At 32.8% G+C, this 71423-nt stretch overlaps 4 protein-coding genes, 1 long non-coding RNA gene and 1 other non-coding gene across 11 annotated transcripts; 3 read left to right on the top strand and 3 right to left on the bottom strand.

Moving 5' to 3' along the window:
- Positions 1-19474: 19474 nt before the first annotated feature.
- On the bottom strand, positions 19475-22180 carry LOC108480997 (probable receptor-like serine/threonine-protein kinase At5g57670). The gene is made up of 7 exons (XM_017784155.2): positions 21701-22180; positions 21351-21605; positions 21076-21233; positions 20912-20991; positions 20695-20830; positions 20453-20602; positions 19475-19767 (listed from the first exon to the last, which is right to left on the bottom strand). The coding sequence occupies exons 1-7, from the start codon at positions 21912-21914 to the stop codon at positions 19591-19593; spliced, it is 1170 nt and encodes a 389-aa protein (XP_017639644.1). The 5' UTR covers positions 21915-22180; the 3' UTR covers positions 19475-19590.
- Positions 22181-30396: 8216 nt separating this feature from the next.
- LOC128282440 (small nucleolar RNA R71) lies at positions 30397-30503 on the top strand. The gene has a single exon (XR_008272709.1). It is a non-coding gene; the product is annotated as a small nucleolar RNA R71 (small nucleolar RNA).
- A 3270-nt stretch (positions 30504-33773) lies between these two features.
- Positions 33774-34967, bottom strand: LOC108481960 (ribulose bisphosphate carboxylase small subunit, chloroplastic 3-like). The gene is made up of 3 exons (XM_017785063.2): positions 34570-34967; positions 34369-34500; positions 33774-34219 (listed from the first exon to the last, which is right to left on the bottom strand). The coding sequence occupies exons 1-3, from the start codon at positions 34714-34716 to the stop codon at positions 33995-33997; spliced, it is 504 nt and encodes a 167-aa protein (XP_017640552.1). The 5' UTR covers positions 34717-34967; the 3' UTR covers positions 33774-33994.
- Positions 34968-43273: 8306 nt separating this feature from the next.
- Positions 43274-63380, top strand: LOC108482862 (calpain-type cysteine protease DEK1). 6 transcript variants are annotated; one of them, XM_017785948.2, is made up of 32 exons: positions 43274-43604; positions 43736-43870; positions 44322-44572; positions 46119-46301; positions 46443-46578; positions 47249-47379; positions 47490-47604; positions 47709-48714; positions 48882-48992; positions 50119-50177; positions 51950-52112; positions 54401-54674; positions 54816-54966; positions 55096-55207; positions 55301-55466; positions 55595-55665; positions 55753-55844; positions 56002-56164; positions 56309-56380; positions 56821-57198; positions 57281-57396; positions 57497-57794; positions 58714-59033; positions 59274-59625; positions 59701-60021; positions 60118-60219; positions 60351-60479; positions 61262-61642; positions 61741-61878; positions 62000-62236; positions 62324-62770; positions 62884-63380. In XM_017785948.2, exons 2-31 carry the CDS (start codon positions 43752-43754, stop codon positions 62627-62629), a joined length of 6453 nt encoding a protein of 2150 aa, XP_017641437.1. In that variant the 5' UTR covers positions 43274-43604; positions 43736-43751; the 3' UTR covers positions 62630-62770; positions 62884-63380. The 6 variants fall into 6 exon arrangements, with proteins under 6 accessions (XP_017641437.1, XP_052882372.1, XP_052882370.1 ...); XM_053026412.1 differs by having other exon boundaries at positions 43274-43608; positions 62324-62766; positions 62881-63380; XM_053026410.1 differs by having other exon boundaries at positions 43274-43608.
- A 263-nt stretch (positions 63381-63643) lies between these two features.
- Positions 63644-64756, bottom strand: LOC108482863 (uncharacterized). Its single transcript, XM_017785949.2, has 4 exons — positions 64554-64756; positions 64173-64458; positions 64019-64096; positions 63644-63927 (listed from the first exon to the last, which is right to left on the bottom strand). Exons 1-4 carry the CDS (start codon positions 64754-64756, stop codon positions 63871-63873), a joined length of 624 nt encoding a protein of 207 aa, XP_017641438.1. The 3' UTR covers positions 63644-63870.
- A 4426-nt stretch (positions 64757-69182) lies between these two features.
- Positions 69183-70053, top strand: LOC128290071 (uncharacterized). Its single transcript, XR_008279719.1, has 2 exons — positions 69183-69383; positions 69779-70053. It is a non-coding gene; the product is annotated as an uncharacterized LOC128290071 (long non-coding RNA).
- Positions 70054-71423: the final 1370 nt, after the last annotated feature.

Here is a 71423-nt window from a genome sequence, read left to right as displayed (position 1 = left end):
ACAGAACAAAAATACACAAGAAGTAAATATGATCATTGTGTGCATTTTCACAAACTTCAAGATAGTTCACTCATATATCTTCTTCTTTATATTGATGATATGTTGATAACTTCCAAAAGTTAAATAGAGATTGAGAAGCTAAAGACACACAGTGGAAAAAGGAGTTTGGGATGAATGATCTAGAGAAGCAAAAAATATTCTTGGCATGAAGATAACTCGAGATAGAAGCTTAAAGAGGTTTTGTTTTACTTATAAACAATACTTGAGAAAATTGCAAAAGTATTTTGGCATGAATAAAAAGGCAAAACCTATTAGTACTCCATTGCTCCTCATTTCAAGCTTAATTCTTCAATGTCACCAAAGAATGATACAGGACGAAAATACATGTCAAAGATACGATATGCTAATATTGTTGGTAGCTTAATGTATGTTATGGTATGTACAAGACCTAACATTTCACAAGCAGTTGGGGTCGTGAGTAGGTATATGCATGATCCAGGAATAGAGCATTGGCAAGCTTTGTAATGAATTTTGTGATATATCTAGAATGCAATGGATATTGGATTGTTTTTTTTAGTAGGAAGATAATCATGGTGTGGTTGGATATTGTGATTCAGACTATGTTGGTGATTTGGACAAACGACAATCAACTATTGGTTATGTATTTACCATTGCAAAGGCACCAGTTAGTTGCAAGTATACTTTAGAGTCAACAATTGCTTTATCTTCTACAAAACTGGAGTATATGCCAATCACAGAGGTGTAAAAGAGGCAATTCGGCTTTAAGGGTTGCTTGGCAAACTAGAAATTAAGCAAAAGTATAGTATGTCAAAGTACAATGCAATAATCAGAGTGCTATTCAGCTAGAAAATAATCAAGTTTATCATGCAAGGATGAAGAAATTTAATGTCTGGTATCATTTTTTACAAGAGATTCTAAAATATGGTGGAGTAAAGATCCAAAAAATTTCAACCACTGAGAATCCTATTGATATAATAACTAAGGTTGTGGTTGCGGTTAAGCTCCAATTATATTTGGACTTGATCAATGTTAAAACTTAAAGGTTATAATTTGAAGACACTATCAAATGTTGTTTTGTAAGGAGATTGAATATGTAACACCCCTTTCCCGTACCCGAGACTGGGACAAGGTATGAGGCATTACCGTACATAAACAAGGTATTTCCAAAAAATACGGGTCATAAAATTTCATTCCAAATTAAAAATCGATCATATTATCCTTATTATGAACCTACGAGGTCCAAAACATACACTAAAAGCAATTTGGAACTAAACCGAGAACTTAAAAAAATTTTAAGAAAATTTTTAGGTTTAAACCTCACACGCTCGTGTGGAGGTAATACACACACCCGTGTGCCATACCCGTGGAGGAATTTTTAGAATTTATTTTTCATTTCGAACCTACAGGGGTTTTCACACGGCCGAGCACATGCCCGTGTCTCGCACACGGCCTAGACATGCCTGTGTCATCACCCAGTGTCCAAAAACCTGGACATTCTGTTTATAACGTCATCGTTCATTTAGGGGCACACGGCCAAGGCACACGCCCGTGTGCTAGGCCGTGTCCTCTACACGGTTGAGACACGGCTGTGTCTCTGCTGTGTGTTTACTACCATGTATACTAACTTAGAAATTTTAGGTGCAGGGGACACACCAGACCGTGTGCCACACACAGTCTAGACATATGCCCTTCTGTCTACCCGTGTAGACCATATAAAGGCTACATTCTAAGCCAATAGTCACCCAAAAATCACCCATACATTCAAACATACTTTACCATACATTCATCGATCAACAACATATCACTCCATTACCATGCACTCACCAAGAAATAACATATCCTACCATCAAAACACTAGTGCATGCATGCATGGGTAATTAAATTACAACCCAAATGATAAAATATGAGCTATATCACATGGTCATTGCAAAATGAATCATCATTATCATAGGCCTTCACAATTTGGCCAAATAGCATGACACATATCACAGAATGACCAAGTTTCCTACACATGCCATACTCAAAATAATAATTTCACTATACCCAATAGTCTTTTGATAGTGTGATCGAATACTCCGACAGCTTCCGATCCCCGAGCTAGCTTGGCAGAACTACAAAGGATGGAAAGAGAGCGGAGTAAGCATTAAAGCTTAGTAAGTCCATATACAAATAATATGAAATGGTAGTAAGGAATCAACATGCAGAAACATAGCAACATATACATAAAGATTATTTATCATTCAAACCTTTTTGCTTACTCATTATATACACATATATATATACTTGCTCATCGTAAATCGATCTTTATTAAGGCATTACTCATTGGTTTAGCATATATAACTGCACTCATCATAAAGTATCTATAACCATACCTCTTTCATTTATCCTTCTCGGGACTCTCATTACATTCATTACATTACCCGTTGAACTCTCGGAATACTATTGGATACGCGGAAACCTTACACATAAGTGCCACATATACAAACGTAGTCGAGGCTACTACATAGCATGTAACACATCCATAATGAACTTGGACCTCTCAACGAGCTCGGATGTTACATGAATCGCATCCATTATGATCTCGGAGCTCTCAACGAGCTCGGATGCCACATATCTTGTAACAGCCAAATTTTCAGTGGTCTCGGAACAGTGATTCGAGATCACTAAATCCAAAAAATGAGTAGGAAATATTATTAATTTAGTGAGTATAAGTTAACTGTGAAGTTAGGAAAAATTTTGAAATAGTGAAATGTACAAAAAATATATATATTAAAATAATAAGAATTGAAAACGAGGTATCGAGACCTCGGGAATTTTAAATCGAGCCATAAATATTTTTATAAATATTTATGGAGTGTTAATAAGTTAGTATTAAAGTTTCGTCAAGAAATTTTAAAATCTTGATAGCTAATTGAACAAAAGGACTAAATTGTATCAAATGCAAAATTGTGGAAAATGATTAAATAGCTTAAATGATAAAAGAAAGAGGGTTTAAAAGGAAAATAGACCCAAGGTCTATTTGGGCTGGACGGTAAGAGCATGAAATCACCAAGAAAATAAGGGCAAAATTGGAAAATTACAAAATTTACTTAATAAAGCTAGGACTAAAGTGGTATTATCTAGATTTCTCTTTATTTTTCTGCATTCTCATCAGCAAAAACACCATGGAAGAGTTCCCTTAAGCTGTTTTTCATATTTTTACTGCAAGTAAGTTCAATTCTTGATTATTTCTTGAAATTTTTGTGTTTTTGTGACTTTTACAACTGGGCCAATTTGTTGAATTCATTAGTTCTTGATTCTATGAAAGAAATTGAAAGTTTCTATGAATATGTGCTGGAAGTATATGATGATTCGATATAGAATTAGAGCTTTAAATTGTTTATATGCTGATTTTATTGAAAGAATTGAATAGAAAGTGAATGTTTGGGACCTAAATTGTAAAAGAGTTTGAAGTTAGAGTTTTATGTGGAAATTCTGAATTTCAATAGTTATGAAATAACTTATAATGTCTAGGAAAAGTATTAATTGAGAAAATTAGTTTAATTGAGGGTTAATTAAGTAAGGACTGAATTATATGGAACTGTGAAATTTGGGGCAAAATGAAAATCAACATTTTGCACTAAAACAGTTTTGGACAGCAGCAATAGTCTAACTTTGAAAAATCTCCAAAAAATTGTAGAAATCTAATTATAGGATGAATAAAATATGAAATTAAAGCTTATTGAGTCTAGTTTCTTGTAGAAGAAACGGTGTAAGCAATGGAATTGTAAATCATGATATATAATAAGTTTTGTGAGACAATGTCAGAATGATTTTAGGTTCCCCTGTTATGACTTTGCAAAATAATCTAAAATTGGAGAAAAATAATTAAGGGATTAAATTTATATGTTTAAAATCCTCAAAGAGTCTATTTTCAATAGAAATAAGCAGGAACATCATCCGAATCTCGTACGATGAGATAATTAATTCTTAGTGAAGAAGGGTCGGAACTGTCAGACAGTAGAACATGGGCAACTTTAAAGAATAAACTGTACTTATTGGCTAAACCAAAAAATTATGAAAATTTTATGGTAATAGGATAAGTAAGTTTAGTTTCAGGGAAAATTAGCGGATCTTAATTTCGAGTTCTGTAGCTTAAGATATAAATAATTTAATGACTATGACGCAAATGGACAGTTTTGAATATACATAAGTAAATAGTGAAATTATTGATAATGTTACTTGTTACATGTTATATAAATTAAGGATGTGGAATAGAGAGGAGGAGGAGGAAAATATGTATGAATATTCAGCTAGCATGGCTAATTTGTATGTTTTAGGCTCATAGACTAAATTGAATAAAAGTAAAATTTTATGGGCAATTTTGTAAAAAAAATGTTAGAAATGACCAATTTGCATGAAATGGATTATTTTATTATTTAAATTACAAAATTGAATGAAATTATAGCTCAAGATCAGGGAAAAACATGTTTTAAGGATTAAATTGAAAAGTGTTGAAATTATAGAAAATTCTGACATTTTATAGAATTCATAGGTTGTTATCAATTTGTGTGAGAATAACTGCTGGAAATAAGGATTAAATTGCAATAATTTTATTTTATTTTAACCTAAGGATGAAATCGTCATTAATTAAAAGTTTAGGGGTAAAATGATAATTTTGTTTAGAGCATTAGTTGAATGTATTATAACATGAAATAAATGAAAACGACAATCAAATTTCTTTATAAAGATCCGGATGACTTGAATACGAGACTTGAACATGGAAAAGAAAAGATATCGGATTAAAGAAATATCTGATAAATGAATCGGTAACTCCGGTAATGCTCCGTAACTCTATTCCGGTGACAGATTCGGGTTAGGGGCGTTACATATCTCACGAACCCGGACCACTCAACGAGTTCGGACTTCTTAGTTCCTAGTGACATGTCACTTGTATCCTAAATTATTCCTAATGTTCAAACAGGATTTTTCCTCACTTGCATATAGTATCTCTATCGTACTTGCTCGTAACGTCGTGGATAACAACCATAATAACATTCACGCTTTCATAGCAATCAATAAGCATATAACTCATAATTTTAATAAAACATTTATTACAATATATTAAAGCATTAAAACATACGACAACACCACATTATTTGCATATGTACTTACCTCTTTACAAAATGATGATAATCGGGCCTAATCGTCGTGTACTTTATTCTTTCCTCGATCAAGTCCCGGTTCACATTTTTCTTGATCTATAATGCCAAATTTAACTTATTTATTATTCACATTGTTAAAATGGGTCCATAAATCATACTTTTGAAATTTTACATTTTGACCCCTAAACTTTCACATATTTGCACTTTGGTCCCTAAACTCATAAAATGAAATGCATGCATTTTCTTGGCTACCCAAGCCTAGCCGAGTCTTTACTAAGCTTATATCAGCCCATATTTTCTCTTATTTCACATTATTACTATTCTCTTTTACACTTTTACAAACAAGTCCCTTGTTTAGGTGTTTGCACTAAAAATAACTTAGTAAAAGATGTTTATCATGCATCAAACATTCATATTCCTCCATTAATCAACAAAACACATGCATGTTACACATGATTCAAATTTTATACATGAACCCTAGCTCAAAATATAGCTAGAAATAGGTAGATCATGATTTAAGGACTTCAAAAATGCAAAGAAGATTAAAAACAGGGCTAGGATGCACTTACAATCAAGCTTGGAAATGTTGAACAAACCCTAGCTATGGTGTCTTGCAAATTTCGGCAATGAAGGAAGAAGATGGACACCAATTTTGACTTATTTTTCCCTTTTTATTATTTTAATTACCAAATGACCAAAATGCCTTTAGGTTTTTCTTTCACATTTTTTCTTTGCATGTCCATTTTTGTCCAAAATTATAGAAATTGGTTAAATTACTAATTAGGACCCTCCAATTCAATATCTAATGCAATTTCATGCTTAAAGCTTCTAGAATGCAAGTTTGGCACTTTATTCAATTTGGTCCCTAAAATACAATTAGACATTTTATGCATAGAATTTCTTCATGAAACTTTCACACAAGAATGCATTCATAACATAATTCTCATGAGAATCATAAAATGATTATTTCTATCTCAGATTTATGGCCTCGAAACCACTGTTCCGAGTAGGCCCTAATTCTGGATGTTACAGAAGATGTGAAAATTTGCTAAGGTGGAGATTTGTTGAAATAGCACAATCCCACATCTAAAAAAAACAATATTGTAGAGAGTTTGTACTACTATAAATTGGGGTTGTTTCTCCACCTTTAAATCATCTCAAATTTTTTCATTTTCTTCATAAGGTAATTTTTCCCTTTTCCTATTTGTAATTCTTCACAAGGTATAATATTATATTGAAATATTGTGCTATTAAATTAAATTTTAGGGAGATTCTATCTAGAATGTTGTGTTTTAAGCGAGACCGATTGTGACCCCTCCAATTTTTCCTGAAATCAAACTTAACTTGATTTTCTAGTATAACAATTTACTCTCTTTTACTCTATTTGCACAACAATTACAGACCATAACTTTTATAATACCTAAATATAAGTATACTTTTAAGCCTTCTAATATAGTTAACTAATCAAGTAACATGTTTCTAGATTAAAATTTTATTAATTATTAATTCCTATTTAAATTTCAACTTACGTACTTGTAAATGTTGGAAAATTTTATTAAATAAAACGATTCCAAAAAATGTTTGATAGTAATTGATTAATAGTATATTAATAAATATAATAATTTTAATACTAAATAATTATAAATTAAGAGTATATGATATATAAGTAAATGATATAATTGATAAAATAATAGTAAATAGTAAATAACATAAAAGTAAATAATTAATGATAGAGAGATTCTTTTTAAGTTCAGCGAGACGGTAGGGAATTTATCATCATTAAATTGGATTTGCTTCAAGTATTTAATGCTCTGATTCGTGATTGTTCAAATGTTATTGATTTTGTTTTGGTAATTGAAGATTGTATGGAGATTAAATCTTTGTTTTGAAATTTAACCTATTCTTCGACGAAAAGGAATAATAATAAGGTAACACACTCTACTTTTAGAGTTAGTTATCCTCGTTCTAAATTTGGATGTCCCTATAGTAGTTATCCTCGTTCTAAATTTGGATGTCCCTATAGTGACAACCTTTGGAAGACGAAAATCTAGAATCAGATGTATGGGGTAATTTTTTGTTTTGTTTTGAGTATAGTTTCATTCTCACTTCTAGTTGGCCATTTTCTTTGTGCTCATTGGATTATTCTATTGAGATATTTTCCTTTAAAAAGGAACTAGTATATATATTAAACCAGCTTAGTATCTAATATTACAATATTACAGAGAAAATAAGTTGGTTAAGAACTATTACCTAACTCCATTCCATTGCTTTGTGTCCTTCCCAAACAAATAATGATAATAATAATTAATAATAAACTCAGTAGAACAAATAATTATAGCTTTATAATTAACAAATTAATGTAATATCTTAACTTCAACAACTGTATGGTTATCTCTAAACGCCACGTCACATATTTGTGGTTGCACTATTCTTCATAAGATAAACAACTTCTAAACATGAACAATGGAATGAATAAATAAATAATGTTGTTAAAGTGAGATTAAAATAAGGTTAAAGATGCCCCTAACTCCTAAACAACAAGCACTTGAGGCGTTCAACTAATACATTTTCTGTGTTTTTGGTTTTGGGAATTAGCATCTATTTGTTCCTGCCGGACCCATTTAATCGAAGAGGGCAAGTACAACTGTTCATCAACACCCATGTGTTCTTGCTTCCATTTTTGTTACACTAAATAATTACATCCACTTTATTCATCACTATCTACTTAAATAAATACTTCTTTTCCATTAATATACCTAGTATACAATCCTTGTCTCAACAATTTTTGAACTACAATTATTTTTTTTATACAGTCAATTATCCCTTCAATTAGATGAGTTATGATAAATTTCAAATAAGTGTCTTTGATGGAATCAGATTAAGTTCATGTATGATGTAAATTGGGATGATACCATTAACCCAAGCTGATATGACATATATTTTAGTTGCTTTTATCTTGAGAATTATCTTACTATTGTATTAGAAGAGAGGGAATTAGAGAGCAATATTTTTGTTGAGCCATATGATTGGGTGTCTCAATTATGTCCCCCCACCCCCAAAGAAATGTGATATTCATAATTTAAAGACTTAGCTCTGGCATGGGTTCCACCAAGGGCAGGCTAAACCAAGCCTTTTGGGACAAGTCTAACATAACATACCTGGCATGAAATGTGACTTATTGACTAATTTCTTTATTTGTTAAATATTATTAGGGTTACAGTTATTTTATTCGTAGCAATTATATTTGGTTGTTATTTTTCGTAAGAAAATTTCTTTTAAATGTTTAATATTTTTAAATTTTAAAATTAAGTCTAATTATTAATATATATATTTTAAAATTTATTGGTATAATATTTTAAAATAAAAAATATATTTAATAATAATATAATTAAAAATTATGTTATAATAAATCTGAATTTAATAAAATAATTATCATAATTAAATCTAAATTTTAAAATATAAAAATAAAAATAAAGAGATTAAGTAGTTATGAAATATTTTAAACCAACAAAAATTCGATGAACAACATGGGAGGCCGACATGATACAGTACTAATAATAATTGGCGTTTCATCAACGAGCAATAATTACTTATCCGATCCGTCACTTCATGGCCAACAATACAAAAAAGAAGTTTAAATCAATCTTTTCTTATTAACTCGCACCCTTGTACAATTACTCGGCTTTAATATGGCCTTTAATCCGTTAAAATTGATTTTAATTATATGGGTTAGCCTTCCATTTCAAATACAAACACATATAATTATTCAACCTAATTACTTAATTTTTATTCATAAATAATTATTTTGAATATTAATTAAATTAATTATTCAATTAAATAATTTCACACCCTAATTCTAATTTCGTTAAAATAATCTAATTTTACTATAATAGAATCTATGCATAAATTTATTTAATTATCTAAATAAAATGGAATTGCATCAACTAATTGATTTGAGCCTCACTTTGGAATCAACTATTTAATTTATCTAAATAAATAATACATCAAATAAATTAAATTAATTTCCAAGTCATCTATTGACTTCTCGAGAAAATGTTTTTATTGTAGATAGTAATACATAAAGTTCTATTTCTCATATGCCGATTTAGTCCATACATTCAATTAGTTCTTATTATGCAATTCGGACAGAGTTATGATCAGCTAGTGGAAAGACTTATAAAAAATATATAATTGGGGTTTAAATAATTTGTAACTAACGTTCGATTCTATGTCTGTTAATTTCAAAGTTATTTAGTCATTATGTCAAATAATCGTGATTGATTTCTAAGCGCCTCCCGACATACAACATCCAGAATATGAATATTGCAACTAAAAGATATGGAATTGAGGCAGTGTCCGCAAGTATACGGGTCTGGTTGTAATATAGTTACAACGAAGTAGATCAGTACTCCAAGGATCGTACCCAAAAGAGGCGAGTACTAAATTAATGTTAACCTAAACACAAATAGAAGTAATTAGTAGTTTAAATAAATTATATTACGATAAAATATAAAAGGAAATATTTGGGGGTTTTTATAAATAATGAAATAAAAATAACAAAGAGAAAGTGAACTTCAGGTATATGAATTCTAGCTTAGTCAAATCTAAGTATGGGTGATTAGCTCGCTTTGGTGATCATAACTAATTCCTATTTCGAGTTCCTGCTCAATTACCTAGTTGCTACCCTAGTAGGATCTATCGATCCTTCACTAAACTAACGAGTCGACAAGAACTAATTATCTCTCGACCTCATAGTCCAGACTGGTTTAGGGCTAAGGTGTTCATAGATAGATCATACCAATTTTCAATTAATTCCTACCTAAATAACTTTCTATGGTCGTGGAGCCTAGGGTTTAAGTTCTTCCTCTCCCAAATAATTGATCCGCTAAGAAAACCCTACATGGCAATTAATCACACCTCCATTCACTAATCCCCCTTAAAATGATTAGTACCTCGTAGATCTCATGAACATAATAATCTTGATAATAAAGATAAACATAAATAATGAATCAAGAGAAAGGTTTAGATAATCCTAAATTGTATTGATTGAAGCGCAGAATCCACAATAGTTTGATCACGATTACAACTTACGTTCCCTGAAGAACACGAAATAGAAAAGAACTAAAAATAAACCTAAAGCCTAAAAGAAAGGAAAACTAAAAACCAAAATTACAAAGAAAACTTAAAGTATGAAACGTCGTCCTTAAACAAGTGTTTTAAAAGCCTATTTATAGAGTTAGGGTTTCCATCATCCTTAACCTAGGTCAGTTGACGTTCTCGTGTTTAATTTTTATTATGTGGACCAAAACGCCCTTAGCTCGTAAGTGTTTCCTATACAGGACCAGTGTTGCGACACCCTAGTCCTTGTGTTGCAACATTAAAAGCAGTATGCATGGTTCAGGGGTAGCTTCAAAGGAGTGTCATAACATCCTTTGGCTATGTTGCGACACCCAATGCAATGTAGCAATCCTAGTATTCTGTTCCATGCGACATCGAACTCCATGTGTTGCAACACAACTTGAGTTACTATACTTTTGAATGGTCTCATGCACACTTACTAAATACGTTAGCTAGCCTTTAGGCCTCAGTTGGCCACTAAGGTTAATAAAAGACTCAAAATGCACTTTTTACTGAATTTAACTAAACTAAGAATAAATAATTAAAACATACTAATATTGCTCGTATTCAAACTCCTCAAGTACGAAAACTAATTTAATCTATTACATCGAATTACAGCAGATCAAACTCCCCACATTTAAGACATTGCTTGTCCTCAAGCAAAGCAAGACAAAAAACAAAAACATAAAAGTCGACCCTTGAACAAGTATAGTACAAATATTGGTTTTGGAGTACATAAGTAGGCATTTTCATGTTGACATATAATGTCACATCCCAAAAATCGGGTTAGTAAACCAAGAGTGGACATGCCCTATTTTTAGATAAATGTTGTAGGAATTGAAACTTGTAATTTGATTTGATTTAGTGGTTAGTGTCTAGTTGTACACTTGAGGTCCTATGTTTGATTCCATTCCCTTAAATTTTTTTTAATTATATTTTATCTCACATTTGGCTTGATACGTATAGATTATATTTAATTTTTGTATGCTTACTAACAACAATGAGCATGTTGGTTCAACGGTTAAGATTGAACATCCCCTTTGGTCCTAAGTTTGAATCTTGTGGTGCTCAAAGTGAGAATTATTTTTGTTGTAATCTGATTTATATTAAAAAAAATTAGAGAGATCATCTCCTCAAAAATATCCTTGTGACATCCCTCTCTCCCTCACATTCTCCATTTTGTTTTCTTGTTTTTCTTTTTTTTTACACGTTGGTTTTTCTTTTGTTGCCCAAACTATCTGTCGTCCCCTCCTCTTTTTTATTTCTTTTATTTTTGAGTCACTATCTTTCATCTTCTATATCACCACTTTTAACATCAACCACCACCACACCACACGTATATCTTAACACCGCCAGCAGCAACAACCATCGCATTCTGTTGTACGCAATTGGCAGTTATCGACTTATGTCGCATGCAATCAATAGTTATCGGTAGTTATCGGCTTCTATCGCACCTTGTGTGCCACCAGCCGATAGCAATAGTAGCCTTTAGTGACCCACAACTGATTTTATCAACATTCGACAGCCCTTATTTGCCACCCCTGGCCATCCTCTACATAGATCAGATGTGGGTCCTAAACTTTTTTTAATTTTTGCATGTCTTATTCATAAATAAATCGTGTGACTTAGTGATAATCAAATGGATGTGTAAATAAATTGTGTTGAGTCTTATATATGTTAATCCTAACCCTATGTGATTTGTGAGTGTATGATAACAAGTAAATGATATTGTGTTTTAATTGATATCGTTCGATTCTGACCTGTGTTTTCTTCTGGCGGAGACTGAATGTTAGTATTTTCCCTAACTGTAAAATTTGGTGCAAGTCGGTTGATTGTGGGTGTATTTTAGTTATGGCCGAATACGGGTAAGTAAGTTGGGTGAGATGATCGAAGGTGATTATGCCCTAATTTGAGTTATTCGAATGTGTATGTGTCCCTATTGTGTTGTTGAATACGATACTTGCTTGTTTTTGTAATGGTCGAATATACCAATAGTATGTTTTGATCTATTAACTATATGTACAATTAGTATGTTTTGATCTGTTTTATTTGCATATGGGTAATATGCCAATAACATGTTTTGATCTATTAATTATATGTGCAACTAGAATGTTCTGATATGTTTTATCTGTATATGGGCACGTCTGATTTGAGTAAGCTCATTTATGTTATGCCATTTGCATGTGCATTGGGATTGGGTTGTGTATCGTTTGGAGGAAGTTCTAGCAGACTATGATATGTGATTCTAGCGGTTTACCCACAAATTTTGATTTGGCAGTTAAATTGCATTATCTATTTCTAGTGGTATTTCCGCAATAAATCTAGCATCTTGTCTGCATAACTTCTGGTGGCTAAATACCACAATTTGGTGTGACAGATGGACGGATTTTAGTAGCCCTATTTGGTGTAATGGGATGGATAAAACTGATGTGTAGTGAATGGGGGTAGGATATGTTCTGTTGACACTTTGCATTGCATCATTTGATCATACATATGCTTATGCACTGATTGATAATAGCCATACTTATTATAAATTTTGTTTTAATGGCATTAATTGATGATTTGCTATGTTACTCTTAAACTCAGACTAAGCTTCTTAAAGCTCACCCCCCTAATTTTTCCTCTTTTAATTAATCCTTAAAGTTAGGATCGGATGCGACATTCGGAGGGATTGTCTCAAACTTTTATAAATAAAGTATTTCTTTTAAAATATTATTATCATATTATTTTTGGGACTATAATGTCTTTTTTTTTTAACTGTGGCATGAGTTTGGTTTTTGATTTTGGGTTGCGTTATTTGGAATTTTATTTGCATGTATGTTATTTATGCTGAAAATTAATCAAACATGCAAACTGATTTTAATTCATAAAAAATATGGATTTGAAATATAAATTACGGATTACACGATTATTTCTAAAGCGTAATAAAGAAAGAGTTTTTGAAAAAACAATTCAACTGTAGACACTCAATTTTGCCCGGGCCCAGAAATAAGTCCAAAAAAATTAAAAAAAATAAAACAAAGTCCAAGTCCAGTACAAAATTACAAACATATAATTTGGCCCAATCGAAATAGCCCATTACTTGAAAAGATTTAAGGTCCATCTATAAGCTTGACTCATATGGAAATATAATCTTTAAGGATATGCAATCTTAGATATGATATGCAATCTTAGATATGATACAATATTAGATATGATATGCAATATTAGATATGATATGCAATCTTAGATATGATACAATCTTAGATATGATATGTAATCTTAGATATGATATGCAATCTTGAAGATATGATCTTGTAATCTTGGAGATTTAATTTGTAGATATCCTTTAATCTTAACCGTTGATGTAATTGATCTGTACCGTTGGATTTTGGGAGGCTCAGCTATAAATAGATGCCTCTCCCTTCATTGTAACACACTTGAGTTTTGGGAAACAATAAGAATTTTTGAGAGCATTCACTCAAATTTCTCTCCCTCTTGCGTTCTTACTCTCTGTGGTTTGTTCTTATTTTATTCTTCGTCTATCTTAGTTTTTCAACCTTTTTTTTATTTTAATTTCTTCATTTTTCAAATATGTATATTTATTCCTATCTTTTATACATTTGATTATGTATTTTATATATTATAATATTTAACCTTTTATATAGTTTATTTTCAAATATATATTTTCTATGCATGTATATATATTATATTATCATTTCATGTATTTTGAACTATTGCATTATATTTTTATAATTTGTAAATGTTATATTTATTCATATTTTTAGTGTATGTCATTTTTATATGCTATGTTTAATTATTTCTTTTATGTGCTATTTTATGATATATATTGTTGTTTAATTTTTGCATGTATTATACTTTTCTTTTAGTTTACTTATGTTTTTATTTGTTTATTATCTTATATTTACCTTAGTATGACTTTTTTTATTAAACGTATGTTCATGTTATTTAGTTTTGTCTTAATGATATTATTTATGTTTGTATGGAAATGTTAGAATATTTTGTACATTATACTTCATGATGCATTAATATGTCATCCTAAAACGTCATTTAAAATAATATTCCAAGGTTTTTTTAAAAAAAAAATAAAAGGCAATGCGTGATGTTTGGAAACTTCGAAAAAGGTAGTGCCCTAACTTACTGGGTTGCGACTTTTCTCGTTTGCGAATTTTCTCGTTGAATTCGAATAGTCAAGCACCCTTTTAAGTGATTTTGAGTTTTCAAAACTTAAACAATTATTTCGAGATTTCAAAACATAGTGTCCTAACTTACTGGATATGGCGTTTTGTTATTTCGAGATAGAAATTTTCGAAAGACGAGCTTAGTTTCGAAGGTTTTAAAATGTTGCGTCCTAACTTACTGGATGTGATGTTTTGACTCGTTTAAAATAAGTGAGCCTTAGTTTTCAAAATTGAGACATTCTAATTAAAAGAGGTTTGCATCTTAAAACTTTCAAATTTCCGACATTAAAGACACTTGATAATCAATTAGGTACCAATTTTTGGGCGTATTTAGGTGCTAACCCTTCCTCGTGACGTAACCGACTCCGAATCCGTTTTCTCGACTTTCGAGACCAAAATTAATGTTTTAAAATAAAAATTTTATAAGGTGATCCAATCACACCTAAAAAGATTGGTGGCGACTCGTTTGCGTTTTTCTTAAAGTCGATTCCCATTTTCCAAAACTCGATTTAAAAAATGATTTAAAAAAATGGTTTTGACATCAACAAAATAGAAAAAAAATCAATTGAGTTTTCAAAAATATTATGTTGCCTAATAATTCTTAGTTGACTTGATAATCTGATGTTTTATTTAAACTAAGAAAAATGTACAAGTTTTTCTAAAATTTGTTCATTTTGCCATTTCGGTGACCAATGTAACATTCATAATCTAGCTATAACATCTAAACCAGATTTGGGGTGTTTCACATAATCCTGACATGATATATACATGACTTAACATTTTTAATATGAAAAACCTAAGTTCAATATATTACAAAGTACACAGACATTAAGGTTTTCAAACATATGCATCCATCAACAAACCATACAGGTGATTTGATTATCCTAACAGAATACAAACAGTCGTAAATGCAATTATTTAAAATAACAATATTTATATATAAATATACGTGAACAGATTTAGTTTGAACTATTGTGAGATATCGATTATATGATGAAAAGTTTAGTACTAATGTTATATGATTTGTAAATGGTGGTCAGGGATAAATAATTTAAGTTCTTTTTTAATTCAAATTTTATTTGAGGTAAGTTTATTTGAATTTTAGTTATGAACTTACTAAGTTTCTTAAGCTTACTTGATTTGTTCTTGTTTTTCTGTAGTTAATGTTTTGTGGAATTGGTTGGACAGATCAACTTCAGAGTTCATACTATCCAGCATTTGTTTCGGTAGTTTTTTATTTGTTTATTTTGGTTTGTAGCATGTATATAGGGCTTTGTTGTTAATGAACTTAAACTTATAGTTGAATTCGTAATTAAGTTTATAAGGTTATGTATTGGAAAGCTATGTTTCATATTAATACTATTTGGTATGGCGGTGCTTATGCTTTTGTTTGATAGGCATTGTTTTGGTTTTGGTAATTCTTATAGTGATAGGATATATGGAATGATCATAGGGTAGTTAACTTATAATAATGGACATAATTGATTTTCCTTTGTCATATGATTTGGTATTTGATATTTGGATGCATTATTTTTGATTGAGTAACATAGATTTGTTAATGATATCTTAGGTGAATTGCTTAATATTTATGCATAAAATTTGTGATGTCAATGAAGGCACATTGGTAAGGCACATAAATTGTATGAAATAGGTATGTTTTAGTCTCAATTAAATTGTTTGGAAGCCTTCTTATAGCTAGTTTTGGTTTGACTTGACATTTAAGGTATTAGTGTTGAAATGCCTTATTTTGGAAGCAAATTTTAGGTACACACAGCCTGGAACACTAGCTGTCACACGGCCTAAGACACAGGCTGTCACACGGCCATATATCTTATTAAAATTTTGGTGTAGGATAGTCCACATGGTCTTGTAGAGTTACACGGCCTAGCGACACAGCTATGTGACCCAACATCGAATACACACACAGTCTGTCACACAGTCTATGACACGGCCGTGTGACTCTACTTCAAATATCCACACAGGCTGGGGTACGAACTTGTGTCCCATACTTCGAATTGTACACAGTTGGCCACAAGGCCATGTTTTCAAGCCACACGGTCTTGGCTATGTCACACGGCTGTATGACTTCTGTTTTCAATTTTTTTCAATTTTTTCTAAATTTTTTATTTTGTTTCAAAATGATCCCTGAATGTTCCCAAACTATTTTTAGGGCATCGTAGGCTCAATTTTAAAGCCCGTAAGTGTATATTATCCTATAAATTAAATGTGTAAGTGAATGTTTGAATTTAAATTGAATATTTGTTTCTGTTTGAGATTAAATATTCTAAATTGAACAATAATGCTTCGTAACTCTAATCTGGCAACGAGTATGGGTTAGGAGTGTTTCATGTGCCATATGATCTGTACCGCGGTGGCAGAGCCCCTGCATCCTCGATCACCCCCATACATCCCCTTATTTTGGCACTGTATTTATTTCTTGAACAAGTGATGGCATTCGGGTCACACAAACTCTAACAAATGCTTTATAATTATGTCAAAATCTAAGACACCACAAACCCCTAAAAAGTCACCCTTAATCAACTTGAATTAGTGCCAAAATGTTTTAAAATTTTTTGTAGTTTATAGGGAAAAATGCCTTAACAGTTAGGGTTAGGGTTTCAAATCTTACTAGGACATCTAATTCTTGTAAAAGTTAAAAGGCTATGACTTTAGCATAAAGGGATTAATCATGAGATTTATTGATGGAATCAAGACAGTAGAAGTTTTTGAGGTTTGTTTGATGCTTAGGTTCCATTTCTTGATCAATTTTTATTAATTTCTGTTAGGTTGTCGAAACCTACAAAAAACAAAAACCTACTTGAAAATATAAAATTAGTAGATAACAACAAGTAGGATCGTATCCATAGGGATCAATAATAACTTTATTTCTTAAATATAACAACTAAAGTAAATATGAAGGGGTTTTTGGCAGATCAAAACTAAATTTAACTTAAAAACTTAGTGAAGAAAGCAGTAATTAAAAGTTTAGGAAGAATCAATGAGGAAAAGCTTTAGTTAAAGGTAAATTCTCTACTTGATTCATAAATCCAATGATCGGTGCAATGATATCTTCAATGCCTTTTATAAATTAGTTCTAGTTGTTTACTTAACATTGGGCGACCAATCCCTCCTTATCTATTCGGTAAACAAGAGCCAACTTATTTGAAATTACTTCCCTTACAATAAATAACCTTATAACTTAACGTCCAAGATTTAACTTACAAGTAGCATTAAGAACGAGAGAGACCTAATTCTAACTAACAAATTCACCTCAACAACGTTTATTTAAGTTAGACCATACAATTAAGGCCCTTGATTTGAGCCAAGTCCTTTTAGTTTGCAAGGCTGCCGAGGAATTTAATCATGGAAGCTAATTGCAAGGTTATTCACTTGGTAAAGGTTAGTTGTCAAATTGTTCCTGCAATTAATTTACATATGGAAGGGTTGATAGTTTGAGCACATTCCTCAATCACTATAACTAACTTACTTATTGATTGGATGAGAAAATTTATTGTCCTGGATCAATTTAAAGTCCAAGTCAAAATTGTACTTGAAATTGGAGATTTCGCTTTATTGATTTATTCAAATTTAATTTTGTTTTCTTATTTCTATTGCAATTTTGTTTTTGTTTTATTTGATTTTGGTTATTTATTTTATATTCAGGTTTAATCCTTTTTCTATTTTTTCACATATTTGTATCAATTTTGGTCGTAAGAAATTGTAAAATTGATCAATCTGGTCTCTATCAAATCGACCCTACTTCATATATATTGCAAATTAAATTTATGTTTTAGGCTTAAAATTTTAATTTTGATGAATCCGACACCCACCACCTAGTATAATTTTATTTGAACTAGGTTGATATTTAGATAAAACCCTCTTAAAAAATTGACTCTAAAATTAGCACTTGACCCAAAATTCTAAAGAAGTAATCAATTTCCTAATTTTTTAGTTACTCATTTATGATCTGTCCTCTTTTTCGGATTTTTTTTTTGTCAAATTTTGTAGTTATATTAAAAGAAAATAAATAAATACGAGTATATATATTCAATACTTCTAAATTCTTATTCTAAGAGTATTAAGAGAATGGTGCTTTCATTTTAACGTCCGATCGCATACTAGTGTCAAATAAAAGTTTTAAAAACTAAAAATCCGAATAAAGTAATTTATGGTTAGTAAGAGTTCAAATGTTGGACAAAATAGCATCCATATTTTATGATCCCTCGTTAACACATTAGTTGACTTTTTGTTATTTTCTTCCCCTCTATCTGCCATTTTTTCCTTGGTGTTTTCCTTGTATATTATTTTAATGGAAGCAAATATAAAAGTTGCAATGTTTTTCTTTTCCTTAATTTTCATAATCATATTTTTGGTAAACACTAAATTATTTGTAAGTTTTTGTTTTGGTTACTTAAAAAAAAAGTTACAATTTAATTATTGAATTATTCAAAAGTTTTCATTTAAGTCACTAAACTATTCAGAAATTTTTATTTTAATCATTAGATTGTTGAGTTGTATTTTTAAAAAAGTTCATTAATGAACTTTAAGTGACGATTCGATGATCAGTATGATAGATCAATACCTATCAGTGAATAGAAAAGCATGCCTTAGATCAAAGTCATTATGACGGTTAATTTCAAAGATCGGGAAAAAACTGTTAAAATTAAGATTTACAAATCTGTGACATCCAAAGTTGTTTCATAAAAAAAACTAAATTGTATAAGAGAAAAAGATTAGTGTAGACTATGCGAACATAGAAAGCCTATAACATGAATTTTAACATTTCAGTGACTTAAATGAAAATTTTTGAATAGTTTAATGATTAAATTATAATTTTTTAAAATTAAATAACCAAAATGAAAACTTACCCATAATTTAATAATTAATGATATAATTTACCCATATATTTTTTTCATACAACTCAAAACTTTAAACCTAAGTTACTCACAACTCAACCTAAATCCAACAAAGTTAGTAGGTCCAATAGGCATCTAATATTGAAATGGAAGGTTTCTTGCCACAATTCACGCTAAATATTATATTCATAACTGCAAAATAGATATTTATATTTACATGAAGACAATTTATAGCAGTGGTTAAAATTTTGTTTATGATTTTGGATTATTTTAATTTTTTTCCCTCAAAGAACTTGCAGTCGAGAGAGAATCACCAGGTGAAAGTGAGAAAGAAGTGTGACATTCATATTCAAGATCCTCAAAGCCCCAGAATTCTTCTTGTTCCTCTTCTTCTGGCATTCTCCACCTCTCTTTATCAGTTTCCCCTTCCATAAGAACTTCCAATACCTATGAATTACCGTTAAAAAAGAAGAAGAAGAAGATTTTGGTTGGTAAATTTGACATTAAGACATAAACAAATGTACTGATGAAGAAGAAATCCTAAAATTTCTAACCAAATAATCTAAACTATGGAGAAAAAAAGGGACAAAATGGTAAAAGGCTGGACTTCCTCATCTACACCACCCAATATCGTCAAATCAAAGAGTGTTCAAATTGTATTCCACGCTGGTGAAAAGGATGTCCAAATTCATTTACAGGCAAACATCCAAAAGGTTGAGAAGACGACAGCTGTCACGATTGTATTATATTCACATAATTGGTGTTTTTAAATACCCCCCTATTATAATTTAATGATCGTTATTAGTGTGAAAAAATTTACCTAATAATTTAATAAAAAATCAAATGTTGCTTTGATTACTTTATAAAAATATTGATTTTTTTTATTTTATAATTTCAGCCGATTAAGAGAGTGACACGAAATTTAAAAAAGATATTTGACAAGTTGGCAGAAAAATATTGCATGCGTAAAAAACCTTGGGTCTCAAAACACAACTAGACAGGTGGGTATTGATTGAAGCAATAGCTGGTTTGAAAATTATATCATCCTATATATAATAAATATATGTGGAAGTAATTGAATTTGTTGGTTATCTTGGATGATTGGTGATAGCAGGAATAGCAGATAAAATACCTCATTCATGGTGGGACGCCAGGCTGAAGAGGCTCGAATGCAGAGGGATGCCGTGAATGCAAGACTCTTTAGCTGTGAAATATCGTAGGATCCTCCAAGCCTTGGATCTACCAATTTTTCCATCTCTTCACGTTTCAACAGTGGTTTTGCCTGTTGAGTTTCGAAAGTTAAACAAGGAATCTCATCCATTACTTTTTTCGTTTTTTCTTTTTTTTTTCAAAATTGGCATGTATTAGCATTACCCAGCAGTGCAAGCTTTGGTGAGAGGCGTCAACTGGTTTCCTCCCTGAAATCATCTCTAACAAGAAAACTCCAAAGGCAAACACATCTGTTTTCTCATCCACTGTTCCATGCATGAAGTACTCGGGTGCTAAATGCCTGCATCACCTTTACATCTTATTTTAATTCTGACCTAAATAAAAGAAAATAACAGAGAAAAAGGGTTGTTGAATAGGGTACCCAAATGTCCCTTCAATTGGAGCAATAGAATGGTGTGTCCATTGAGAAGGAAGCCATTTTGCTAGTCCAAAATCTGATATCTAAATTAAAACATGAATTCCGAAAAGAAAGGTCAAACTCAAATCACTACGGTGAACAACCAGAGCTTATTTTGATATAGGTACCTGAGGTTCAAAATCTGCAGTCAATAGAATATTTGAAGACTTAATGTCACGGTGAATTATCCTTCTTTTGCACACTTTATGCAAGTAATAGAGTCCTCTGGCAGTACCAATTGCTATCTTATATCTTGTTTTCCAATCCATTGGTGGCAAATTCGCATCTGCATCAACAAGATCTCAATGAAGAACATACAACTGATACTAAATGAAACCCAGATATGTGAAACATTTCAATCTATGGGGGAGAATCGAGAAAACCAAAATTTGGCATTTTGTACCATGAAGAAGAGAAGCAACGGACCCTCTGGAGGAGAACTCAAAGATGAGATAAAGGCCATTGTCGATACAACACCCTAAAAGTGACAATACATTTGGATGGCAAACATGACCAATAGTTCCAATTTCTGTCAAGAAATCCTTCTCTTTCCTTTCATCATTACAAGTTTTTGTTAGTCTCTTCACTGCAATCTCTTCCCCGTCCTTTAGTACTCCTTTGTATACCTCTGCATACCCTCCTTTCCCTACCAAATTCTCTGTTTATTCACATATAATCAAATGGAAGATGTTAAGCCATCCACAAGGAAATACAAAAATTTGAACCCAAGAAAAAAAAAATACTTGAACAAACCTGAGCTAAAAGCATTGGTGGCAACAAAAATTTCTTCAAAGGAGAAGCTTCGCCAGGAAGGTCGCTGAGAACGCTCTGCAACAGAAGCAATCTTAAAACTATCATTGTTGTTGTCTTCTTCGAAAACCCCATGTTGGTTGGCACCACCTTCTTCGAAACTGCGTCTTTTTAATGAGAATAACCGTTTCAAGCTGTTGGTCCGGATATACTTCATCGCAACAGTGAGAAACAAGAAAGGGAACTCTGTTTCTGTTTCATGCAGGAGGCAGGTAGCAACCAAGATAAGACAGGGTTGGGGAGAAAAAAGAAAATCTCAATAGCAGTTCAACTATCCACTTTTTTTTTTTTTTAAGATGACGGAGTTAAAGAAGAGGGAGGAGTCAAAGATGGGATGTTTGAGTGGTTAGAGGACAATGGAGGTCGAGGAAAGGGGCATTGGAAATTACTTTTGTGGGTGATAATGGCTGATTAATAAATGTGAGCCAGTGCCAAATAGGAGACTTAAATGCAATGCTCGGCATAAATGGAGACAATGACATTAAAAAAAAAAAACCTTTTTCCTTTTTTAATTAGGTTTTTATACTTTTTTTCTAAAATGTCTTGTATAAGTATAAATTAAAATTTTAAAAGTTATTACAATCATATTAAAAAGTTAAAAGATTTATTTGCACATAAATGTTTATTTAGATGTATAGATTGAATTTTACAAGTATTGAATTTATATTATAAAATTATTTGATTAATTTTGTTTGATAATAGTAAATTTTGATTTTTTTAAAATTTATTATTTTATAATTTTAATCTTATTAATATAGTATTTTTATTTTATTTTAAATGTGTTAGTTTTGATTTTCAGTTGTTTTGATATAATAAATTTTATTATAAAATCTCTTAATCAAATTTGCATAAATTTTTCAATCTTATCTAAATATATTTTCAAGTGTTACAAACTCAAAAATAAAGTTTCTAAATTATTTAAGCTTTTTATAAAAGTTTATTGAGAACTCCCATGTCCTTTAAAATGTTTCTAAACCAAATTTTTAAAGGTTTCCAATATTGTCTCAAGATAGACCAACATCGAAGCTAAAAATGCTTCAAAAGAACCTTGTCTCGAGACAAAGCCAACACCGAAGCAAAGGTAAATTTCAAGGGAGCCTTATCTTGAGACATACGATAGATTATTTTGAGACACAAAGCAAATTGTCTTGAGACAAGTCATTTGTGTCTTGAGACCTCTAGCTCTAATAGTCATATTTTGTTCTTCCTATCCTGAGACAAGGGGTTTGTATTTTGAGACACACTGTTGCAGGTTACATTAAATGCATGAAATAAATGCTCCCTATAACTATAAACTCCCTACAACGGCTCCAAACATCCAAAAATAAGTTAGAGGGTATATATTCAAGTCAATAACACTTGAGGACACAAAAGAAGAACATCCAAGTTTTGTAATTAAGTGAAAAACCTCAAATTCTTTATTTCTCCTTTTTCTCTTGTAGATATCTCTTTAGATACTTATTGTTAAATCTATTTATTATTCTCATTTCAATTCTTTGAGAAAGCTTAGCACTTGTAAATACACACACTTTTGAGAGGTCTTCATTGCTTAAATTTTTCCTTTGTACTTGCTAAAAGATATTTAAGGTTTTTGAGGTATAAAACCTTACGTAATTTGTTAAGAGTTATAGTTGAGCTTTGTAAAAGCTAGATGGTTCTAGTTTACCACAAAAACTAGGGGGAAGGTTATATCTTAGTCTTGTGAAAAAATAGTGATTGTAAAGGTTATACATTTTCTTTGAAAGGTAATAGTTCAAGTATAGTAAATTAGGATCGAACTACTATAAATCGAATTATACAAGCTTTTGTTCCATTTTCTTATCATTTAGAAAAGTTTGTCGAATTTTAAAGGAAAATATCAATTCACCCTCCCTTCCTAACAGAATGTTTTGGATAAAAGTTAAAAATAAGAATTTGAATATTTTAATTTTTAATAAAATGGGGAAATAGTTTATTTCAAAAATATTTTTTAAATAAAATCAACTTAATATTTTCAACAATAAGTGATAAGTAGTTGTCTACTTACTTATCATATTCAACAATTTTTGCTGAAAATTTTATATTAAGTAAAATGTTAATATAGCTATCAAACACAATTAAATAATTAAATGTTGAAAATTTTGAAAATAATTTTTTTTACATTTGTTTGATAACCATAATAAATATTTACTTAATTAAAATTTTTAAACTAAAATGTTGACAATAACGTATACGTCATGAGGCATGGGAGAAAGCTTGGGTTCAATCCTAAGTGACCCTATCCCTCACCTTAAAGAAGTGTTGAATAACTTAAATATGTTGATAGTTATCAAAAATCTAATTATATTTCTTACTTAATTTTAAGAAATATACTAAATAGATTTTATAACTTCAATCAAGACTTAATTTTTAGTTGATCAAACAACACCTAAGTTGATTTAAAAAATATATTCAAAATAAATTATCTATTTACTTTTGCTTTTAAAAAATCAAACTTTCAATTTATTATATTTATTTTTATCCAAAACTACTCAAATATTATAAAATATGATATTAGTAAGATTAAAATTATGAAATAAGTCATTTCAAAAATTAAATATTATTGTCAAACAACAAAATTATATTCAATACTTGATTTTTATTAAATAACAAATAGTTTTATAATGTAAATGCAATAGTTATACAATTTTGTACTAGAAATTCTATATTTAGTCTTTTAGCACTTGATTTTTTGTTTATCAATGAACACCTAATTTTTATGTAAAAGATTTAAAATTAATTTATGATAAAATTTAAAAAAAAATCATTTAAGTTTGAATAAAAGTTAAAATGATTAATTTATATTATTATTAAGACTTTCCATGAAAATAAAAGTGAATTTACATCTTTTAAACACATACATTCATTATGAAAGAGCAAACTATAGGAGATCTTGTAACTTTAGGGTTGTGGATCCAATCCAACGGGCAAGCCCCATATAAAGATCATTTAGCAACCCAACCACAACCCACTTTCTTATTCCTAAGTGAAAATAAAAAATAACTATTATAATCACTGGGAACAAAGTAAAGAATGTTTGTTAATATTGTCGAAGACTCTCAAATATGTTCCAAATCTCTACCCAATGTGCTAGTGCAAAGCTTGTTTTCAGATTCCATGATGACTTGTTGCCATTGGTGATCATGTAGAAGTTTTAAGCCAAGCCTTAAAGTATAGGGTTTAGCTGCTAATATCGAGGAAGAAGATATTAGAGTGTTGGCTCCAACAAGTATATATCTATGATGATCACAAGTTAGGGAAGCTATTTTGACTTTTCAAAAAGTGGAAGAGAAAGTTCCATCATAATTAATCTTTAAGCTATCTTCTGATAGAATTTAAGTAAAATCTTGAGATTGAGGGAGGCTGACCCATGCTTTTGGGGGATTTTTCGAATTAAAAAAAAAAAGAATAACCTTGGAAGGCTCTATTTCAAACTTGAATTGAGTTTTTTGATTTTTTTTTTTGAAGATTCTAATGTCACGGGCCTTCCAAATCACTTAGAAAATGAAGGTAACAAGATTAGGGCAAAGAATAGAATTTGATGATACACACTTGTCTTGAATAGAGATCCAACATTGTGCAAAGAATGGAAAACCTACAAGATTCGAGTCATAACGAAAAAGCGAAGCTTACCATGTTTCATAGGCAAAAGGGTAAAAGAATAAAATGTACTCGAGAGATTTAGATTATTCATTGCATTGAGGGCAAGAGGATGAGAGACTTCAATACCTTCTAACTAGATTTTCATTAGAAGCGGCCGCATTGAGAAAAGTGCATCATATAAAGTGCTTGGTTTTTGGGGAGAAATTTAAAATTTCAAATTGAAGCTCGTTCTTTTTTCTTTCAAGTTCAATTTGAACAACTAACATCATAAGAGAAGTCTTCATAAGATTTTCTAAGAAGATGATAACCCAATTTGATGATAATTGACTATTTTTTTAATGATGCCAAATAAGTAAATCTATAAAAAAAAAAGGCCCAATCGTTATCTGTTTGATTACCTCTACCCCATAAGTGTTGAAGAAAGAGTTGAATGTTTCAATTCACATTTCTCTTTCATTATTCGAGGAGAGATGTTTAACCAAGTGAAAACCATGATTCGAAGGTGGGGGCAAAAGAGACTTGGAAGTTAGGAAGTGATGGGATCCATTTATCCACCCAAATAGAAATAAGATTACCATTCCCCATATTCTATCGAAAGTCATTCTTAATAAGCATAATTCCCTCGTTGAGACTATTCCAAGCCTACAATGGGGCTCGAGATGGTGGCGTGCTAATTGGAGAAGAAGAATGAAAGTAAATCTCCTTCACAAATTGTTCCCAATAAATATTTAGATCTTTAAGCAATTGCCATTATTGATTCATTAGAACAATTGTGTTAATATCATGAAAGTTTTTGAAATCCATGTCTTTATCACTTTTTTCCTTTTCAATTTAAGCCACCTCATCCAAAGAGTTTTACAATGGTTTTTATATGTTCCACCTCACCAAAACCCACTTATAAGGGTGCTAAGTTCATTGCACATTGAAGCAAGAAGCTTGAAATAATGTATGACGAAGATAAGACTAGATAAAACAACCATTTTAATAAGAATTTCCCTTCCCTTTTGAGATAGAAGTCTTACTTTCCATTTTTAAACTTTTGATTGCACTCGTTTAAGGACGAAGTTGAATGCTTCTGATTTATTTCAACCCCAAATAGTAGGAAGAGAGATAATTACCTTGGCGATTTATGAAGACAACTTCCAAATAATGTTGAATATGGCGCTTTAGACTCATGTACATATTAGGGGAGAAGAAAATTGATGATTTTGAGTGGTTAACCTCTTACCCTATTACTTCTTAAAAAAAGTTGAGAATTTTCTTTATAGTGTCATAATGAATAGGCGAAAAGTTGAAACTTAATTATAAATAATTTGAGCCCCAATTGAATATGTTCAACCGGTCCATTCACTAGCTCGTTAAAACTATAAATAAATTTCATATTGAATCAAATGAACATTAAATGAATAGAAATGGCTCAAACATGTCTGGCGCGTAGTTAGGGACCTTAATATTGTTTTGTCTTGCAAATTCTTCAAATATTGGCCCTGACTCCTTCATCCATTATATCATCCAATCCAGTTTAGAATGACCACTCTCGCCGACTTCTTGTTAAGCTTGAGTCAACCCTTGTGACGAAGCTGGTGTAGTCGTCACTTCTTGCTATCATTTGTTCCAATCTTTTATTTGTTTGGCTCAAAATTCTACGTACTGCTGGAATAAAGTATCGCCAATAATGCTCCGAGATGGTTTCAGCAACTGCTTGATGAATACCATAGGAATGCCTACTCTTTTGCATAATGTCGTCACTAAGTAGGGAAAGAACACTCCCACTTTCTGGCCACTAATACATTTCTTCATGTTTTGATGGATCAACTTTCCAATACACACCTACTTTTTTTACAAAATAGCATATGGTAAAATTGCTCGAAATGTATTAATGTTAGATACATTTGAAGCAATGACTATTCATGTACACAAATTGAATCATCATTTTGGCCTCTGGGAACATGATAGCTTGATTAAAGGAGGTTGGGGTACTAGTACCTAGGCGGTATTTCTATTCACCAATTCCCTCTGTTAATTAATTTATAATATTGTCCATATTTATGTCCCTAAAGTATTCCAAATCAATTTCACCGATAAAATCTTGGTCATAGAATAGAGCATCATAAAAATTATAAATAGATAAAAGGGTTACTTTAACTTCTATCCCTTGCACAAATATAATATCCCATATATGGTTGTCAGTATTTCTAAACTCGTGTCCTACAAAGATGCATAAAATTCTTGAACTATCAGAACTATAACAATATCTTTCAAGATTGTCCAAAAATGTTCCCATCTATTATACCAAAATAGAGGTCATATCTCCTTACAGCTGATCATTGACGGATCAAATCCCCTTTCTTGAATGAATGTCTTCTCTTAAAGTTCGTTAAAATATTTTTCAACATTCAAGTTCTCAAAACTAGAGGGATTTTTAACCGTTGATGGCTCTAATTCATTAGTTCGTCTAACTTTTATAGAAGGCATTATCATTAAACTAAAAACTAAAGCAAATTATCAAGTAAAGAAATTCAATGGAATAGTAGAAGTTCAACTTAAAAACCCTTAACCTTGTGGAAATTATTGTATTCCTCGATTTGTGTAGTGCCTATTGTTCCCTTGAGTGTTCTCGTCCTTTGTGGCACCAAGTATGATTGAAAGAAGAAAACTTTCCAAGCAAATGAAAAAGAAAAATAAAAGAGTAAATTTTAGGGTTTAAGCGGTTTAAGAGGTTTTGAGAAATTAAGGGAGTTGAAAGATATTTTAACTAAGGGTATAGTATGTATTTAGGTTAAAATAGGTTTTTTAATAGTTAAAAATCAGGTAAAGTGAGTTTTAATCCACCAAGTTGTGTGAATGGGTCAAGTCAACCCTACAGAAAATTGCAGCGATGTCGCGAAACAGGGGTTTCGTGTCTCAACATCCCTGGCAGTTTACCATTGTCATAACACCAGGGTTTGATGTTGCGACACACTCTAGATTTTTGAATTCTTGGGTGTACTGGCTTTAATGTTGCGACACACAAAGTCTGTGTTGCGACATCGAAGTGATTTTCCCAATCTCGTTGGTTCTGTCCTTGGTGTTGCGACACCGGACTACCGTGTTGCGACATCGGTTCTGTTTTCACCCAAAATTCCAATTTCTAGAGCATTAAGGTTTTTATAAAAGATCAAGTTGATAAAAAATTAAAATCAATACTAAACAGTTAGCTAAATATACAATAATTTGCAAAAGTGAAATAACAATTCAAATAATTTAAGTCTTACTACCGGATTTTTCCAATAGTATCATTAATTCACAAATGGACGATCTTTCAGTTCTATCAATATTAGTTCATCATCCGTCATGCCATTCCACATTTGCCCGCTTATTCTTTTCATTAAACCTATTTTTTCGACTTGTATGAATTAAAGGAAGTGTGTCTTTTGACTTGAGAATGTTAGAAACAAATAATTCATTACACTGTTCTCCTAACTCCCTTCTCCCTTCCTTACTTGTCTGATGACCACATTTAAAAATTTTAGTCTCACCATTGATTTTCATGGTTAATTCATTTTTTTAAAATCAATGGTGGACCTAAAAGTGGCCAGAAAAGGTCTACCTAATAAGATCGATGTCTCTCGATCTTCTTCAAAATCTAGAACCACAAAGTCTATTGGGATGATAAAGTTGCATACTTTGACTAACACATCTTCCAATACACCTTTCGGATGTATTGAAGATCTGTTAGACAATTGCAGTGTTATCTAAGTTTTTTTAAGACCCCTAACCTAAGTTTTTCAAAAATAGATAGAGGCATTAAATTAACACTAGCTCTCAGGTCACATAGAGCTCTATTAAAATGATTGTTCCCTATCTCTATAGGAATAGTAAAACTTCTCGGGTCTTTTAATTTTTTGGGAACCTGTTTTGGAATAATAACACTACCTGAAGCACTTATATTAACTTGTTCATCTACCTTAATTTTCTTATGTCTAGACATATTTTCTTTTAAAAACTTGGAGTACTTAAGAACTTTCTTAATTAGCTCAATTAAAGGTAAGTTAGCGTTTAATGTTTTGAACAAGTTTAGAAAACTTACAAACTCATCTTCAACCTACTTTTGTTTTTCTTCTAGTCTTGAAGGGAACGAGATCTTTGCAACAATAGAATCTTTTTGTCATTTTTTTCTCTGGTTTAGCTGCCGATGCAATTTCCTCCTCTGGCTCTGGTTCTTCTTTAGCCTCTAAAGGTCTTTCTTGAAGATCACCAGTATTCTTCATGTTTACCTCCTGAGTATGGTTTTCTAAACTACTTAGCACTTTGCCCGATTGGAGCACTATTGCTTTCACATGCTTCTTATCTTCCCTACGAGGATTATTTTCTATATTCATGGGAATACCTGTGTCAATTTGTATTTTGATGTTACCCATCATGCTCATTAGTTGGCTTATTTGATATTCAAGTTTAGTCAATGTTCTTGTTAAGTTGGCATACTCAGACTGCACCTTCTTTACGTCCGTTCTCATTGCTACATCTCTCTCTCAATTCTATCCTGAGGTTTTTACAATTAAGGAAATTGATAGTTAGTGCTTTTACCTTGATTCGAATTATTACCTCCTCATTGGTTTCCTCCCTATATCAAGTTCGGGTGATCTCTCCATCCAAGATTGTATGTATTTGAATAGAAATTTCCACCCCTATTTCCAATGCAGTTTACATCCTCCATAGGATTGTTGATATAATGGAAGAACAGTTTGTCTCCCCCATATATAAACAATGCATTATTTACAGATTCTATACAGTTAAGTCTACCCACTAATTGTTGGTATTTGCTATCTTCTTGAATAGGTTTTATCGTAGCAGGTTTCTAGCTATATGTAAATTGTTCAATAGGCCACTAACAGGAGTTCAACGTCATGTTTTCTATCAATTTGTACTCATCCTCGTACGTTTTATTCATAAGGGCTCCTTCTACTGTTTCATCTAATCCAGATCTTGCATTTGCATCCAATCCATTGTAAAACACCTGCAATTGCATCTACTTAGCGAATCCGTGGTGCGAGCATTTCTGGATCAACATTTTAAAATGTTCCCAAGCCTCATAAAAACTTTTTCCTTCCATTTTTCTAAAAACAAAAATTTCTCTTCTTAGTTGAACCACTTTGCTAATAGGGAAAAGCTTCTGTAAAAATTTTCCAGCAAGCTCACCCCATGTCATGATAGAACCTGGTGCCTACGAATCTAACCGAGAAAAGACATTATCAGTTAAAGAAAAGGAGTACAACCGAAGACGAATAGCGTCACCAGTGACCCCATTGTACTTGAAAGTATCGCAAAGTTGGAAAAACCATTTTAAGTGTTTATTCAAATCCTCTGTCATTGTGCCTCTAAATTGTATATTATTCTGGATCATCTAAATCATTGCCGGTTTGATCTTGAAATTATTGATTGTAATAGTGGCCTCGTTATGCTCTCATGAACCATGTCCAAACTTGGTAGACTTTAAACTGTCACCATTTGGATCTCTAGCTTAATACGACACTGCTGGTCTTGATTCTAAAGGTTCTGAGGGCAGATTCTCTAACTCAATTTTGTCCAATCAGTTTGTGCACGGTCCTTTATAAAATTATTACCAAGAATCTAATGGATCGGTTGCGTATTGTCATGCAAGGCTTATCAAATAGAATCAAGCAAGTTTTATTGTTAGGAGGAATATGTCAAACAATATCGTTGTCACCCAAGAAGTAATCCATACGATTAAGACCATGAAAAGCAAAAAGTGTTGGATGGAGATAAAAACTAATCTTGAAAAAACATATGATAAAGTTCGGTGGGATTTTCTTGAAGACACTTTAGTGGATGCTGGCTTTCCTAGTTCTTTAGCTTCGTAATGTATTGTGTCACCTTAGTATCCATGAAGCTACTTTGGAATGGTTCTGTAACTGATGCTTTCTTTCCTACTCGAAGGATGCTGTAAAGGGATCCCTTGTCCCCGTATCTTTTTGTCTTAGGAATGGAACGATTGGGTCATATGATAGATCAGGCTATTGAGGAGAGGAAATAAGAGCCCTTTATGCTTTCAGGAAAAGGTCTTGCGCTTTCTCATCTTTTCTTCGCAGATGATTTGTTTCTATTTTGCATAGCTGACTTAAAACAGGCTGATGGGGTTAATGATATCTTGTCAATATTTTGTCAATTCTCTAGATATAAGATTATCAAACATAAGACCCAAATCTTTTTCTCTAATAATACACCAAAGGTGACCGCTTTGGCCATTAGCTAACGACTTGGTTTTTCCATGGTGACAGATTTGGGGAAGTATCTTAGGATGCTAATTTTTCACAAACGTGTGCCTCAAACACTTTTGAATTTGTTATGGATGAAGTGTGAGGTAAACTTAATGGATCAGATGTTTGTCACCTCTTTATGGCTGGTAGAATTACTTTTGCTAAATTAGTATTGCTTGCTATCCCAAATTATTTTATGAGGATTGCTCGTATCCCGGTCTCTATGTGTAAAGAGATTGAGAAGCTTGCATATAATTTTATTTGGAGTTTACTTCTATAAATACGAAGCCAACTCTTGTTAGTTGGATGGATTGTTGCATGCCGCTTGGTGAAGGAGGCTTGAGAGTTCGAAGCCTTACCAAAATAACATTTTCCTCCTTAAGTTAGGGTTCCATATATTGGCTAAAATCGAGGCTTTTAGGGTTTGCATCCTTCACAACAAGCACAACATGTACGGGTTGATTCTGAAGTCCATTGAGCATACCAATTGTTCGTATGTGTGGCGTTCCCTTTCTAATGTTTGGTGTAAAGTTACAGAGGGTGTTGTTTGGTTTGTGGGTGATGGTCATTTAATTAATTTTTGGAATTATAGTTGGATCAAAGAGCTTGGCTCTCTTAAACTATATTACATAAGCCGGGAGAGGATTGATGAGACTCTTCGTATATGCGATCTAGTTACTGACCATGGCAGTTGGGATTGGCAAGGTCGCAAATCTCTTTTGCCTCAGTCTATCCTTAATCAATTAACTAGATTGATGCCCCTTTACGACACTAGTGGGCCTGATACCTTCAACAACTTGCATGGTGTTAATATTTTGAACCCTCAAAATTCTTGCGTAAAAGTCTGGAAGATTGTCGCTCCACAACATGTACGAGCTTTCCTTTGGCTTTCTAGACGATCTCGCTTACTCACTAATGGTGAAGATGCCGTAGACGTATGGTGATGATGATTCATGTGCACAATGCGGTGCTCCAATGGAAACTGCATTGCACGATATGAGAGATTGTTGTTTTCCTAGTGGAGTTTGGTGGTCCATCTTGCCAAGGGATCTTTGGAGCTCTTTCTTTTCATCAACGAAAGAGGAGTGGTTTAGTTGGAACTTTCAAGATGAAGGGAACATTACTGTTGTCGAGGGAAGTTGGCCACTTTGTTCTCTATTATTTGCTGGTTTTTATGGAAGAGTTGAAATGACTTTTTTAAACATACTAGCAGTAATAGTGAATACTTACTCTCAACTAGTTTTGCATGGGCTAGGAGTCTTGCAAATGCAAAGAGGAAAACTAGTCTTGAGAGCAACCATGTCACTTGGAAACATTGGCAAGTACCGCCTGAAGGGTGGGTTAAACTGAACTCTGATGGGTTTCTTATAAGCCACTTATCTCGCGCAGCTATAGGGGGTGATCCGAGGTTCATGTGGCGAACGGTTAGCTGGTTTTTCGATGACAGTTGGAACTTCTAATATTTTTCAAATAGAAGCAAGAGCAGTGGATGAGGGCCTTTTGCTTGCGTGGGCTAGAGGCTTTCGACACATAGAAGTTGAAAAGTTGAATGTGATAATGCGTTACAGACTGAGTTTGTTGGAAAAGGCTATGATGCTGAAAATAATTTATTAGAGATGCGCTTGATCCATGATATTTGCAGTAGGAATTGGCATGTTAAATTTTGCTATATATAACAAGGGAGAGTAACAAAGTAACGGCTGCGGATTTTAATGACCCCCCAAGCTACATTCAGAAGCTGCTGGATGAAGATATGCAAGTGGCAATGGATGGTTTGAAGAATTTTCAGTCTGCTGGCAGCTAGGCTTCTTTAGCTTTTCTTTATTGTACCGAAAAAAATTAATTATTTTAAAAAGTGGGATTTGGGGTTTTGGACAGTGCGGGTCAAATTGTTTACGAAAACTACCGACTCCGTTGTCTCCTCGGATATATTTTCCTTTTTTTAAACAAAAAGAAATCTTTTGATGATGAAAAATCACTAAAACTGATCGAGCTCTACAATGCTTCTCCTCCTTCGCCGTTGAGAATAAACCCAAAACCATGGGCTAATAAAATGTCACATCCACTTGTGTGTTAGCTTTTTTAAGCTATTATAATTATCATTATATTTTAATAAAAGTAAGTGCGTGCCTAAGCCATTATAATAATCATAGTTGTTTTAATAAAAGCAAACAAGTGTCCGAAACAAAACAACCCACCACACTTATAATCATCCACCAGCTGTCCTATTGTCATCCATCGAAAAGACAGAAGAAAGAGAGATCATATAGCATTATTCTACTAATAAAAAGGAATAGGAATAGATTGGGGAAAACCCAGTAGGCAGCTAGCTGCTGATCAGTCGGTGGTGGTGGTGGTTTCAATTAGGTTTGTGAATGACAAAGGACATGCACTGAGCTTGGTGCTTGTTGTCAAATGCCAGGCAACGGATATAAGCATTGGGGTATGCCTTTTTGCACTCGTGAATTTCTTTCAGGACTTGAGAAGAGTCGTTGCACCCAAACATCGGCAGCTTCCATAGAGTCCAATACCTCCCATCATAGTACCCTGGAATGCTGCTATTCTCCCTGTGGACAGCCCCCACCTAACATTATTAAAAGGAAAACCAGTTTTTGAACTGTTACAACGTTGAAAAATATTGATTCCAGGAATTAATCTCTACCTTTTATCATTTAATTAGACCTAGGTTAGCTGATTCTTAGAGGAAGTTACAGAAAATAAAATTATTATTACCTCATCAAATTCAAGACAAGGAATCCACCCTTTTTTCATCATGTAATCAATTTCCTTTGCAATCGAGTCATCTGAGAGAGGTGGAAGGTAAGAAAGCGTCTCAAACTTCTTGTTGTTGATTGGATTCCATGTCTGTTAAAATCACAAGGCAAAGTCAGATGAACTACATAATAATATTAGAACTGAAACCAATGACAGTACCTTCATGCAGTGGGTTCTTGAACCATTGGACACAGTTTTCCGGCTCCATGAAATAGAATCATTAGTTGGAACCAGCTTTGAAACATTGGTTTTCAGGCCAACAAAACCAGAACCGGCGATTGGTGATGCAAAGATTCCGGCAGACATCTGGGAGGCTGGATTTGGAGGTTGAAAGAAAATTGGGTAAGCTATAAAAGGACTGATTGTGTATAAATGATGAGTAGAGTAGTTTATGTTGAGGTAATGGACATGGGAATGGAAGGAATAAAAGACAAAAGGAGTTGGCTTTGATGCCTGTAAGCTGATGTATAGTTGTTGAAGGGAAAGCAAGTTGATACTGAAAAGACGATTTGTTCAAAGACTGAAGGTATTTTTAATGCTCTTTAGCTTCGGTTTTATCACCAACTTCCCCGCAATTTTCTTTTACCATTTTATTTTTCACCACCCTTCGGCCGTACGTTTGGCAAGCAGTGAAAAGGGTGGGAAATTGCGAGCATTAGAAGCCAATGGTTTCCACTGAGTTGCTTGTGCTACAAAGTCCAAGACATTGGCATGGTCGCTTCAAAATAATTGAAATAGTGAAAATGGATTTCGTTTTGAGTATTTAAATTAAGTAGGAATTTTGAAGTCGATTTCTATTACAAAGTTTAAGATATACAGCGATTGAGGAAATATGAAGGAGAGAGTGTTGGTTTTTGTAAACCTCAATTCATTCATTTTGACTTGTTGATATAAAGTAGTTGAACTCATATAGTATTTAGTGACCAACAACATCACATTCTCAATGGGTGCATGAATACTTGAGTACCGGATAACTTGCACTTTTCTAAGAAGTTGTGAAGAAAGGCGAGACTTATGAATAATTTCTAGTTTATTGCTTGCTTGCTTACTACCCAAGTGTACTTCCAACTTACCATATGTCTTCGTGCATATGAGGGTATAACAATATTCCCCCTCCAGTTAAAGTCGAAAGGGGTGTTATAAAATGACCCTTCTTGAAAAGCCTCATTATGTTGTCCTTTCTTCATTTAACTACTTTTTTGTGGATGGTGACCTTATTTGACAATGAAATATTGTATTAAAAACTCTTGAGATTTTTTCATAAATGTACTCTGAAAATTATGTTTTTAGGGAATCGTGATAATGATAAACAATCGATAAGTGCTAAAAGTAACATGTTTTAGTTTCATTTTTAACATGCTTTTGGGTGATTATCCCATGTCAATTGTGAATTTTATACCTAATCCTTTAAATTCATGTTTTAATACTTAATACAGCATTTGAGAGTAAAATGAGTGAAAAATAAGCAAAAACCAAAGCATTGAAGAAAGCTACAGATGCCACACGGGCTGAACCATTTCACATGGCTAGACCACACAGCCGTGTAACCCACACGGGCGTGTAATAGGTCGTGTTGATTTCATGGGATTACACATTGAACAATACAAAATCGTAATTTTTAGATTTTTCGAGTATTTTATGATGTATATATAAAAAAATAAAAAGAGAAAAGAGAAAAGAAAACAACTCGAAAAACACCATTGAAGTTGACTTTAAACCATAATTCCGTCAAAATTGAAGATTCTCAATTGATTTCTTAGGAAGTTATCATGAATTTTTTTTATTTCTTTTGGTTATATTACATCTTGGATATTTCTATTTTCAAACATGAATTGATTTTCTAAATAACTAGAGAGATGAACCCTATGATGGATTATGTTGTTTGATTTTTATTTTACGCAATACATTTTTAGTTTCTTGTTCTCAATTATGTTGTTTAATTCTTGGTTTAATATTTTTATATTATTAATTCATATTCGATGTGCTTAAATCAGTGGTTGAAAAAATCCTGTTTAAAAAGTAGATCTTGTGTAACTGAATAGAGTTGCATGCAATCCTTGAAATAGGACAATATAAATTTACTGGATTAGAGTCAAATCTAATAGGGGAATCTATAGCACAAGTTAATGCGACAATAAGGGTTTTAATTAGAAAAAAATTCCAATTAATGAACCTATAGTCAATTGTTCTTATGCTCGAAAGAGATATTAGCATAATTTAGGGATTTCTACGGATCAAGGTGTTAAGTAAAAAAATTGCGTAATTTAGATTAATAGTAATAGATAAAATCTAAGTAGCTTCTTTCCTAAGTATTGTTTCCTTTCTTGGTTTTTATTATATTATTTTCATGCTTTTTTTTGTGGCCTTCGTTAGTAATTAAATTAGTTAATTTTAGTTTTAATCAATTGTTCGAACTATTCAGTTAAATAATAGAAAGACGATAATTACTAGTATTTGTAGTTCTCGTGAGAATGATATCTTTGTTCATCATAGCTATACTATTAATTGATAGGTGCACTTACCTGAATTAGTTTCATGAACGTCAAGTTTTTGTCGCCGTTACCAATAGTATAATATTAAGAAAACTTTATTTCTATTAATTTAGCCATTTTTATTTTTATTTTAATACTTTTTAAATTTAATTTTTAAATTCTGATTTTTCTTTTATTTAATTTTTACATGTTCTTTTGGTTTTTGACTAGAGGCAGCCCATTGGAACCATTAGTTTTTTACAGTGAGATCGAAAAAACTACTCGTAGAAATCACAAAGTGGTCCGACAAGCAAGGCAATGTCAACAGATTTTCATAAATGATCAAGAGCAAAAGGATATTACTGTGGAGATAGATAATAATCTTGTTAATCCGCAACTTTTTGCACTTCTTGTTCCTTAGACTATGTATGACTATGCTAAGCCCACTTTGATTGGGGCTGAATCGAGTATTGTCAGACCGACTATTACTGCAAATAATTTTAAGATTAAGCCAAATACAATTCAGATGGTGCAACAATATGTTCAGCTTGATAAGTTGTAAGATGAAAATTTGAATGTTCATTTAGCTAACCTTTTGGAGATTTGTGACACATTTAATATCAATGGCGTTACTGATGATGTCATACACTTACGGTCCTGTGACACACACGATCTGAGTGAAGTCGCATGGCCTGGTGAAACGGTTGTGTGACCCATATGTCCTTATTATATGCCATTATGAAAGCTACTCAATAAATGCTCATCCTTACATCAAATTATACGAATCATACATACATAATCTATCATCCATTCAGGATTAATGTATGACACACTATGAATGTCACAAGTGAATAAACTCATAAACGAATCTAGGATCTATTCTAGTCGAAACATGTTCGATGTACTGGCAGTCTAGCTAGTCACATCTATGTCTCTATCTTCAGGAGTCATCCGCTTCGATGTCCATGGCAAGGTATCTCCCCACTTAGACTCGATAGGCGACATATTAATTTTTCAATCGATTTGTTCGTTTCTAATTATACCAAGGATGTGTTCATATTATCTACTAATATTTGTTGTCTTTTCGTTTTACGATCTGACCACGTAATACCACTTATACTTAATTAAATATTATATAATCAATGAACCAATATTTACTTTCATTTTGCTTTGCATTCAAAAACCGTTGAGGACAATATATAAAGATATTAATGAAACTAATAGATATTTTATTAAACCAATTTGTTCAAAAAATCCAAGTACATATAAAAGAAATCACTACACTAAGGTATATCCCAAAAGTTGGAAATTTAATTCTACTAAAGATTTTAATGAAAATTCAAAGGATTTTTGCTAGGATTTGTCTTTAATGAATGAGAGGGATGAAATTGTAAGATAATGAACTTTTTCTTCTCTTTTCTTTGGTTGAAGTGAAGAAGAAGGATTGAGAGTTTCTCCATCTTTCCATAAATATATCCTATTAATTTAATAAATAAAATAATTTAATTTAATTTAATTTAATAAAAAAATCTATCTAAGATTAAAACTTAAATGCCATCAAATCCAATGGCTCAAAATAATGCGAACATTTACGTAGTTTTCTTATTTAATAATTCTATAATTATCCACTTTGAAAAATAACCTTGTTGCCCCTTAGAATCTTTACAATTCATCCTTTGAGTGACTATTCACTTTTGGTGTAGTTGCACTTCTTTACAATTCATCCTTTGAGTGACTATTCACTTTTGGTGTAGTTGCACTTCTAATCCTTCTACTTTTTCCCATTAATTCAATTTTATCATTTTATATTTTAAATTCACATTTTGACCCCTACACTTTTCACAACCTTACTATTTATTCTATACCTTGGATTAATATCCCTCAATATATCAGTCTTTTCAACTTTGTCTGATATCCAACTATCTTCTCTTTTTTCACTACTAAATATCATTTTATTTACTCTAAAAAATCTACTCATGTATTCTCAAGATAACTCTACCTATGAGTTGTTTATTTCAAGAATAGGCTGGATTCACCCAGTTGTACTTTTTTTCATTATAAAGGGGTTTTAAGGATGTTATAGGGACTAATTTGGAAAATATTAAAAAGTGTAATGAAATTTATAAACAAGTGAATTTAAGAAAGAAATTACCATCTGAAAAATGAATCAAATAATAAGTAAAGAAATTAGTGAAATGGAATATAGTTAATAACAAAAGCAATATGAACATAAATTCTGAGTAAGCGCATGAATGTGACATATTAGTTAGTGAGAAAGTAGAAAATGGAAGAATTAAGTATAGCTTTCTAAAAGAGAGATGAAATTCTATTGAAAAAGTTATATGTGAAGTGAATTATAAATAATATGAATTGTAGTGAAATGATTCATAAATAATTAAGAAAAGTAAAGAAGTGAAGTAATTAAAAGAATAAAAGTCTATCATAAGTGAATATGAGTGAAATTCAATAAATTAATTGTAAAGTATATAAGAAGTGAAAATTAGTGATTAAGCAAATGTAAAAGTGAAAACTAAAAGTGATATGTAAAGTTAGTGAAAGAATGTTATATAAGTGAATGAATTGATGAACGACGTGAAGTGGTTATGAAAATATGTGATATAGAAAAAAGTGACATGGAAAAGTGTATATTTGAATATGGAGACCAAGTGTGATGAGAGAATAAAAAAATGTTCACAAGTGAATAAGATAATGTAAAGTCCCTAACAAACAAGGTAGAACTAGTGGGAATAAATGGCATGCCACAAGAATACCCTCAAAGCTCTTAAGTGTGATTAGCACTTCAAAGTGTGACCTGCACTATGATACAAGTGTGTGATTATCACTTTAGCATTCCAATATGATTCCGCACAACCTTCTCTGTTCTCAATCATTTACTAAAGGCTAAGTGAAATAGGTGGTAAGCGAAGATTTTTAACTTTAAGTTATATTACTTTAAATGAAGAGATTGCAATATGAAATAATTGAATGAATGTGTTTAAAACAAACTTATATTTAATAGTAAGATAAGTATAAAGTTCAGATGAGTACTTACTAAACTTCTATGAAACTTAAGGCATTATTTTCAAACAATTAAATTGGAGAAAGAGATTGAGAGAAAAGAGTTCACGTGTGGTAATTCGGGTCACATCTCATAAACATTGCAAGGTTTGTGATGTATGGACTTTAAATTATGGTACTAGAGTGGCATGTACTTAGGTATTCAAACTAAAATGAAAGTGTTCAAATAGATAGTGCAACAGCATAAAGATAAGTTGTGTTTAAGATGAAATGTTTTGAACCTTTATGGCATATTAGTTGGAAATTAAACATAAATGAGCTGTATAATGATTTGAATTATTTTTAAGAGTATTTTGAGGTCTATAAATGATTGAGGATGATTGTAAATGATTAAAGTATGAATTGGTATGTTTTAAAGTGTCCTTAAGCTTGATTTTGGCTCCCTTGTATCCAAGTCCCGATACTTAGGGTCTAAGTATCGATACTTATAAACTTTGAACCTAAAAATCTATAGTAACAAGCATAAACCTTAATACTTAGGGTGCCTTGCTTTAAGAAAATGTTGTTTTTTAATCCTTGAAAGGATTTTAAATGACTTTAGAATGCTCCCGCTTCATAGTAGGATCCTTTGGAATGGTTTTAAATGTCATATGAGAAAAAAATAAAGCTTAAAACATATATGAAAATTGAAAAGTCTTATAGGTAAGTGAATGTAGCATCTCTTGCTGGAGTTAGAAACTAGACTCAGGGTGTTGCATCTACATTATGTTTCATTCGACTACTAACTTAAGCATCAAAATTTGCCTTAGAGAGAAGTCCTCTAGTGACCACTAATCGTGTTTCTCTCTTTATAGATGTTCTGAAGTTCCCATAGTTTGAGATAAATCAGATGTCCCCTTAGAGACCATCTAGTTTATTCAATGCATTGCAAAGACCTTGTTCATGTTTGGAACACCTTTTAAGACCATATTCTTAGTTGATATGCCACATCAGGAAGACTTGGTCATGCCGAGATCATCCTACATAATCATCTTAAGGCTCACCTGTAACACTCCTTACCCGAGCCTAATATTTGATCCCAGTAAGAAATGTTACAAAGCTAATTTTCAATTCACAGTAATAATTATGACTCTTTTTTAGTTAAATAAAAAAATAAAAACCTTGGTTCAATCATCGGTTTAATTAGTTTAACCACTGGTTCACAGTCTAATTAGTTCAAAGTCGATCATCTAGTCAATTCTCGATTCAACCTATTCGATGGGTTGATTTGGTTCAAACAACACTGGCTGCCAGGCAACTAAGACCTTTCATCACTTAAAAAATTTTGATGAATTTTTAAAATTAATTTTTTGTTGAGACTTGAATATGAACTTTAACCCTTTAATTATGAGTCATATTTAACTAAAAAAGGGATATAATTATGAGTGTGAATTGAAAATTAGCTTTCAATATTCATACTTCCTTCACCATCTAATTTATTAATTCTTTAATTTAAATATTATTCTAAATCATAGTTTATAAAATTTCTAGCTAAATCCAAACATGGTAAATAAGAGTTCAAAAAAGTACGTACTTTACTTTAGCTTGAGTAAGTTAGTTAAGACTTCTTCTTCCTTCTTTCATTCTTTTCCTTTCTGTACACCACTTTTTCCATTTCCCTTCTCTTCCTCTTCGTTAAGAAAGAAAATCAAAATACATATCCAATATCAATTTCATATGTTTCTACTTAAAATAAACATGAATACATGATAGAAAATATGAGTTTTTCACCTTGTCTTCTCAACTGCCTCTCATTCACTAAACTTTCTCTTGACTTCCAACCATGGGTTATTGAATTAAGAGGTAAATCTGAACTGGGTAGGCAAAAGTTTTGGAGAAATAAAGAAATTATAAATCAATATATAATCAAATTACACTTTAGCTCCTTCAAAATGAAAGATTTTCAATTCAATTCTCTTCTAAATAAAGAAATTAAAAATTAATATATAACAAATTACACTTTAACTCCTAAAAATAAAATAAAAACTTTTGTTCAGTCCCTTCAAAAATAGTGAAATTATAAACTAATACATAATAAACTTATATTTTAATCCATGCAAAATTATAGTTAAATATCGACCCCTCTAATTTTTTTTTCTAGATTTGCCCCTATTTAAATTCTAACATGTAACTAAAAGTGTCGGAAGCTAAATTTCATTTAGAATTTCATGAGAAACAAAAGGTTTTGGGTACATTTTTTATTGATTAGATGAAAGAGATGAAACGAGATGAAAAAGAGCAAGTCTTTTTTTTTCCTTTGTTGCCATGCGTTAGAGAAGATGTGTACATAATTCCATATTTAAAAAAAAAAAAATCTAACAAAGATAAAAACATCTACTTAGATTTGATGGACCTAAATTGAAATTTTTTTTTTACTTAATTTTATGGTCCAAAATCATTCAAGAGTACACTAACTTTTTCTTTTTTACTTTTAATATATCTTCTTGTTAATTGTCTATTTTACCCTTTATAAGTTTCTATATTCATCTTTGAACCTATGTGATATAATTACAGTTTTAACCCTTACACCTCTATTTCTTTACAATTTAGTTTATTCATCGATTTAATAAATTAAAATGTATCATTTCTAATGACTTTCTTTGATGTCCAACTACATCCTTTAATTTTTTAGATTAAATGCAATCCATTACTAGGGAAATTTTCACTAAATATTTTTCTAAAATAGTATTATTTATAACATCAGATATTTAGGGGCGTTATATCACCTATCATATCGAAATCATCTCAAACATTACCATCACTAAAGTTTATCTTTGAAAATGTTCCGCCTTAACATTATCTTTGAGACTTTGGATATTTATTTGCAAACCTAGACATCTTATTCGAGATCACCTCGAACGTTGCCATCACTCGAGATTATCTTTGAAGAAGTTTCACCTTTGCTAGTTGGCATCGCTCCTCTCTTTAGAACCACTTCTGTAGGTGTTATAGTGTGAGAACTTTTTTACCCTCAACATTTTGTATATAAAATTATAGTTAAATTTTTGAATTAATATTATATTAGTATTATTTATATTAAACTTAAATTATTAATATAACTTAAATTATTAATATTTTTTGGTACATTAAAATTATTACTTTAAGAGAAATAATTTCATAAATATGAAAAATAATGATATATTAATAGAAAAATGGTATGATTATCTAATAATATTAAAAGAAATAAGATTAATATATATTTTCCGTCAAAAGAAAAAAAGATTAATATATTCGCTTGGCCTATCATTTTGATTGTTTTTATTTTCCCATTATTTACTTTTGGTTTTCTATTAAATAAATAAATAAATAAATAAATAAATTTTATTTTTGACTTGAGAGAGTTCACAGTTGACATACAGGAGAGTAGAGGAGAGAGCTGTAGGGTTTTAAACTTTACTCTTTTTTTTCTTTCCCTTCTTTTTGTGTCTTCATCTGCAACTTTTTAATCTTTCAGCAATTTCGCAAACAAGACTAAAAAGAAAACCCTAATAGACCTTATCTCTTTTCTTCTTCATCGTCGTGGTTCTTCATCTTCGTTTCAATCCTAGCTCACTTCAAAAATGACTAAATTGCCCTAGCTCAACAGCCAAAATTTCATGCCCGAAACTCGCTCCTTTCACCTAAATTCGCCGTCATGCGATTGCCCATTACCCTTGCTTCACTTAAGTAGGTAAAGCTCATTCCTTCTTCACTGTTCTCTATATGGGTTAAGTAGGTATAGCTGAACTTTTTACTGCTGTTTTTCTTTTAATTATAAGTTTGAAATGTAAACGAAGGCTTTTGCTTGTTGTTTGAAGGTGAGAGAAGGAAGCCATGGAAGGGGATGGGGTTGCTCTGGCGTGTTTGATTTCTGGGATCCTTTTTGCAATTTTGGGTTTAGCTTCATTTTCCATTCTCTGGGCTGTCAATTGGCGCCCATGGCGGATTTACAGGTATTGCATCTAATATTTCCAACCTTTAATCTTGCTACTGATATAGTTGCTAACATCATAACAGCGTTTGAATGCAGCTGCGTTTGTTTTCTGGTTTTGCAAGTGAATTGTTAAGAATGAATTGCGACTTTAATTCTACATAACTGAGATGTTTTCTGTAATTGCATTTAATTCTAATTGACAAATTGACTATGAGGCTTATTATTAACCATTTTTTTTGTTGGCTTTACTACTAATGTGGTTTACTTGTATGGCTGGTTGAATGCCACCATGTGGTTTATGATCTGACTTTTTTTATTGTTTCTGGAAATTTGAATAACTAATTCTTACCTATTACAAAAAAAATTAGTCATTTTTATAACTTTTCTCCTTCACAAGTTGGTTGGTATATGCAAGTAAAGCCCCTTTTATGCTATGTGCTCTTTCAATGACTGTTTTCGTTCTTTTTCAGTTGGATTTTCGCCCGAAAATGGCCGAGTATTTTACAAGGACCTCAACTGGGTATGCTATGTGCTCTTTTATCTCTAGTGGCATGGGCGGTTGTTTTATCTCCAGTTGTGGTGCTTATCATGTGGGGATGCTGGCTAATCATAATATTAGGCAGAGATATTGTTGGTCTGGCAGTAATAATGGCCGGCATTGCTCTATTATTGGCATTCTATTCAATTATGCTTTGGTGGAGGACTCGATGGCAAAGCTCAAGTATGCATCTTAATGACCTCTTTCTTTTTGTTTTTTTTTGCCCTTCAACTTTGTGATGTACGTATATCCTTTTAGAAGAACAGAGATTTTTTTAGTCATTTTATTTCCAGTCAACTCAAATTTATTTGAAGCCTTGTCGTGGTTCTTTATTTGGCACTAGTGATAGACTTTGTAATTTGTTACATTTAGTCTAAGTGCTCATCTGTCTCTGCTGAAGGAAAAAAAAAAAACTGTCCATCTGTCTAGATTTTTAAGAATATATTATAAATGAACTAACAAGTGGAGATAGAATTCCTTAGGAGCAAAATCAGTATTGAGAAAAGATATTGGCTTTGATGAAGTATATTTCGAGAATGTTATATCCCTAAAGAAAGGAATGTGGCAATCACCGGTCAAGTAGATTATACTGCAAATTTTTAAGTGTCCGAGAAAGTGTTTCACAATGTTTCCTTTTCTCTTGGCCCGTGGTTGTGAGCTTTACAGGGTGTTTGGTCTGCTTGGTTGTCCATTTTCCTTGTGGCATTGTCTCTTAACCTTTTTATCTTATTGTCTTGATCCCTCTTCTGCAATCCTGTTTGAGTTGGCTTCTTTGAGTCTGATAAGTATACAGTTCAACTATTTCAGCCAAATGCTTATTTATTGAAGGAAAAAGAGTGCATTAATGGCATTGAAGGACTGATCTGACTAAAATCATGGACTGTAACCTTAGCTTAGTTTTAATTAGGATGGAGTAGCTTTACTGTATGCAATTATTGGTGTATTGAACAATAGAAGTTGTAGCAAAAATTTTTCATTTATGTTTAATGCAAGATCTTGTTAGCAGGTGGAGATTTGTCTTGAAATATACATTCTCCACTTGACACTGACTGTGAGGTTTGCTATCTAAACAACATTGGACTTGTTCTTCATTTTAAACTAGAAAACTACTAAAAATGTTTTGGTGCCTTTTCGCCCAAGTTCAGGAGCAACTACTTATATGCTCTAGAATGATGAAGCTTTAGTCTTTTCAACATCAACTTTTAATTTGTGTAAAGCTGAAATCGAACTTCTGTAGTTTAGCTGAAGCTGGAAATTATAAAAGAACTGCAATGATAAGCTGATGCCCACTTGGGTAAGTTTTTCTAATAGATAAAATGCATTTCTTCCTTTTCAAAATAGGTGTATTCCAACAGTGATTTTCAGAGAACATTGTTTTCTCATTCTTGTTGACTTAGTTCTGATTGGACCAAAAGGACACTAACTGAACAATGATGTTATAAGTATCTATTTCTGGTAGAAGGTAAAATAAAAAAAGCTTGCAATGGGTCTGGGAAAAACAAAATTATTGTAGTTTATTAGGAGGAGAAATGGTGGAAGAGAGTATCTACCGTAAGCAACATTTTTGAGGAAAGAGGTGTTGGAATTCTTTGTTGATGTTTTGATGTTAAAGGATACTATGTTTTGTTTATAGGTGTTCTTGATTTTATTTTAATTATCTTCTGTGATATCTTTCTATTAGTGATTTTTTTCCCTTTATCTCATACTGTTCTTGTTTCTGCTGTCATAGGGGCCGTTGCTTTTCTGCTTCTGCTGGCTGTTGCTCTGCTTTGTGCATATGAACTTTGTGCTGTTTATGTCACAGCTGGTTCCAGTGCGTCTGAGCGATATTCTCCTTCTGGTTTTTTCTTTGGTGTATCAGCAATTGCCTTAGCAATCAATATGCTCTTTATATGCCGCATGGTCTTCAATGGTAATTTTTGCTCTAGTGCTATCCTGATTCCTAATGAGTCATTTCATTTCTTCGTTACACATTGATGGTTTTTTTCCCTATTATCAGGACCAAACTTATAAATGATTGTACATTGACATTCCCTTTCAACATCTTATGTAGGAAATGGCTTGGATGTGGACGAGTATGTCCGGAGGGCTTATAAATTTGCATACTCTGATAGTATAGAAATGGGTCCTGTGTCTTGTTTACCAGAACCACCAGACCCAAACGAGTTATATCCTCGGGAGTTTAGTAGGTATAACCATTTTATTGTGTTTGCTTTTGTTACTCTGGTGTGAAATTCAGTTGGTAAACCCTGTTCATTTATTGTGTTCATTTTGATGCTTGGGTGTCTCTATTTCTCTCCATCCTTTTGCTCCTTCAATACTTATTGGTCATTTTTACTTGCATGCTTATGGCACCTGCTTACTCACATAATGACATGCATGGAAATAGGGTCACCCTCTAATATGTTGTATCTTCATATTTGGCATTGTATGAAATATTGCCAGATGGTAGCAGTTTCTGGTTTTAATGTACGAGTACTGAGTGATTAACATCTCTTGTTATATATAATGTCAGTGATAGTCTTGAATGTCCATGGTTCAAAATAATGTTTGTAGATACCTTGCTGTAGTAAAGTATGTTTTACATAGCAGCTTATGCCTCCGAGTATGCTTATATGTTTCAATTTGTCAAGGTTTTTCTCCATTTCTATTTTAAGGAATAGATGGTGTAATTGTTCAAGACTTCACTATTTTTCTGGGTACACTAAGTGAATGCTTCAAGAGTCTATTTTATATTCAGTTTCAAATCTTAGTATCTTTTTATGCCTTCTTCTCAATCTATTTATGGAAAGCTTCATGTTCTGCAAGAACTTGCTTTCATGCCATACTGCGTTTCTTGGATTTTTTTTTTCTTTTTAGGGCTTCACATCTTGGACTTCTTTACCTTGGCTCCCTTGTTGTTCTTCTTGTCTACTCTATCCTATATGGTCTGACTGCAAAGGATGCACATTGGCTTGGGGCTATTACATCTGCCGCAGTTATAATTCTTGGTATGGTTGTAAATTATTGTATTAATATAGTTTTAGCTGTTTACATTCCTGGTACAACAATCATATCTCTATCGTGCATATTCAGTTTCTTTTATTTTTTTGTCTTGTAGATTGGAACATGGGAGCATGCTTGTATGGGTTTCAGCTTCTTAAAAGTCGTGTTGTTGCACTTTTTGTTGCTGGAACTACACGGGTTTTTCTCATTTGCTTTGGAGTGCATTATTGGTTTGTTCTAAACTCCCACATGATTCTTGTAGTGATGGTTTTGTTACTGTTGCTTAAAGATAGTTGATCTCTTTCTCTGTCTTTAAATTTTTTTATTTATTCAGGTACTTGGGGCATTGTATTAGCTATGCAGTTGTAGCATCTGTCTTATTAGGTGCGGCGGTTTCTCGCCATTTTTCAGCTACAAACCCGTTAGCTGCCCGAAGAGATGCCTTGCAAAGCACTGTGATCCGTCTGAGGGAAGGTTTTCGTAGGAAGGAGCAAAATAGTTCTTCTAGTTCATCTGATGGTTGTGGCTCAAGTATCAAACGTAGTAGTAGTGTTGAAGGAGGTCATTCCACTAACATCATTGAAGGTAGTAGTCAGAGTATGGTTCAATGCTCTGATGCTAATAATTGGAATAGCCTTGGATACATTCAAGAGGGGATAAATAGTGATAAGAGTGTAGACAGTGGAAGACCAAGTTTAGCAATGCATAACAGTTCTCATCACTCAGTTGTCCAAGAGAATGAAGTGGGAACGCTGGAGAAAAATATTGATCCCAATAGCTCTCTTATGGTTTGCTCCAGTAGTGGTCATGATAGCCAAGGTTGTGAGTCTAGTACATCAACTTCAGCAAATCAACAGATGTTGGATTTGAATTTAGCTCTTGCATTGCAAGAAAGATTGAGTGATCCTAGGATTACATCAATGTTGAAAAGGAGGGCAAGACATGGTGATAGAGAACTGACTAGTTTATTGCAAGATAAAGGATTGGATCCTAATTTTGCCATGATGTTGAAGGAGAAGAGCTTGGATCCAACTATACTTGCATTACTTCAGAGAAGTAGCTTGGATGCAGATCGGGATCATCGAGACAATACTGATGTTACAATTGTTGATTCCAATAGTGTTGATAATGCTATGCCGAATCAAATCTCTCTGTCGGAAGAATTGAGACTCCAAGGGCTTGAAAAGTGGCTGAAGTTGTCCAGACTTGTTTTGCATCATATAGCAAGTACTCCAGAGCGAGCATGGGTACTGTTTAGTTTTGTCTTTATTATAGAAACAATCATTGTGGCAGTTTTTCGTCCAAAGACGATCAAAATTATAAATGCTACACATCAGCAAGTAAGTGGGCCTTTCTTCCCTTGGGATGTTGCTTATTTTATTTGACGCCACTTGATAGTTCCCTGATTGATGTATATGTTTAATAGCAATTCGGTAATTGTAAATAGACGTTACTCTAGGGTTATCATTGCCATAGCTGATGTGGAGATTCTGTGTATCTCTTGCAGTTTGAATTTGGCTTTGCTGTGCTGCTTTTATCTCCTGTTGTCTGTTCAATCATGGCTTTTATTCGTTCACTTCAAGGAGAGGAAACACCCTTGACACCGAAACCTCGCAGGGTATACTGCTCTTCTCAAGTTTGTACTGGATGTTCCTACATGAAATTACAGTTCGGTTTCAGATTGAATTTGATTGCTAATATGAGTATTTCCTTAATTTTATTTGTCACTATTATTCTCTATTATAAGGAGGTTTCCTTTGGGAATTTTTTTGTGATTTTTCTCACTTTTTAATGTGGCCTTTTTGCAACTTATTGGCTCCAAAATGCAGGTTTAGATTGTAGTTATTTTCATAATTTTGCTTATTTGTTTTGTATTAAGGCATTCTCTTCTTTTATGGTTCTGTATGTTGGAATTTTTGGAATCTGCTTGTGTGTCAAATATACTGCTAGTGTTTTCCTAAAATATGAGTAGTGTCTGTTTCCTCCTATTTGCTCTTGAAGGAACATTTTAGTGGTTCTAGAAGATGACAATGCCTAGGTGGATATTTAGTACTTTTCTTGTCCTGAGTTGCCAATAGCATTGACGGAAATTTCTAGAAAAGGCTTATATGGAAATATTGGTCCAGTAGGCCTTATACTTTTCATATACAATGATTTCATTTGACCATGCTTTCTCATTGAGGCTAAGCATACAGGTTAGCTCCTTATCCCCGAAATCTCCTATTACTTATAGTTGGTAGTCTATTTATATTTTTCTAGGATAACTAAATGTATTCGTAATTACACATCTTACTTAGATGGCTGACCAAATCTTCATTACTGGTGGGTAGCCATATATCTGGAGTGTTATGTTACAAGCTGCATTTTTCTATTTTTCTTGTGCATCTCCTTTTCTTGAGTGGGCATCAATGAAATCTTGAAACAAAAGATTGTGGAACTTTTCATGTGCCACCAAAAATAAAATTTATGGTGCAGCTGCCTTCAATTTAATATTCTCCCCGTACCTTTTAATAAGTCTCTTCTGTAGCAGATTTATATTAGATTTTTTTTTTCTCTTTTTTCCTTTGGCTTAAGTGTTTAGCATTGTTTCTGTGGCCATTATTTTTGTAATGACATCCAATATTGGATTACCATTTCTAGTATTAACTTCCATTAGTTTACATAAATCCTTTCTCTCTTTTAATTATTATGGTTTTCTTGTCTGCTTTGCTCCCACCTCTCCACTTTTTCTTTTCTTTGTCCAGTATGGCTTTGTTGCTTGGCTGCTCAGCACTTCTGTCGGACTGCTGCTTTCTTTCCTAAGGTATGGTCTATTTTATCCATGAATGAAATATGTTTCAAAATTTTCAGTTAATAGTGATTTCTGCAGTGTAAAAATGTGAAATGGTAATACTTTGATTTCTTATTCAAGATTTTTAGATTCAGTTGAATGACTATATTATGGTTCCAAATTCAGTTGCAATGTGCTAGAATTGTTATATAATGTATGATTCTTTTTTATCAATAATATAAAGTTTATTTATTTTAATTTCTCTGCTTCAATATCTTCTTCCTTCTCCAATTAATTTCTCTACATAAAGGTTTCTATAGTGTCAACAAGTAATTTAAAACTTCTGGGTTATTTATCTTTCAATTTCTTTAGGATCATCCAAGTGCTAGGTTCCTTCTTTTATCTATTCTATTTTTAATTCTTCTGTGTTTGCTGACGTGTTGAAATGAAATACTAAGCTGTCACAAGTCTATATTTTGCTGAGAACCATTACCTGTCATGTATTTGAACAGCTTTGCCTTGGTTCATTCTGTCATTGGTAGGTTAGTCAACCCCTAGTTTTGTATTTTTAGTTCATTGTGTTATGAAAGCTCCATTCAGTTGATACCTTTTTCTACTTGCTTTGTCATATTTGCTTCTTGATTTTTTATTATAAAGTACAAGAAAACGGCTAAAATCGAAGTTTTAATTAAAGTGGACAAATAGTTAGAATGTAACAGCAATTTTAAGAAAAATAGTTATTAGTTTCATTGTTGTCAAGGTTTGTTTCTAGGTGTGCCTAGGGCTACACACTTTCGCACTATATAGCAAAAACACCTTAAACCCTTTCAGGTGAAGCACTTTTGATAAGGTGCATTCATGGTGTGCTTAGGCATGTTTGTTTATAAGGTGGCAGGCACAAAGAAGTTTGCGTGATTGAAGTTCTCTATGATTTGTTTAATTTTGTAATGAGCTATACCTTTATATCAAACTCTACTTCTCAATTTTTGAGTATTTGACAAGTTCTGGACCATAAGGAAACCATGCATATTGGTCAAGGAAAAACAAGGCAATTTTACATGTTTTGTAAGATAAACTAGACCACTCTTTGGAGTTATCAGAATTATGTATCTTAAGCTTATTGCACACACACATACTCTAGGCATGTACAGATAACAGACACGTATACTTATTGAGCCTTACTTTCTTCATGCAAATATTTTTGTGCCTTGAAGAGACTACCGAAAGCAACACTTCATGGCCTTGTCAACACTGGTTCGTCTAGATAAAAGAAGAGTCATGTATTTTTTGTTATTTAAATCATGTTTTATCCGTAACCCTTCAAATTATTGTTTGTTTTTTTTATTTGACTGCAAATATTACTTTTTACTTTTGGAAGGGAAAGAGGCAAGTACCCAAAGTAACAAATGAATGGATCTTTAGCTTTGCCAGAGATATGTCTTTCATGTACCTTACAGAGTTTTGTTTTTTCCCTGCACTGGTTTAAGTGATGGGTAATATAAATATAAATTAATGTTTTTGATCCCCTTCCTGTTGATGGAAATATCTCTTATGGTTCCGTAGTTAATTTTTGAGGTTAATACAAAATTGATTAACTGGATACAAAATTGATTAACTGGATATCCTAGCTCATTGTTTAACACCTCTATTATATAATCAACATACTTGTTAAGAATGTTCCCTTCGTTGTTATCATCCCTTTTTCACTATTGGTTATTAACAATTTCTTTTATGCTATTGCTTCAATTATGACTGGTGCCAGGTTAATTGCCTGTCATGCACTAATATCTGTGTTCTTTCTGCAGCAAGTCATCAGTGCTTCTTGGATTGTCCTTGACAGTGCCTCTCATTGTAGCCTGTCTCTCTGTTGCAATTCCTATATGGATCCGCAATGGCTACCAATTTTGGGTTCCGCAAGTTCAGTGTGCAGGTTTTGCCAGAAATCATCGACATTTTGGGACAAAGGAGGTTTGTTCTGCCACTTATCTTTATTTCCTGCCAGCAACATTGTTTTAGTGCTCCTCCTTAATTCAGAGTCATCAAGCATCTTTCAACTTGCCTTCAGGATCTTTCATTTTATGGATTGGCTCTGTTATTCTTTCACAGTTTATATGACTAGATTTTTAGCTTTTGGCATACGATCAATCTATTGGTTTTCTGCTTGTAATTATTTTGGTGCAATTGTTAGGGGAAATATATATTAAGAAAAGTTTTAAACTTTAATGGGATAGGACCTCAAGTAGTGCAAACAGAAACAATGAAAGAAAATCAAAATGGTTGCTGAAAACCAGAGTAAAAGGAAAAAATTGATGTACAATTGAAGTTGGGATAGGAACACTATGTATAGCGCATGTACCCTGTTCTTTTGCAATTATAAGATAATGGTAAAATTTCAATTTTGATCCCCCTACTTTTTTTAGATTATAATAACAGTAGTCAAGTTTCAGTTTTGGTCCCTATACTGCAGTTAAATTTGAGAGTTAATCCATATACGTTAATTTTTTATATAATTTGGTACCTCAACTTTTATAACATATTAGTTGGTCTAAATACTTTATTCTAATTAAGATTCTAACATGAACTATAATAATTGTTAATTACAATGTCATTTTTCTGTCACATGGTTATTGAGTATTTCTTTTGTAATTTTAAAATGTCACATCAGCGAATTTAAGAGATGGATTTTAATGGTGTTAACAACTAGACTGAATTTTTAAATTCGAACAACTAATATAATGCTGCTTAGTGTCTTGAAAATGCTGCTTATACTAGGGTTACAGAAGCTTTTAATCCTAGCTCTTGGATGCAAAAAAGCCTGCTTGCATTTCAAAGTCATTAAGTGTTCACATGCTAGTTATATAATCACTTAATATAAATATAATTGTTGAACATATAACTAAATAACTAACAGAAAAGAATGGATAATAATTAACTTAATATAGTTTAGGGTTGGAACAAGAGCAGTATTTTATGTTTTAGGGTTCTAGACTACTGAATGATAACTGAATATAATATGGCAGCCTAATGTGTTGAAAAGATTATTCATACTGGACTACAGCAGCTATTAATCTTTAGCCCTTGGACACAAATAAATCCACTAGTTATATGGTCAAAAATAGAAATACTTATAATTAAATATCTAACATGAAATAGTATATAATTAGATATGTAGCATCAATTTCCTCAGGTTGACAAAAGTCTCTCATTACTTAAGTGTTAGCAGCTTCAACTTAGATTTCTGAAGCCAGCCTTCTCAATTCATCTTCTTCAATCTATTATGGTCACAAGCGGGTTGATCCAATCTCCAAAAATTTCCTCTCTCTATAGCCTTTACTTAACATCTAGTGCAGCCTTCAGTAACTTCCTGTGGAAATTGATGAACATGATCATTAATAGTTCCCTAAAAGGAAAATAGATCATGCATTAAATATAGGAATGACGTGCAATTTAGAAGACTGCTTTATCAGACTGGCATTAGAGCTGATTTTTTTAGCACTTTGCATAGTTGAAACTTCATTGACTTGAGTTCATGATGTGTACCTGCGTGCATTTTGGATTTATGCTCATTGGGGGGAGATTTATTACGTAATAATTTGTTATATAATTTTGCTTAAAAATTGTTATCTAAACAAATTTTATTAAAAGAAAAATTTAAAGTGCTTCCTGTAATATCCAAAATAATAAATAATAAAAAGAAAAGAGTATAAAAAGGAACTTTTTCATATAAAAATTACTTTCCCAGATTTTTCTAAGCATTTTCATTTACACATAATGTAGATTTTTCCTTTGTTACCCAAGATTTAAAGAGATAAAAATAGAAACTTCTGCCTTTTTGTCTTTCACTCCCTTTTGAAGTTCAATGTTCAGAACGTACTTGGCAAGACAAGAGTACATCATTTACTTTTTGTGCCATAGTTCCTTAGATTTTGTTCTGCTTTTTTCTTGACCCTTTTTGAAGCTTTCTTACTAAATTGATCAATCTCTATTTGTATTTTCATGCTAAAGTATGGCCAAGAAGGTATCCTTTTTAAGTTTTTGTTGTTAGTTTCGTTTAGGCTGTGCTCATGTGAAGAAACATTATGTAGTTTCTGTGTTGCTAATTTTTATCTCTTTTTTCTTTTAAGAAGTCTTCTGTTGAAAAAGATGTGATTGCTTACTCCTTCAGTATTCTAGTTACACATCTTTTTGCTCTCTGGCAGTAATTCCCAGTATTTTATTTTCTGTTCTGTTGTAACATTCATTGTTGTCGTTGTCAGGTTGTTGTTCTTACTCTTTGCATAGCAGTATTCGCTGGTTCTGTACTGGCACTGGGTGCAATAGTGTCTGTGAAGCCTCTAGATGATTTAAGATACAAGGGATTGACTGGTGAACAGAATAACTTTACCTCTCCTTATGCATCATCTGCTTACCTTGGTTGGGCAATGGCATCTGCAGTTGCTTTAGCAGTTACTGGTGTGCTTCCCATCGTTTCATGGTTTGCAACATACCGGTTCTCTCTCTCCTCTGCTATATGTGTCAGTATTTTCTCAGGTACATTTTCTTTATTTTATACTCTCTACTTTTAGCTCATCAATTGAAGCTGTTTTTGTTTGTGTCCAGTAAAGAAGTATTTCATCCATTTCTAGAGGCTATGTAATTCGATCTTACTTTTTTCTGCTGCTGTTTTGTTAGTTGTACTCGTCGCATTTTGTGGTGCCTCCTATTTGAAAATTGTGAAGTCTAGGGATGACCAGGTTCCTACAGCTGGTGATTTTCTTGCTGCCTTTCTTCCACTGGTGTGCATTCCAGCACTGCTATCTCTTTGCTCTGGATTACTTAAATGGTTTGTAGTCTTCCTGAATTTAGCAAATAATGAATGCTTAAATCCCAATATGATGTATTGTTTACATGATCTGTTTTTTACTTATTGTCGACCATTATTTTTCATTATGCAATTCATGTTATTATGCAGGAAAGATGATGGTTGGAAACTTTCTCGTGGTGTATATGTATTTGTTACTATTGGTCTTCTTCTTCTGCTTGCTGCAATTTCAGCTGTTATTGTTGTAATTAAGCCATGGACAGTAAGTGAGGCTTATTTGAGTGTCCTTGATTTAGCTTACTCTTTTATAGCTATTTCCCTATCTAATCTGTTGTCTTTCTTGAGTCACAAACAGATTGGGGCAGCATTTCTGTTATTACTTCTCTTGATTGTTCTAGCTATTGGGGTTATCCACCACTGGGCATCAAACAATTTCTATTTAACAAGGACTCAAATGTTCTTGGTTTGCTTCCTTTCTTTTCTTTTGGGTTTGGCAGCCTTTTTTGTTGGTTGGTTTCAAGGTGAACATAACCACCCTTCTACCTATTTTACTTTTTGGTGTTTTATTTGTGAAAATCTTATGTCGTTTTGATGCATAACTTTATGTAACTCATGCTATTGGTATCATTACATCTTATCTTTATTTCAGATAAACCTTTTATTGGAGCATCTGTTGGTTATTTTTCTTTTCTGTTTCTGCTTGCTGGGAGAGCTCTGACGGTGAGCTATATTCTATTATCTTGATAGAATGTTTGTATTATTCTCTTTCTACTTCATTTGTTCAACAAAAATGCTCCTTCTCTGTAGGTTCTTCTTTCACCTCCAATTGTTGTTTATTCTCCACGAGTGCTTCCTGTATATGTTTATGATGCTCATGCAGATTGTGGAAAGAATGTCAGGTTTGTTAAGATAGAATATTCTGTCTGATAGATTTCCAATTTATCTTCAATCACATTTGTTTATTTATTATATGGTTTTGGTATTGTTAGCTTCTATGATGAATCTAAATGTTTAGTCATGCATTGACATGAAATTTTGGCAATCTGTTGCCTATAGTGCCGCATTTCTTGTCCTGTATGGAATTGCACTTGCAACTGAAGGATGGGGTGTTGTAGCTAGCTTGACAATCTATCCACCATATGCTGGTGCTGCTGTATCTGCTGTAACCCTTGTTGTAGCCTTCGGCTTTGCTGTTTCTCGTCCATGCTTAACTCTGAAGGTGTGAGTCCTGTCTAATCTGTCAATGTGCTTGCCATTGCAACTTGGAGCTACACTTTTTGGGCATGTTGCTTGAAAGAAGTTTCGATTTTTCTCTTTAAATTGACATGCATGTTAACTTTATGTCATTTGTTATTTCTACCAGATGATGGAAGATGCAGTTCATTTTCTCAGCAAAGATACTGTTGTCCAAGCAATTTCTAGATCTGCTACTAAGGTATGTGGGGATGTTTCTACAAATAGGCTTCAAATCTCGAAGTGATGTTTTTTTCTTTTATTTCTTGTTGAAATTTTCAGCTCTGCTGTTCTGAGAAGTTAAATATATTTTTCCATGAAGTTGTAGCCATTTTCTAAATGGTTGTTAATGTTTGATTTTGTACTTTCATTTTCTTGTTTTTCCAAAAGTATTTGTTCCACTCCCTTGTTGGTGGTAGGTGCATAAAACTTCCTTAATGTTTATTTTCTTGAATTTTTGCCTTAAGGGATTAATTATTTTTGATGCTCTTTATCACTGATTCCATTCCATTCCATTTGTTCTTTCTTTTTTTTATTGTTTCCATTTAATATCAGAATAGTCTGATCGGGAAAATCTTCTTTATGATTTTTTAAAAAAATTTTCTTTTCTCATGATTAAGTTATTGTTATGTATGCAAGCAGACAAGAAATGCTTTATCTGGAACATATTCCGCTCCCCAGAGGTCTGCTAGTTCAGCAGCTCTTTTGGTAGGAGACCCTGCTGCTACACTTGATAAGGGAGGGAACTTTGTGCTTCCTAGAGACGATGTCATGAAATTGAGAGATCGCCTGAGAAATGAGGAACTAGTTGCTGGATCGTTCTTCCATAGAATGAGATATCATAGGGGGTTTAGGCATGAACCAACCAATGATGTGGATTATAGAAGAGAAATGTGCGCTCATGCACGAATTTTAGCTTTGGAAGAGGCTATTGATACTGAATGGGTCTACATGTGGGATAAATTTGGTGGTTATTTACTGCTCTTGCTTGGTTTAACTGCTAAGGCAGAACGAGTACAGGTTTGTCATTCCCTTATGTGTTTTTCATGTGTGATGGTGTATGATTTAAAAATTTAATGATAGTTTTATAACCATGTGGCAGGATGAGGTGCGCTTGAACCTTTTCCTTGACAGTATAGGGTTCTCGGATCTAAGTGCCAAGAAAATCAAGAAATGGATGCCAGAAGACCGTAGACAGTTTGAGATCATCCAGGAAAGGTAGCAACCGTGTGACACTTTTCATATTTTGTTTTCACTCGAGATGCCATTTTCCAACATTTCTACTGTGTTTTAAAATCCTCTCATTTTGGATTTATAGTTATATAAGAGAGAAGGAGATGGAAGAGGAAATCTTGATGCAGAGGCGTGAAGAGGAGGGGAGAGGTAAAGAGAGAAGAAAAGCCCTTCTGGAGAAGGAAGAACGTAAATGGAAGGAGATTGAAGCTTCCCTCATTTCTTCTATTCCTAATGCTGGCAGCCGGGAGGCAGCAGCAATGGCTGCTGCAGTGCGTGCAGTAGGAGGTGATTCTGTTCTTGAGGATTCTTTTGCACGTGAGAGAGTTTCAAGCATTGCGCGTAGGATTCGTACAGCTCAATTAGCACGTAGAGCAGTTCAGGTTGAGTTTTCTTGTTATTTGCTTTTTGAAATGTTTAAAAATAGCATTTGGTCCTTGGTAGTTTGCAACAAATACTTTCCCATTAGTAAATAGTAGTTGAGAAATGCTTGTACTTAATAACTGTTAATTCCTAGTTCAAAAATATATTTAGGTTAGTTCATTTTAAAATATAATAGTTTAGCAATGTGATTGCTTTTTGCCATGTTTGTTATGCTCTGGTAATTTTCTACTACCCATAAAGGGAAAACAATAAGTAAAAGTATTAAATCTTTTTGCTTCTACTTAGAATTAGTTCTTAATGTTCAACTGATGTATTTCATGATAATGAAGGTAAGCGGGTAACGTTTGAGCTTGTTGGTTTTTGTTTCTACATTGTTGTTTTAGTGTTCAAATTTATTTGCATGGTCCTGTATGCCATGCATACTATTCTAAGGCAATTTTGTACTCATAAAATCAAATAGAAAATCAATAATCTGTTATAAATTGTACTTCTTTTTAACATTGCTATACTAAGTCTAATTGTCTGACATCTCATGTTTGTTTCCTCCTGGACTTTATTTTTTTGTTTTCCTTTTCAAGAAAATGAACAGTTCAAAATGTACTAAAGCATGCACTTTTTGAGGTAAATGTTTACGGTTAATATTACCGGATATTAAAGATTTTATGATACTATAGTGTGAGGTGCCATCTTTCTACCTTCAGGTCTATAGTTCATGTGTGTATGTGCCTACTGTAATTTGTGATTTTCATTCATTTGAAAGGCATAATTACAAAATTATTAAGAAGGTGCCTACTGTACTTTTCCTTACTTTGTGTTATACTGGTTTTGTAATGTATCATTAGTAATGGTACCATTGAGATCCTTGCTTTTGGATATAATTATTTCTTATTTTTGTAAAAACATAAATGTTATTGACAGACGGGACTATCTGGTGCTGTTTGCATTCTTGATGATGAGCCTACAACAAGTGGCAGACACTGTGGTCAAATTGATCCAAGCATGTGTCAAAGTCAAAAGGTCAGCTTTTCTGTTGCAGTAATGATCCAACCGGAATCTGGTCCTGTTTGTCTGTTAGGGACTGAATTCCAGAAAAAGGTCTGCTGGGAAATTTTGGTGGCGGGTTCTGAACAAGGTATTGAGGCTGGACAAGTTGGACTTAGATTGATTACTAAGGGTGACAGACAGACAACTGTTGCAAAGGAGTGGAGCATCAGTGCGACAAGTATTGCTGATGGAAGGTTTGAGATTTTTCTTTTAGTAGAAAAAATTTCTGATCTGTTTTTTCGCTCCAAACTTTCTTGCTCAATACATTATGATCCTTATATATATGGATTTATTTTTCATTTATGCTATCACATTTGTCTTTAAAAAGGGTGTGGAGTTGGGAAAATATTTTGCTCTTTACCTGTGCTTTCATCTACTGCCTAAGTATTTCCCCTTTGGCATTCAAGTTTAGCTGGATTGTGATTGCTTTACAGGTGGCATACTGTGACAATGACCATTGATGCTGATATAGGGGAGGCAACTTGTTATTTAGATGGTGGTTTTGATGGCTATCAAACTAGCTTACCTTTGTTTGTGGGTACTAGCATTTGGGAACAAGGGACTGAGGTTTGGGTTGGTGTTAGGCCTCCTATTGATATGGATGCATTTGGGAGATCTGACAGCGAAGGAGCAGAGTCTAAGATGCATATAATGGATGTTTTCCTCTGGGGAAGGTGCTTAAATGAAGATGAGGTTGCTTCTCTTCATACTTCTATTTGCTCAACCGAGTTTAACTTGATTGATTTCCCAGAGGACAACTGGCATTGGGCAGATTCACCCCCAAGGGTATGGTTCTAGTGTGTTAAAATTCTGTATCTGAGCAAAATATATGTAACTTAAACCTGTTTATTATTTCTTCAGGTTGATGAGTGGGATAGTGACCCTGCTGATGTTGACCTATATGATAGAGATGATGTAGATTGGGATGGTCAGTATTCAAGTGGTAGGAAAAGGAGGTCAGAACGTGAAGGTTTTGTTGTTCATGTGGATTCTTTTGCGAGAAGGTATAGGAAGCCAAGGATTGAAACACAAGAAGAAATTAATCAGCGGATGCTTTCTGTTGAGTTGGCTGTCAAAGAAGCCCTCTCTGCTCGAGGTGAAATGCATTTTACTGACAATGAGTTCCCTCCAAATGATCAGTCACTTTTTATAGATCCAAGGAATCCTCCTTCAAAGTTGCAGGTACTTTCCTCACTAATCCATTGGTGTTTCTTCTTGTTGTTTTCATTATTATTGTTATTATTATTATTATCACCTTGTCTTTGCTTTCTAACCTAGGTTGTTTCGGAGTGGATGAGACCTACTGAAATTGTTAAAGGTCATCTGGATTCTCATCCATGCTTATTTTCTGGGGCTGCAAATCCTTCTGATGTTTGTCAGGTTTACTCTTTTATGACCTTATATTTCCATAATGTTGTCTTTTGTCCCATCATTTTCTGCTGAATTTCTGTTGTAGAGTTAACTTAGTGGTTCAGCTCTTTGTAATTTGTCTTTGCCTGCCAATTTAATAGGGTCGATTGGGCGATTGTTGGTTTTTGAGTGCTGTCGCTGTTTTGACGGAGGTTTCGCAAATATCTGAAGTGATAATTACTCCAGAGTACAATGAGGAGGGAATCTACACCGTTCGCTTCTGTATTCAGGTAATGTTCTAGTTGGTCATATTTTGTTATTGAATTTGTGCACAGCTTGTAATGCACGAGTAGCTGGAAATTGAAGGAAAACTATTGGGATTCCGTCTTTCAAAGCATTAAATTTCTCCGGCTTTATTGGCAACCCTGTCAGACTCAGACGGTAAAGGAACTGGGGTGTCACTCCGGCACAATTGGTTTTAATTCCATTTTCAAATGTCCTTGAAGCAGGACAGCTTAAGGGCCTAGGATTTTAAAGCAATAATCTGATCTGAGAAGGAAACTGAATAAGATAAAAAGGAAGCAGAAAGAAAAGAAACCTAAGCTTGACACTTAAAGGTTTCTTCCATGTATCAATGAACCAAGAAGAAAGAATGCCAAGGGTCACACCTAGGGTTCTTTCCATGTATCAAACAACCAAGAAGAAAGAATACTGTCACACCTAGGGTTCCTTAGGAGTTTCAGGAAGGGTGATTGCTTCAACCAAATACAACCCTAGATCTATGAAGTATTACTATCATGTCCAGTAAATACAGGTGTAGCAAAATAAATTCTTGAGTAAGCTGACCCTTCAATCAGCTTATTTCATTCTGCATGTAGAAAGAAATTTCAATCTCTTTCTGGTATAATTACCTGACATTTGACCTGATCTTATACACTATTGGATTCTTAGTGCTGCCTGTGGTTTTTTGATTTAGTTGCTACTGATTTTTGTTTTATAGTATTGATATTTCTTGTCAACATATAATTAGCATGTTGATCCTTGGCATACACTGGTTATGAACACTCTACAGGGTGAGTGGGTCCCTGTTGTTGTTGATGATTGGATTCCATGTGAATCTCCCGGCAAGCCAGCATTTGCTACCAGCAGGAAGGGTAATGAACTATGGGTTTCTATATTGGAGAAGGCATATGCAAAACTGCATGGTTCTTATGAGGCACTAGAAGGTGGTCTCGTTCAGGATGCACTTGTTGATCTTACTGGAGGTGCTGGGGAGGAGATTGACATGAGAAGTCCCCAGGCCCAGATAGACCTTGCCAGTGGTAGACTATGGTCTCAATTGTTGCGGTTTAAACAAGAAGGATTTCTTCTTGGTGCTGGAAGTCCATCAGGCTCTGATGTGCACATTTCTTCCAGTGGCATTGTGCAAGGACACGCATACTCATTACTGCAGGTATACTGGAATGCAGCCTCTGAATTTGCTCTGCATATGATAGTAACTGTTAAAGAAATGTTGGAACAGGTTATCAATCTTATTAATTTCTTATCCAGGTAAGAGAGGTGGATGGGCACAAACTTGTTCAAATTCGAAACCCTTGGGCAAATGAAGTTGAATGGAATGGTCCCTGGTCTGATTCATCTTCAGAATGGACAGATAGGATGAGGCACAAGCTGAAGCATGTTTCACAGGTAGGCACCTTTTGCTTACTTTGGCATGAATTATTGGATAAATGCATTTATCTAAACCTAGTGTTTTTTTTCTTTTTCAAATGGGTTTCATTTTATGACTTATTTGTTTCCTTTTGAACAGTCAAAAGACGGTATATTCTGGATGTCATGGCAAGATTTTCAAATTCACTTCAGATCGATTTATGTATGTCGAGTCTACCCTCCTGAGATGCGATATTCTGTTCATGGACAATGGCGTGGTTACAGTGCTGGTGGTTGTCAAGATTATAATTCATGGCATCAAAATCCCCAATTCAGATTGAGGGCAAGTGGTCCAGATGCTTCATATCCAATTCATGTATTCATCACCTTAACTCAGGTATGCAATGCATGAATCTTCATTGAGTTTATTACCTCTTCTCTACTTGCAAGAAATTTCTGATTTCTAGTGGCATTAACTGTTCAGGGTGTTAGCTTCTCAAGAACGGCAGCTGGTTTTAGAAATTATCAATCTAGTCATGATTCACAGATGTTCTACATTGGAATGAGGATCCTCAAAACCCGTGGTCGTCGTGCTGCTTACAACATTTACCTACATGAATCAGTTGGTGGTACAGATTATGTTAATTCTCGAGAAATATCTTGTGAAATGGTTTTAGAGCCTGAACCAAAGGGTTACACAATAGTGCCTACAACCATACATCCCGGGGAAGAAGCACCATTTGTCCTTTCTGTATTCACAAAAGCATCTGTAGTCTTGGAACCTTTGTAGTTAGCAGTGGTGGATTCTCCAGTCTGCTTGTCTTTCTGGCTGAGGGCGTGCTGGTAAAACTTTTGGGTGCTTGGGTTGTCCGGAACCTGTGTGCACCTGTGGGGCAGGTCTCATTGGACCAAATCAGGCGGAAGATAGTAGGTAATTCAACACTTGTTTTTGGATTTTTGGGGAACAGTGCTTTTTTGTGTGTGTGTGGATGGAAGTCGGTCTCAAAAGAAGCAAAACTTATACTGAAGTGTCTTGTGTAGCAGTTAAAAGTGCCACGGGGCTCCCAGCTGCAAGGATGGCCAAGGAGTTAGCAGTTGATTCGAGTTGAGTATCAATCACCGAAAGCTTAATGTTCATTCTCAATCTGGAAGATGTGATTCCTGTACGAACCTGAATTCCTTTGATTTGGACACAAGGAGTGGAGCTTGGATATGACTTGATAGAGCTTTGTATTTTCCTGGTGGAGAATGGATGAGATTGGGTGGGTTCTCATTCTGATTGATTATTAACCAACTGTACATTTGTAGGTATTTGTGAGTGGGTGAGAGAAGAGTATAGGTCCATTATTGTAAATAAATGAAGTTGAAAAGAATAGAAAAAATAATTACCAAGTAATTAGGGAAAGTAGAAAAGCATAGCAGCTGTAAAGAGGTTCCAGTTTCAGCTGCAGTTTTGAAGTCCTCTTTTATTTATATATAATATTACTTTAATGTGCCATCCTTCCTTTGATTCTAATCTAATTATTTGTTGGTTTTACGGATCTCATGCTTTTAATTAGCAATTGTTGGAATGGGAAATGGAAGCGAAGCTAATCCCATTTGTATCCCCTTGATTCGAAATGAAATTATGTTTGTAAGAACGTGATACTTTGGGATTTATTTTCAATGCAAATTGGCTTGACTTGTTTTTGTTTAGATGGTTTTATGCTTATCCGTTGTCAAATATCGAATGGATATGTTCCGACAAGCGTTGCCTTTAACCTTGGTGCAAGTGCAATCGTGAGGTGGGAATGCTAACAAGGGCTTTCAGAAATTGGATTAGATAAAACTACAAGGGAGTAATTGATTCCAAGTTTGATCACAATTTGCCAGCTACAAGAGCAAAACATAAGGGAAAACCCCATCTTTTTTGGCTGTTTCTTTTCAACAATGGCACCATATGTAAGAAATGAAATAAAGGAAAAGCTATATCAGTAATCGTCTTCCCAGGCTAAGGCAGACCACTTGAGTGGATTCATTTTTATCAATCAATCAATCTCTTTCAGAATCACTTTCCATACTTCCCATGGCCTTCAATCCTCTTGGTTTCTGAATTACAGAAAGCAAACAAATGGGCACCGTCTATAATACTGATTAAAGAGCAAAAGAAAGATGGGGTGTGAAAGCCAGAAGTGGTTACCTTCTTTGAAGTTTTCTTCTCCCTGACTTGATACCTCTCCTGGCACAGGTCTGATAGCCATGTCCCTGGGCTCACCAACTACACCACCCAACCCAACAAATGAGAAGCAATCTTAGCAATTTAAAAAAGAAAAAGAAGGGAAGACTTGACTGACGAGAATGCTTCTCTGGATCAACTTTGCCCTTTTCTTTGGCCTTTGAGGAAGCTTACATCCCTTCATAGCCATGAAATCTTGTTCTTTTTCTTTATTAGATAATGTGGTGAACAATCTGGGCCACACAGTCCCTTTATCTTCCTTAACATGGTGGTGATCCATCAAAACCTTGGTATTATTGTCTTCCAACACTAAGGAACCCGATCCCCTTGTTGCATAGTACCTATCTTCCTTCTCCGGAGATGTCAATGCCGATCTTGACTTATTTGTTCCCAAATCCGAATTCCTGTTAAACCAAATCCCAGATCTATAATTACACTTCTGAACTAAAAATAAACTAGTTCTGGGTAATCAAGCAAACAAACAATATCCATTCCTTACATTTTGAGACGATTGGCAACAGGCGAGGAGCCCATCTTCTTGTTGGGCAGAGGTAAGGAGTGCGGCGTGGTAGAGGTGCCGCCGCCGCTGTCGCCAAACTGGTGCTGGTGCTGTTTTTTAAGTTTGTTGAAACATCTTAGCCTCTTTCTGTTTCCCCATTGCAACACGAAATCTTTCTCCATTTTCCCACCTTGCATTTCCATTCACTTTCTTCTCCCCAAGATCTGCCAACCAATGTATCGCTTCAGCAAAAGCATTTATGATTTCTCATCCTGGACTGCCTCTCTCTCTCAACTCCAAAACTATAATCAAATACGGCGCTTTTGTTTTTATGTTTTCTTCCCCAAAACACTCACCCACCCACCCGCTCACTTCTCTCTTCTCTCTTCTCTCTTCTTCTTACGCCCTATTTTCCCTTTCGCCTTCTTATAATAATATCCTTTTTAAGTTTTTATTTTGCCTAAACTACATGCATATACCCGACCCAACCCTAATTCACTTCCATTTACTCACTAATCCTTTTCATTTTTCACCCAAATTTTTTAGTACTTTTATATTTACATATTCAATTAATTCAATTATAATTAAAAACAGTCTTTTTTATTAAAAAATAAAAAATAAAATAAAATAAAAATATTTTTTATAAAATATAAAAATGAAGCCAAAGAAGAAGAGAAAGCAAAGTGAAAGCTTGTGCAACGTGAAATTACAACTTCCAAAGAAATTTAAGAAATTAAGGGGCAATATATCCTGAATTGGAAGTGATGGCTTATGCCATTCTCCTCCAAAGACCAAAAGTTTGTGAGTATTCCATTACAACTTCCAAGAAGAAGAGAATGGTTTTTTTATTTATAAACAAAACTGCTGTAATGCTTCAAAAAAAAAATAAAAAATAAAAAATCAAGTTTCAATCTTTAACCAAACTGCTTGCCTGCCTTCTAAATATTCACAATTCACTTCAAAACTATTATGCCTGCCATTTTCTATTACTGATTAGAGGCATGGACTATTTCATAAGAAAAATCAAATAAGTGGGTTAAATGTCTTAACTTTAGATTTTAGGATTAAAATGATGAAAGGGCCTTATAGGGTCATTAGACCACAAGCAAAATAGCAAAATCCCTATCACTCACATTTAGATGAGGGAACAATTATTTTTTAATCTTCAACTTTATAAAAAAATTTATTTTAGCCTTCAATTTAATTTTTATCTCTTTCAACCCTTAAACTTATGGTTTTTGTCATATTAAACCACGGATAGAAAAGTTAACAGTTAATTAATTTTTTAAAATAATTAAAAACAATTAAAATTATTTTGAAAATTTTGTAAAAATCCAAAAAAAATAAAAATTTCAAAAATTATTACAATTATTTAAAATTCATAAAAATATTACAAATTATAAATTTCTTCCGAGATTAATTTTTAAAATTCAAAAGTTATATTAAAATTTATAATTTTCTTCCATGATTTATTTTTTCTTTTCTGCTAATTATTTTCTTAACATTATACAAACTATAAGTTTTCTTTTCCATTGATTATTGCAACTAAAATATTAAATCCCAAGAAAAAATAGAAATGAATAACCAATCTGATTTTTTGGTACATATTAATAACCAATTGGCTATTTTGAAGGTTTTAGTTTGGGTTTGAGGAAATCTAAATTGAGAAACGTGAATGGAAGACAAGGAGCATCACTTTGGGGGCTTCCAATTGGTGGAGGCCGTATGGCGTCTGCAGCGCCTTGGAAGGGCAGTGGCTAGGGTTAGGAGAAGAGAGAAAGATGGGTGAAAGAGAAAGTACAAGAAAAAAAATAAAGAAGGGAGGAAAGAAAGGTAACGGAAAGGAAAAGAAAGAATTAAAAATAAATTATTTAATTATAACTTATATTTTTAAAAAATGAGTAATTTTTAATGCTTTATTTTTATTTAATATTTAGAAGAAAACAAATCTTTGAAAAAGATGAAAATAATTAAACATATAATTTTATAATATATTTATTTTAAAAATTATAATATTATTTATTTTACAAAAATTTAAAATAGTTTTAATTTCCTATTTTTGGAATTTTTAAAATATTTTTTAATTTAAAAATAATTGTTTGATGTAGCATACACATAGATGCCACATAAACAAAGTTAACGACTACTAACTTTTTCGTCCATTTGAGGTTAATTTGACAAAAAAAATATAAATTCAAGGGTTAAAAGAAAAAAAAAATAAATGATTAAACTAATTTTTTTATAAAGTTAGAGGACCAAATAAGACATTATAACTTATTTTTTTACTCTCCATTTTATGCACATTAGTCGAAATCAACCTAGAGAAATTCTCTCCATTTCTCTCTCAAAGTTCTCTCAATCTTTGGTTGAATTCCATCAATCTAAGGTTGGTAAGTTTGATTTTAAATGATATCTTCATCAATCAACAATGTTTTAATCTGGATTTTAGTTAAGTTTTAGAAAAGAGTGTCGTAACCATTTTTTTTGAAAAACGGAACTGGGATCGACTTAGATTTGAAAACGAAAGAACAGAAGTCGCCACCAATCCTTTTTGATGAAGTGTGATCGGGTCACCTTAAATTAATCATTTTAATAAAGGTTAAGATTTACTAAAACGAAAAATTTTTTGGTCTACGAAAAATTAGAAAATGAGTTCGGGAGTCGGTTACGCACAAGGAAGGGTTAGCACCCTCGATACGCCCAAAATTGGTACCTAGTTGATTAATTAGTGTCTTAATGTCAAAGATTGAAAACTTGAAAGACTTTTGAAATACGATCCTTCTTTATAAAAAAAGCTCAAGTGTTAAGGACCTTCTCGTCTCAAAATATGAAATGTCACATCCAGTAAGTTAGGACACGACATCTTGAATTTTCGAGAGCGAGCTTGCCTTTTATATAAAATTCATGTATTTTAACCCCCTTTTTAAAAAGGATGTTCGGTTATTTAGGGTGAACTAGGAAAATCAAACCCAGAAGTTAGGCACGCTTCCTCTAATTTCGAACACCGAACATTACCTTTATTTGCAAAAAAAAATCTTATCTCGAGGTAATAAGATGTCATATCCAAGTGAGTTAGGACACAACACCTCAAGTCTCGAGAGTAAGCATTTTATTTAAAACTCAGATATGATTAAAAAATATTTCGTTATTTAGGTTAAATGAGAAAAGTCGGATTACCAAATACGGAATATTTACTTTTGTGAAAGAATTACTATCGATTACATAAAACCTAAATTCAGTAATGAAACGAGATAATAAAGAATGCATAACAAATAAAAATTGATAATCATAACAGGTAAACATAAACACAAATGGGAATGATGATGATAAAACGAAGATAAAATAAATGCGTCAAACGAATAATAACAAAGAGAAATAATAAATAAGCTAAATGTTTGAAATTATTTTTTTAAAAAAAGAAAACTATAAATAAAATAGATGATGAAATAATAATAATAAGAGTAAATGATGTATAAATAAAATAAATGTGCTAAAATACATATATATTAAATTAGTTAATGTAAAAATAATAACATATAAGTAAATAAAAAGGAAAATATAATAATAATAATAGTAATAATACAATAGTAATAATAATAAAGAGGCGTTATAATATAATAATACGAAAATAAAATATATCATGTAATAATAACAATATAAAATTATTTAGTTTAATAATATGATGATAATAATAGTAATAATAGTAGAACATAAAAGTACATGAGAGAATACAAGTAAATCAACTTGAATTATTAAAAATAGGTGAGGAAATAAAATAGTATGATATAAAAAGAACAGTAGTATCAATAATAGTGACAATGATATTAATAGTATAATGAAAATCAAAAGTTTTAAATCTATATAAAAGATATAAAATAATAAGAAGTAAAATGATAAAACGAAATGAATATATTGTAAAAATAGTTGAAAAATAAATACAAAAAGGAGATACAATAACAACAACAATTATAATAATAATAATAATAATAATAATAATAATAATAATAATGATAACAGATTTTTTTTAAAAAATAATTATATATATATATATACAATCTAATATATTTTTCTTTAATATACAAAAAAAGCGATAAGTTAACTAATAGGCGATAATAAAATAGTAGATTATAAGGCAATAATAATAATAGAAGCATAAATAAAATAGAACATAGTAAATAAATATATGCAAGGATTAAAAATAAATAAAATGACAATATATGAATAAGAAAGTAAATGTTTAAACAAATAAAATAAAAGAATAATGAATAACTAATCAAATAAGTAAATAAATGGACAAATACATAAAATAAAAAGGCTTGACTAAAAGTTTAAAGGAATTTAAAGAACGAAAAAAAATATAATGAAGCAGGGGGCCAAACTGTAATGCGCAAGTGAAACAGAGGGTTTGAAAGGAAAATATCCCTATGCTCTTAAATGCCATGTTTTATGTGGGACTAAAATGGGATACCAGCAGAGTTCTGAGCCCAAATTAAAAGAAAAAGAAGGGACAAAAAGAGGGGTCAATCGAAGCAGATCAAAAGAGTGGAAGGACCATTTGCAATATTTATCCCAAAAGCAGAAATATGCTTATCCTGGGGGTTGTGACGCGTTTCACTAGTTATTAAGACTAAAAAAATCACTTGAATGGCCATCTGCCATTTTCTACAAAAATCAAAACAAATCCCTAACCCCCATTCTTTATCCCTCATTCGAAAGCCAGGCATCCTTAGCCTACAATTGGAAGAATAATGTTTTCCTTTTATTCTCTTTTGGGCTCGGTTTCGGAGATAGAGAAGGAGACTCCGGCGACGTGACCGTGAGGCGATTCAGGTAAGTTTTTCTTTTCTTCTTCCTTTTGTTTTCATATTTTTATTTAAAATAGATTTATAGGAAAATGAAAAGAAAAACAAGAAAATGAAGAGGCAAAAGATTAAAACGAAACCTTTTCTTTCTATTTTGCTTTTTTGATTTTTCGGATTTGCCCGTATTACAGTGTTTTTTTTGTATTCAAAAAAAAAAACCCTATTTACAATCGTTTTTCTCTTTTGAAATATCAAAAATCCTCCCTTTTGCTTTCATTTTTCCTGCTCTTATAACCGAACGGAGTACAATATTTTATATTTCTTCTACTGTTTTGGTTCCATTTTTGTCATTTGCTCTTTTGTTTATCTTTTTCCCCATCATTCGCATGCTTCCTTTTGTCTTTGTATTTGCTTTCATTGCAGGTACTATGCGACGCGTGGAAGAGGCGATGTTCAGGGGTGTGGTGACCGAGGTGGCACGCGCGGTGGTTGGCATGTGTGGGGTGAGCGGCGGCTGAAGAAAGAGGCTAGGGTTGCTGAAACAATTTGGGTAGTTGGGCTAGGGTTAGTTTTAGGCCTATTGGGTTTATTTTGGGCTAAAATCTGGGTATTGGGTTTTAATTAGGTTTTGTTTTAATTTTGGGCCATGTATTGGACTATTTTTTGTTTATTTGGTTTGGGTTCTTTTTAGGCCAAAATTGGCTATTACAGCTGCCCCTCTTTGCTCATTCTCGTGTAATGAGAGTGGAGCAAAGACCTTAAAATAGCCAATTTTGCCAAGTCTAACTGGATCTTGGCTTCTTGGTGCTTCTTTTCTTCTAATAGCCTTGCTCCATCCCACTGCATCTTTAGGGGTATTGGAATTAATTCTATGGTTTGCTCCAATGTAATTTCAAGGAGATGGTAATGGCTTTAATCTGCTCTATTGCAACTTTAGAGAGATAAGATTCACTAATTCGATCAGCTCCACCGCAACTCCAGAGAGGCAAGATGTGTAATTTTCAGCCTATTACCCTTCTGCTTAAGGGATTAAGGCTTGGTGGCTTGAATCTGTTTCACTGCAACTTCAGGGAGGCAAGATCTTACTACTTAGGGGGTTAAAGCCCATCATCTTCGATCCGTTTCCCTACTGCTTAGGGGGTTAAGATCTATAAATTTAGCCTGTTACCCTACTGCTTAGGGGGTTAAGCCCCTTTGTCTTCGATCTGTTTCCCTACTGCTTAGGGAGATAAGATCTGTAATTCAACCTGTTACCCTACTATTTAGGGATTTAAGGTTCTTCATTTTCGATCTGCTCCACTACTGCTTAGGGAGATAAGATCTGCAATTCAACCTGTTACCCTACTGATTAGGGATTTAAGGTTCTTCGTCTTCGATCTGCTCCACTACTACTTAGGGAGACAAAATCACTGTCCTCGATCTGTTCCACTGCAACTTCAGGGAGATAAGATCTGCAATCTCCAGCCTACTCCACTACTGCTTAGGGAGATAGGATGGTGGCTTAGATCTGTTCCACTACCGGTTAGGGAGACGAGATTCGCCGTTTTCGATCTGTTCCACTGTAACTTCAGGGAGACAAGATCTGCGATCTTCAGCTTGTTACCCTACTGCTTAGGGGGTTAAAGCTTGTGAACTTACTAATTTTAGGGATATGACCTGTAGAATCAGTTCCATGTATCTAGGCTTATGTCAAATGATTAGGATGCTATGGTCGAATCAAATGCTCCTAACTAGATGTGATGAATGTGTCAAATAATTAGGATGATATGATCGAAATGAATCAAATGCTCTTAATTAAACGTGTTATGAATGAATCAAATAACTAAGATGCTATGATTAAAATGAATCAAATGCTCCTAATTAGATGTGTTATGAATGATGTATGAATGAAAATGTCTTTTTTGTTTTTGCCTAATTTGGTATTACTCGTTGTTCATCAACGTATTATTCTGCCTTTCCTTCGACTGGTACCTATGGCAGAAAACCCCAAGAATAATCACAATCTGGGCTATTCTTCTTCTAACGTTTCTAACCCTTAAATTGGGTAATGCAAACCAATTAGTCCCGT

This window comes from Gossypium arboreum, chromosome 1, assembly GCF_025698485.1.
Source record: "Gossypium arboreum isolate Shixiya-1 chromosome 1, ASM2569848v2, whole genome shotgun sequence".
NCBI classification, from domain to species: Eukaryota; Viridiplantae; Streptophyta; class Magnoliopsida; order Malvales; family Malvaceae; genus Gossypium; species Gossypium arboreum.
The sequence above is the reverse complement of the archived record's forward strand: the minus strand, read 5'-3'. Positions and strand labels throughout refer to the sequence as shown.

What these genes read in the sequence shown, in the direction of transcription:
- LOC108480997 (XM_017784155.2), bottom strand. Translation starts at nt 21,914, where the DNA reads ATGAAGTATATCCGGACCAACAGCTTGAAACGGTTATTCTCATTAAAA. An exon ending in CTGCAGATTTTGAACCTCAG is followed by an intron (nt 20,992 to 21,075) that starts GTACCTATATCA and finishes GTTTTAATTTAG; the next exon opens with ATATCAGATTTTGGACTAGC. An exon ending in ACCAAAGCTTGCACTGCTGG is followed by an intron (nt 20,603 to 20,694) that starts GTAATGCTAATA and finishes GAAACTCAACAG; the next exon opens with GCAAAACCACTGTTGAAACG.
- LOC108481960 (XM_017785063.2), bottom strand. Translation starts at nt 34,716, where the DNA reads ATGTCTGCCGGAATCTTTGCATCACCAATCGCCGGTTCTGGTTTTGTT. An exon ending in CAAGAACCCACTGCATGAAG is followed by an intron (nt 34,501 to 34,569) that starts GTACTGTCATTG and finishes TGATTTTAACAG; the next exon opens with ACATGGAATCCAATCAACAA. An exon ending in CTTGTCTTGAATTTGATGAG is followed by an intron (nt 34,220 to 34,368) that starts GTAATAATAATT and finishes TAATAATGTTAG; the next exon opens with GTGGGGGCTGTCCACAGGGA.
- LOC108482862 (XM_017785948.2), top strand. Translation starts at nt 43,752, where the DNA reads ATGGAAGGGGATGGGGTTGCTCTGGCGTGTTTGATTTCTGGGATCCTT. An exon ending in TAAATGCTACACATCAGCAA is followed by an intron (nt 48,715 to 48,881) that starts GTAAGTGGGCCT and finishes TATCTCTTGCAG; the next exon opens with TTTGAATTTGGCTTTGCTGT. An exon ending in ACAAGTATTGCTGATGGAAG is followed by an intron (nt 59,034 to 59,273) that starts GTTTGAGATTTT and finishes ATTGCTTTACAG; the next exon opens with GTGGCATACTGTGACAATGA.
- LOC108482863 (XM_017785949.2), bottom strand. Translation starts at nt 64,756, where the DNA reads ATGGAAATGCAAGGTGGGAAAATGGAGAAAGATTTCGTGTTGCAATGG. An exon ending in GTTGCCAATCGTCTCAAAAT is followed by an intron (nt 64,459 to 64,553) that starts GTAAGGAATGGA and finishes TTGGTTTAACAG; the next exon opens with GAATTCGGATTTGGGAACAA. An exon ending in TGATCCAGAGAAGCATTCTC is followed by an intron (nt 64,097 to 64,172) that starts GTCAGTCAAGTC and finishes TGGGTGGTGTAG; the next exon opens with TTGGTGAGCCCAGGGACATG.